Here is a 60,948-nt window from a genome sequence, read left to right on the forward strand (position 1 = left end):
GCCATCACCCAAGAGGCACATGAGTAGGAAGCTGGATAGGAAGAGGGATTTGACGTGCAGCCAGGACCCAAAGCCAGCATTTTGTTCTGGAACACTTTTGAAGTGGGCAATCTCAACTATTATGTAAAATGCCCACTCCTTTGAATGTTTTTGAATATATAAACAACATACATAGGGATTTAAAGGAAGCTATGCTAAAATATGGTTTCGAACATCTTTCAAATACAACAGCAATGCATCTGATTAAAAAAAAAGATTTATTTTTATTAAAAAGGCAGATTTATAGAAAGAAGAGAGGAAACTCTTTAGCCCACTGGTTCACTTCCCAAGTGGCCGAAACAGCCAGAGCTGAGCTGATCTGAAGCCAGGAGCCAGGAGCTTCTTCCAGGTCTTGCACGCAGGTGCACGATCCCAAGGCTTTGGGCCATCCTTGATTGCTTTCCCAGGCCACAGGCAGGGCCCTGGATGGGAAAGTGGATTAGCCTGGAGACAAAATGGCACCCATATGGGAACCCGGAGAATGCAAGGCAAGGATTTAGAAACTACACTAATGTACAGGCCCAATACATGTGATTTTTTTTTAAGATGTATTTTTAACTTTCATTGGGAAGTCAGATATACAGAGAGGAGGAGAGACAAAGAGAAAGATCTTCTGTTCATTAATTCATTTGCCAAGCGGCCACAACATCCTGAACTGTGCCAATCCAAAGCCAGGAGCTTGGAGCCAGGAGCCTATTCCAGGTCTCCCACGCGGGTGCAGGGTCCCAAGGCTTTGGGCCATCCTTGATTGCTTTCCTAGGCCACAAGCAGGGAGCTGGATGGGAACCAGAGCTGCAGGGATCAGAACTGGTGCCCATGTGGGATCCCAGCATATTCAACGCTAGGACTTTAGTTGCTAGGCCACGGCGCCAGGCCCAGGTTTGCCATTAGATTATTTAATATACTAATAAAAAGCACATGTACTGGGCCCCGTGTGGGGGCCTAGCAGCTAAAGTTCTTGCCTTTCATCCACTGGGATCACATATGGGTGCTGGTTCTAATCTTGGCAGCTCCATGTCCCATCCAGCCCCCTGCTTGTGACCTGGGAAAGCAGTCGAGGATAGCCCAAAGCCTTGGAACCCTGCACCCAAGTGGGAGAATTTGAAAAGCCCCTGGCTCCTAGCTTCGGATTGGCGCATCATCGGCCATTGCGGTCACTTGGGGAGTGAACCATCGGATGGAAGATCTTCCTGTCTGTTTCTCTTCCTCTCTGTATATCTGACTTTGTAATAAAAATAAATAAACCTTTTTTAAAAAAATAATAATCTTATGGTAGACCTGTTGATCAGCATAATTATGAGGTCACAAAGGAGAATATATATCATTTTACGATATTTGCAACAACTCTAAATAACATTTGTGATTTTTAAAATAAAACCATTAAATGTTTCTACTCTTGATTAGTTATCTTCACTTTACCTAAAAGGCAGAAAGATAGCTTTCCCTCACCCTCTGTTCACCTCCCAATGTTGAAGCCTGGCAGAAGTCGGGACCCTTCCCCTGGGAATAGCATGGACTTAGGTACTTGAGCCTTCAGCTGTCTCCCAGGATACACCGTAACAGTAAACTGGCTGGGAAGTGAAATAGCTGGGACTCCAGTCAGGCCCTCTGCTAAGGGTGCAAAAGGAGAAACAGCCATTAGGGAGTGTGCTCACCACCACCAGCCCTGTCTGTGCGGTCTGCGGTGACAGGATCACAGGTGCCACTAATACCACTGCAGTTTGTTGTTTCCATTCACGACTGAAGGAAACGCTGTTGGGATTTAGCAAAAGTCATCTTTTTCTGCCACAAGTTCACTGATTTCATAATCTTTGGATCCCACATGAAGACATGCTGCCCTATGAAATCAGCCCTCCCACCGCCCATGTACCCAGTGACCCTGACCTTTACTGCATACTCCCGTTTCTCTATTTTCTTTCACCTGGCTCCAAATACTATTTGGTTTGCATTCCACCCAGAAGATGTATAACATCCTTGTGGCACGAAGACTAAGCGAAGTGAGAATTGGAAGAAAGATCAGAATATCCTTCCTTCAAAGAATAAAAGAGAGGTTTGTAGAATTTTGCAGATCTGAGATGCTAAGGAAAAGGATCGCTAGAAACGGTGTCACTCCTTTTCTTAAAGATTCATTTTTATTTTTATTGGAAAGTCAGATCTAGAGAAAGGAGAAACAGACAGAAACATGTTCCAACTGCTGGTCCACTCCCCAAGTGGCCACACTGGCCAGAGCTGAGCCATCCTCTACTGCTTTCCCAAGCCACAGGCAGGAGCTAGATGGAAAGAGGAACAGCCAGATGAACCGGCACCCATATGTGATTCCAGTGGTTGCAAGGTGAGGATTTAGACACTAAGCTATCACACTGGACCTGGTGTCACTCATTTTCAAGGAGGAAAACAGGAGCTGGTGTTGTGGTATATCAGGTTAAACCACCAACTGCAGCACAGGCATCCAATATGGGCGCCAATTCAACTGCCAACAACTCTATTTCCAATGCAGCTCCCTGCTAACGCACCTAGGAAAGCAGCAGAAGATGGCCCAGGTGCTTGGGTACCTGCACCCATGTGGGAGTCCTGGATCATGTCCCTGGCTTCAGTCACAACTAGCTGTGGTTGCTGTATCCACCCGGGGAGTGAACCAGTGAGTGCAAGATTTCTCTGTGTCTCTTTCCTTCTCTGTGTAACTCTGCCTTTCAAAGAAGTAACTCTTACAAAAAAAAAAAAAAAAGGAAAAGGAAAGAATATTGTTTTCTGCCCATAATACAAAGAGCAAACTTCTCCAAAGCCATGTAAAAAAGCCTCCTACAAAATCAATCTTTGCCAACTGCAGATGGAGGCATGAGCTGGTCGCGCCACTTTGGAAAAGATTGCTACAACCTAGTAAAACTTAGATGTGCATTGTCTGTACCTCAGCAGTGCCACCACTGGCTACTTTATGAGGAAATGCAACAAGTTAGATACCAGGATGCTATACGAAAACAGCTACAGCAGAACTGGTCCTTGTTTCCCCAGACAGGAAAACCCTGCAAACAGAACTATGCTTCAGGTTTTAGAAACAGGTCTGTGCAAGGAACAAGGGAAAATGATCTGCGCTCCTTCACACTTGATCTCAGCCAAAAGGCCGAGAGACGACTCCTGCGCTCCTGTAACAGGTGAGCAGGGGTTACTGGGACTCCAAAACACTTAGCACAGTAGCACAAGAGGCTAAACCTCCACCTACAGCACTGGCATTCCATGTGGGCACCAGTTCTGGTTCCATCTGATCCACTTCCAATCCAGCTCCCTGCTTATGGACCGGGAATGGAGGGTGGCTCCTGGTCCCTGTAACCACGTGGAAGAGCAGGAGGAAGTTCCTGGATCCTGATGTTGCAGCTATTTGGAGAGTGAAAGATCCCTCTTTCTAAAAATAATTATTTAAAAATAAACCACTTATTTTAAAAAGTTTTAAAGAGACAGAAGTGTTGACTAACCTGATTAGCTCATTATAATTGAATACATGTACCAAATGACCATCATAAAAATATATTCCATTAAAATGGTATATTTTAAAAACATTTATGTATTGAACCTGGCTCAGTGGCACCCCTTCCCCAGCAGACCTCGGTGGAGTTCCTGGTCCCTAGATCCACTCTCAGCCCAGTTCTGTCTCTCAAAGAATATCTTAAAACAGAGACCACAATGGACTAGTGCTGAGCTTTTGAAGCTGGTAGCCATGAACACTAGCAATGTGGCTAGTCCAAGCTGAGAGGTGCCCTAAGTATGCAGTCAGCACACACCAGGTTCCAGAGGCATGACATGAAAAAATTTACAAAATGGTTCATTTAGCATTTTTATTGATTATGTGTTGATCACATATTTTGGGTACTTTTTCATCAGAGGTTTGTAAATTTTTTTGAAAACATTTAAAATTTATTTGAAAGGCAGACAGAAGGGTGGAGAAAACAGAGACATACATTTTGTTCACTCCCCAAATCCCTGCAACAGGTGAAGAAGCCAGGATCCAGGAACTCAACCTGTGTCTCCTATAAGTATGGCAGGATCCCAACTACTTGAGCCATTATTTGTGCTTCTCAGGGTGTGAATTATCAGCAAGTTCTAATCAGGGGCGGAGTGGAGACTTGACCTGCGCACTCCACTATGGAATGCAGGCGTTCCAAAGACTATCTTGATTGCTATGCCAAACGCCTGCTCCTATGTTTTATAATGTTCAGTATTCAAGTCTTTCAGATTCTTTCTGCTATCATAAATGGAATTCCTTATTTTTTTGGCAACTCATAAAGTATAGATAAGAGTGCTGCTGATATTCATGCATTAGCTTTGTATTCAGAAACTTAACTGAATCTTACTGCTTCTAGCAGTATTGGCGGGGAGTCTTCAGGATTTTCTACTTGTAAGCTCATGGCATGGCATAGAGACAATTTCACTTCTTCCTTTCCTATTCAGATGGCTTATTTTTCTTGCATAATGGCTCTGGCTAGAACTTCAAGTACAATGTTGAAAAGCTTTCAACTCTTCGCTATTGCATGTGATTCTGTGCCTTTATGGATTCCTTTCATCCTAATACATTGAGCATTCTCATTATGAAAGAATGCTTTTCATTCTCTTTTTGCATCTATTGAGATGAACATATCAGTCTTGTCCTTTATTTTTGCAAGCATCTCCAACCCACCACTCCATTCTTACGCCTCACCTTCTAAAAAAGAAAAAAAAATGGGTTTTATTTATTTATTTGAAAGTAAGAACAACACTGAGAGGGGGAGCAACAGAGCAAGACAGCTCTTCCATCCACTGGTCCATGCCTAAAGTGGCCACAGTGGGCACAGCTAGGTCAAGCCAAAGTCACGAGCCAGGAGCTTTTCCCAGTTCTCCCACATGGAAGCAAGGGCCCAGACATTCAGGTCATCCTCTACTGCTTTTCCAGGCATATTAGAGAGCTGGATTGGGTGTGGAACAGCCCTACAGCACGCACAGTGCCTGTGGAGAAGGCTAGTACAGGCAGCACCTTGACCCACTATGCCACAACACCGATCATTCTCACCTATTTTACAGTCACCTCTATTAAAGGATCAGCTCATTTTCTGCTTATTTATAAGGTGTCACCATCAAATGAATAAATGTAATGACAGGTTCAGTCTGTGCATTGATGAACAGATTATGGATGCTTAACAAATCCTGAATAATGAGTTCTGAGTATTAGCTAGTTATGTATTTGTCAGTTACACTCACACCCCAGTCAGGATTAGGCTATTTTTCCTACTCAGGAAATTCCAGCAGCTGGATCCAGATGAATTTTATTTCTCTGTCACATTCAAGAGTTTGAAATGGGGTCTAGGACTGATAGTGTGGTGTTCCAGGGTGGTACCTTGGAGTTCTTGGTGTTCCAGGGTGGTACCTTGGAGTTCTGTTCAGCAAGACACAGGTCTCTAAATAAGCAAGCACATGTCTCAGGCATTCTCATTAAGACAGCAGAACTGGGTCCGGTGCCGTGGTCTAGCGGTTAAAGTCCTCACGTAAAACGTGCCGGGATCCCATATAGGCACCATTTCGTATCCTGGCAGCCTGCTTTCCATCCAACTCCCTGCTTTTGGCCTCAGAAAGCAGTTGAGGACCTTGGGACCCTGCACCCACGTGGGAGACTCGGAAGAGCTCCTGGTTCCTGGCTTCAGATCGGTGCACCCCTGGCCGTTGCAGTCTCTTGGGGAGTGAATCATCGGACGGAAGATATTTCTGTCTGTCTCTCCTCCTCTCTGTATATCTGCCTTTCCAATAAAATAAATAAAACTAAAAAAAAAAAAAAAAAGAGCAGAATTACCAAAACCCTAAGGTCTTTATCTTCAGCAAAAGCACACAGGAGAGAAAGATCTATCTCAAACCTGTGGTTCCAGCTTTCAGCTCATGGACTGAACCCCGAAACTTTCAATAGAACTGTATTTTCAGAAACACTGTCAGCTTGAGCTGGAAAAAAAATTTACAAAAAAAAGAAAAGAAAAAAGAAAAAAAGAGGCCTTTGGATGCCCCCAATTCTATAAACAGGAAGCAGATCGAGACAACCATTTACTCGCAAACACAAAATACCCTTCCTGAAGAAAGTGTGACTTGGAGGACGAAACCAAGAAAACAGGGATTGGAACCACAAGTCATAGAGAATTGTCCTCAGGCTTTGAATGTCAAACTGCAAACCAGTGCCCAAGTGAATATCACAATTTTTGAGGACCAGACTTCTGTGTGCCTCTGGTTTCCTGTCTGTTGGGACAGGAGTAGGCTTGTCTGTCACAATTATTCTGTCTGCCCCACCATTTCACATTGGTCTTTGTGGGAAAGGAATACATAACTTTTTTCTTGCGGTAACAAAACTTTGGATTGACAAGTATATCCTTGAGTAACTGTATCTAAGGAATTACACCCACGAAGCTTCATCTAGACCTATTCAGAGGGTAACAGTCTGAACTTGGACTTGCTGCTCTAACATTAGGGTTAAACTCTGGGGCCTCGGAAGGAATGAGCTTATTTTGTATGTGGGAGAACTATAAATAATTTGTGGTTACAGGGTAAGTGGTAGTGGTTTTTAAGTACATGTATAAATGCTTGTTGTTGTAAACACACACACACATTCTTAGTGGGTTAAACAACAAATTTATTACCTTACATTTCTGTAGATGAGTCCTACAGGACTAAAATCAAAGTGTTTTACAGAGCTGAAATCAAAGGCTGTGTTCCTACTGGAAACTACAGAGGACAATCCACTCCTTGCTTTTTGCACTTTCCACAGGCTGTGTGCATTTCTTGACCCATGGCCATCCCATGCACACCTGCTTCCATTGTAACACCTCCTACTCTTATTCTTACGCTAACCCTCTTGCTTCCTTCTTGTAAGGACCCTTGCGATTACACTGAACTGACACAGAAAAATCCAAGATCATTAATTACATCAACAAATCCTGCATTCCATGAAAGCAATGTATTCACAGGTTTGGGAGGATTAAGATGTGGATACCTTTGTCAAGAGAGGTGATGACTCTGTCTATACTACCACTCTTAAAGAGATGACATCCAGCCCCAGTCCCTTAAATGCTGCCTGGATTTGGTGAACTCGTTATAATGAATCAAGTACAGCAGGAGTGATGGTGTACCTCCTTTCTTGATCTCCTTTTGTACTCACTCTTAGAGAAACTGGAAGGCATGTCACATAGAAACCCAAGCAGTCCTATGGAGATGCGCAAGTGGTGAGAAGCCAAGGCTTCTTCGCATGGAATTGACCTTCTTGCCAACAGCCATTGAGTAAGAAAAACGGTTTTAGCCCTTTTGTGCCTTCAACTGACTACAGTCCTGGCCAACAGTTCGACTACCATCACATGGAGGATTCTGAGTCAGAACCACCCTGCTAAGCTATTCCTGAATCCCTGATCACAGAAATTGTAAGATGATGTTTGTTGCTTTAAGCTGGTAACTCATGGCATAGTCTTTTAGGCAGGAATGGGAAACTAATAACCTCTGATTCCCATCTTGATCTATGAAGGCTGCTTAACCTCTGGCTAGTACTCCTGCATTCCAACTTGCAGGAAAGAAGAAAGGTTTGTTCCTTCTTTCAACTGGCATTACTGGAAGTTATATGGCCCTCTCTCGTTGTGTCTCATTGTCTAGGAGAAGGATGCAGCACTTCCAGCTCTAAGAGGCAATAGGAAACAGTATTTATTCTAAGTAGCCATATGCTGAAATAAAATTTTGGGGTTCAACCACTATGTAAGAGGAAACAGACAGTGGGGTACAACCAGCAGTCTGTGTCACAGTGGTTAACTGTAAGGTCAGGAAAAGCAAAGGCCAGCAAACACCAGCACTCATTTCCCTCTTTTTAACCAACTATTTCCATTAGCCACCAAAGTGATATTTACACACCCATTACTCTGGCCACTCCAAAACAAAACAAAACAAAAAAGCACGCCAATTATGTATGAGTCACTGGAAAACTCAACTAATGCATTAGGTAAAACACAAGCACAAAATTCTTCTCCCTAGAAAATTATTTTCAGGGAACACTGCTAATAGGATCATTTACAATGGATATTTTGCCTAAAGGCTCTTCAGTTTTCTAGATGTTGTTCTCCTTGCATCCTTTTACACCATGTCTGGAAATACACTGATAAGTAGCCTGAAAATAAGGCTATTAAAAAATGTTCACGGACTGATTTCTGCGAGCCATGGAGAGTGACTTTTACCTGCGCTACTACGTGGGCCACAAGGGCAAGTTCAGCCATGAATTATTGGAGTTTGAGTTCCAACCCAATGGGAAATTAAGATATGCCAACAACAGTAATTACAAAAATGATGTCATGACCAGAAAAGGGGCTTATGACATAAAAGTGTGATGGAGGAACTGAAGAGAATAATTGATGACAGTGAAATTACCAAAGAGGACGAAGCTTTGTGGCTTTCTCCTGATCGAGTGGGCCTGCAGGAACTTGAAATCGTCATTGGAGATGAACACATTTCTTTCACAACGTCAAAAGTTGGTTCCCTTATTGATGTCAATAGGGCCAAGGATCCAGAAGGCTTGCGATTATTTTATTATCTTGTCCAGGATCTGAAGTGCTTGGTCTTCAGTCTCATTGGTTTACACTTCAAGATTAAACCAATCTAGATCAGATACTGGTGTGGACATGAGGGGGCAGAGTAGTTTTTAATTCACATCAGGAGATTTTTCTGTGTATCAGGGCAAATTTTTTATAAATGATAGATTACTGTCTTTAATAAATACATGATAAAATACAATTTTTGTTATAAAAACTGGATCATGTGAATTCTTTTCAGCTACTTTGTAAAATATTCATGTGGAATATTACAAAACTAATCAACTTTAGATACAGCTGTTTTATAGGAAGCAAGAGAATAAAACATGTTTTTTAAAAAATTCAAATAAACACTACCCAAAGGAAAAAAAAATGTTCCCTCCTTGCAAGAGGTTGGAAGGACATCACTATGACATAAGCAACTACAATGATGGCAATCCTTTCTAAACTCTTCATTCTCCTTTAACAGGTAAGCCATTTTTAGGTAGCCATCTTAAGTGGAGCGACATAGTCCTTAACCCTAATTACAGGCATCTGAGACTGCTTGCTTATATGCTTTAAAAAAATGAAGCAAAGGCCTGGCGCAATAGCATAGTGGTTAAAGTCCTCGTCTTGAACACACCAGGATCCCATATGGGTACCGGTTCTAATCCCGGTGGCCCCGCTTCCCATCCAGCTCCTTTCTTGTGGCCTGAGAAAGCAGTCGAGGGCAGCCCAAAGCTCTGGGACCCTGCACCCGTGTGGGAGACCCGGAGGAGGCTCCTGGCTTCAGACTGGCTTAGCTCCAGCTGTTGTGGCCGCTTGGAGAGTGAACCATCGGATGGAAGACCTTCCTCTGTCTCTCCTCCTCTGTATATCTGCCTTTCCAATAAAAATAAAGTTTTAAAAAAAGAGAAAATGAAGTAAATTAGAAATATCTAATTCCAGAAAATTGCATTACAAAACCAAATAAAAACTTTTTAGGTGGCTTATTTATAAAATGTGTGCTTTCATTCTGTTGTATCAGTGTGAAAACAATGCACAGCAATTCACAATCTGCCTTTAATTGGTCTTTACATGGCTCTATCACAACAGAATTTAGACTACAGAGGCCAAGTGTTAAAGGATTACAAATGTGGCTTAACATAAATCATTTCATTTCATTGTCATGTATTTTTCTCCACTTTCATTCATTAGGCACAGGTACAAAGCTGAAAGGAATAACTCTATGGGCATATTTTATTTATTTTTTAATTTATTTTATCTGAAAGGCAGAGTGAAAAAGAGAGACAAAATCTTCCATCTGTGAGTTCACTCCCCAAATGGCCTCAACTACTGGGTCCTAGATCAGGCTGAAGCCAGGAACTCCACAACGGTGTCTCACATAGATGGCCTGGGACCAAGTATTTGAGCCATCTTCCTTTGCCTTCTAGGTACATTAGCAGAGAGCTGGCTCAGAAGCTGAGCAGCCCAGACCTGAATCAGCCCTGCAGCATCTGATGCAGGCATCGCAGATGGTGGCTTAAACCACTGCACATGCAGCACTGGTGACCCCTGTGGCTGCAGGTTCTTGTCCCAACTTCTCCACTTCCAATCAGAGTCCCTGCTAATGACCTAGGAAAAGCAGTGGGAAATGACTGAACTGTTTGAGCCCCAGCACTCAACGTGGGAGAAACCCAGAAGCTCCTTCCTGCCTTGGCATAGCCCAGATTCCACCAAGTAGGGGGTAAGCCAGTGGATAAAAGGTCCTTCTCTGTCTCATCCTCTCTCTGGGTAACTGCCTTTCAACCTGGGGCCAGCAGTGTGGCATGATGGGTAAAGCCACCTCCTATAGTACTCGTATTCCATAAAGGTGTCAGTTCATGTCCCAGCTGCTCCACTTCCGATCCAGCTCCCTGTTAATGTCCTGGGAAAAGAAGCAGATGACCTAAGTGTCTGGACCTCTGCCTACCACTCTCCTCTCTATGTAACCCTGTGAAATAACCTACTCATTTTGAAAATATTCTGTAAAGAAATACTCTGTATTCTGATGCTTGCTTCAGTTCCTATAGTGGTCATCATTCTGCTACATTTGGAAACACGCTGGTTCTAAATTAATCTGCTGCTGCTTATTTCCACCCAAAGAAACAGAAACAACCCAGGAGGCCCAGGGCAGCCATAGGCCAGCTCTTCTGAGAAAGCACATTTAATTCACTGCTGCACAATTCAAACACAGAGGTGGTTAGCACATCAGGAAGGTACTGAGTTCATCTCAGTCAGGAAAACTTAACAAGGAGAAGCATCTAGAATTCATGGATGACCTAGAAATATCCAAAAGGTAAAGAGCTGACTCAATATGACAACTTGACAGGAGTGTTCAAAATTTCCTGTTACGGTCCATAGACCCTGAGATTGGACAAAAAGTATTCCCAAAAGGGAAGGATGGTACACAGTCCATTTGCACCACATAATCCAATGCTGGGATACTAGTTAGACATTCAATCTATGCGCGGCTGAAATTGTACATGTGATTTCATGACCACAACTAGCTGTCCCCACATGATGACAAACAGCATTGGTCTTCAAGACCTATAAGCCTCATTCAAGTGGCTCAGAATAGATTCCTCCTCCTTTTCCCATTTGCAATATGTTTCTCTCCTTTGATGGAGTTTCATTTAAGCCATTTGAAGAAAATATCCCACTGCTCCATTCATAAAGTAGGTCTCTGTAGCTGGAGGTCACAGGAAGCTTCTAAACTTCCTGAATTGGTGATCGCCCCTCCTCTTTGTCTATTTATCCTTCTGCCATAGCCCCACCGTCAACAGTAGGAGGCAATCTACAGGCAAGACAGGGTTCAGGCATTTGCCTCTTTAATTCCAAGCCTTATTCTCATGGCTGACACATGGGTGGGCCATTGGCTAATTCTTCTTTCCTAATATGTGGGTGTAAATGTGTGCAAAGTGAACTAAGAAAAAATAACCAGGGTGCTTCAGTGCTACATCAGGACATGTACCGCTAACAAAAGTTGGAAAAGAGGTTCCAAGAGAGGACACGATGAGACTGTCATAGGAACATAGGAATGACATCTGCTCTTGGCAAGGCCAGGTCTATCTAATCAATATCTAGTCAATATTGCACAGACTGTGTGCCTGTTGCTGCCGTTTAAGTCTCAGTTTCCTAGAATGTCAGCTGTAAAAGAGACCTTCTAGATAGGCTGGTCCAACTCCATTTTCAAACTAAAAACTAAGGCAGGGGGGAAATAAAGTGATTTGCCTTAATTAGGGTTAAAGTCATCTTGGCTGCATCACGGAGGCCAGGACTTGGGTTTTTTGATTATCAATCAGAACACTGTTTATTGGTCTTTCTCTTGTTCAGGGGTGACAAGGCCGTGATTTTTACTGTTGGGTGGATGTCAACACTAATGGAGCAATTGCTATTGTTGAGACACAAGAAAAGTCCCTCCTCCTCAAGAAAGGTCCAGTGTGTCCATATTGCCATGCCCTTGGGCTTCTAGGAAGAGGGAGAGCTCCTTGCAGACCCAGCAACTGAGCAGTGATTCACTCTGAGTGATACCAAGCGGCAGTGTGCTCCCCTCCACATCTTCATGATTTTTCAGGCTCTTCCTTTTTTGTCATCCAGTAAAATTGCAAACATAATGCAAGGATATCTATTCACATGTTCTTTTCAGTTAAGCAAACCTCATCGTGGTTTCAGGTGTTCCGAAGAGAAGGAAATAAAACTGCACCATGGCCCCTCAGGTTAAAAACTGAGTTAGAATGAGGTTGTCCAGCCGATAGGAGGAGCCACAATGACTACATGGCGGGCGCATTGTTCCATCCTGGCACTTATGCCCAGCAGACACAGAGCGATTTCTTCACCAAATGCTCAAGAGGTAGAAAAATACAATCACTCCCAGACCCTGGGTAGAACAGGAGTAAGGGGCAAGGGTGGGAAGGTACCCTGGACCAAGGGCAGAAAACCTGCTGGCTCTCCCTTGGAGGAAAACACTGGGTCAAGAGAGAAAGCCAGTACACAGAAAAAAAAAAAAAATACCTACAACAATGAGGGCATGGAAGTAGGAGGTAAGGAGATGGTGCTGGTTTGATGGTGACAGACTTGAACTGCCAATGAGGCAAATCCAAAGGATTTATAATTAGGTCTCAGAGGATGCTAGCACATCCCTCAGACCCCATGTGGCCCCTGAGTGGCCCTGCTGGCTTCATTCTCAGAAGTTCAAAGAATCAGGTGAGAGCCCTACGACAAAGCCAGACTGAGGTGATGGCAAAAGTTACTGTCAGCTCACCCCTGACTCCTCCTGGGACCCCAGGGAAGAGGACATGGATGGAGACACTGAGGACACAGCTGGGGGTGAAGCCCCACCCTCATCAATGTGGCTGTTGGGAGTCAGGCCTGAGAGGCACAGACCAAACTCCAGAACTAGTGCGGCGTGGCCTCCCCTCCTCTGGGATGAGAGGTCTCAGCCATGCCCTTTTCTTCAGGGATAAGGGGTGGCCAGGAGAGCTGGCTTCTCTCTGAGGTACTGAAGGACACCTGCTGGGCTCAGAACTTACCGTCAAGCTAAGCAGACACAATCCCTGCAGGTAGCATTCTGAGGACAAAGGCGCAGGACCTGTGCTCATGAGGACACCAAGTCACACATTCCCCTGACACACACACACACACACACACACACACACACACACACACACCCCATGGCCCCACATCCCACCCCCACCACTGTCATCCATAGATATGATGGCAGAAACGGCCTCCATTGGCACGGCCTGAAGTACTCAGAGGATGGTCGCCTGGTCACTAAGTGCCCCGGTAGGTGATATTTGTGAAGGTGGACGTGGCCTCCTTATACAGCGGGTTGTTGGCCTGCGGAGAGAGCAGAGACCTGTCTGTGGGGAGTCCTCAGCCCTCCCCTGCCTCCAAGGCTTTGAGTTCATCTGAGAAGTTTGCCTGCAATACTTGTTCTGGAATACACCATCAGGGAAGCAGATGGACACTCAGGGATTCACGTGAAGGACAGGAATGTCCATCTTGTCACTGTTCCTACCAGGCTAAGTACTGGCCGTGCCTTCTGGGCATCCCTGAATATTCTGGTACAGCTTTCCCCAGCCTTCCCACCAGCCTTCTCTCCCCTACACTCTCTTCTGCCCTGCCCTCCCTTTCCCTCACTGTGACAGCACTGGAAGGGATAGGCAAAGGAAGCGTAGTAAAGCAGATGGTAATTACAACAGATAATCCATAATTTGTTTTCATCTCAACCTTCCACGCACTATCACAAAACTTGCCTGTTCTCAGAAAAACCTACTCAGTTTCCCAAAATATTTTCTAACAGAAAGCAACAAGTCCCATAATACAGAGTCATCCTTAAGGGTGGCTTCAAGAAATCCAGCATATCCTTGTGCACCTCTGGGATACAGGATATATCACACCATCCCAAGAGAAACATCTCAGCTTCATGGGACTGTTGCTTACCAAGGTCTGGGGCCACCCTTCAAAGGACAACAGACTTCCTGCCTAAGCATGCACTTTCAGGGAGTCAAGTTATAATGTAGAAGATAAACCCAAAAAGAGCAGAGTAAAATTAAGTCTATCCAGAAAACCCCTGATAAACGCACATTTGATCGGATTAGATTGGGATGAGCTACAGGGGCCTGATTTGGAGGCTTTCTTATCATCATCTGGAGAAAAAGGAAGCCATTGAGATGAAATGACATCATGGTACTATCCTCAAGAGGCTGGTCTCAAAAGGAACTGCTAGGGTAACCTAAGTCCCTCCTACAAGCAGGCCACTTATCTCTCTGTGTTCTGTTTCCATAACTGTAAAGTACAAATAAGAACACTGCCCAGCACATAGGGTTGTCAGAGGAAGGGATTTAGAAAAGGCTCAGGGAGAAATGGAATTAAAAGTTAACTTCTTTTGGTGATATATCTATGCTCACATTTTGTTTTTTCCTAACATTATGAATTTTCTGAAGGTCCCACACAGAGATAATATGTAAAAAGCTGTTAGAGAACCTTCTGATACACATTAACTGCTCAGTAAATGAAACACTGGCTATGAGGCGACTCCAGAATGTTCATGCCACAGTGCCACTGGCTCTGGCAGGTAGGGTACTTGCATCCCATTTCACAGCAGCTGGGTTCAACATCTTCTAGTGCATAGCCCAGGACTCAGCAGAGAAGGCTCCAGGGATTCAGTTCCTGCCATTTATGTGGGAGATCTAAACTGAGTTCCCAGCTCCCAGTTCCTACCAAGTCTAGCCCTGGCTAACTGTAGCATTTGGGACTACCTGTTAAATTCATTAAATGTGAAAATTTTGCATGATCTCTTGATTTCATTTGCCCAAGAATTTTTGTATACTACCATATACAAACGTATACTAAGAGTTGAAATATATACCAGTAATGCCTGCCTCCACGGGAGAGGAGGTTTCTCTTTTCATTTTCCGTAGTGTCTGAGCAGAGCTAGCTCGCGTCAGACCTCACTGACATGGCCTCAGGTCCCAGGGGTACAGGGAATCAGGAGGTTTCCAGGAAGGTTAAGCATGCTCAGAGCATATCCCCATTTCCAGAACAGACAACAACAGCCCATCTGCAGTGCTGGCTGACCCTGACCATGACCCCAAGCACCTGCTGTCTCCACTTGAGGATAATGGCTCAAGAAAGCCTGCAGCCCAGCCCAGCCCTCTTACAGTATCCCATTTCGCTCTTGCTCGTTCTTCCTCAAATTTAGCAAACTCTTTCCGGTCATGGATGGTGATGAGCAGCTTCCAGATGAGCAGCGTGGCAAGGCCAATGAGCAGAATGGCCCCCATCACTGACATCAGGACCACCAGGATGTCAGGGCCCTTGGGACACTCTGTCAGGAAGGAAAGGGAGAGCAGAGGCCTGTGAATCATGTAGGAATCCCTTGGACTGGTTATGAAAAGGTCTCTTTACTACTAAATAGTAGTAGTAAGTACTTACAAGGTCTACTTATTACTTATTGAATTCTTTATTAACTTATGATTATAAAGTCAATTGAACGTATGTCATCACCAATTCGATACTACTTTTTTTTTTTAACCATTGCCTATACCTGTAATGCCACGGTACACCTGAATAGCAGAATGTTAAGCTTCTGTTACTAAAGGACTATACTATTGTAACAACATGAAGGAAAATGGAAAGGGAAGAAGGGAGGGAATCCCTATACCTAAAAACTATCACTGAAAATAACAATTTAAAAATTAAAAGAAAGCATGTCATTGCGCAGGGGCCATGCTAATCTTCTCTGTATCGTTCCAATTTTAGTATATGTGCTGCCGAAGCGAGCACAAGAAAGCATGTCATTGCAAAAATTAAAAAAAAAATAAGGAAGGAAGAGGCAGTTAGCAACAAAGGAAGAATAAAAGAAGGTTGGGAAATATTATGTTCTTAAAACTGTATATAAGAGAGCCTAGTGTGGTAGCTAGTGGCTAAAGCCCTCACTGTGCATACTCCACGATCCCATATGGGCACTGGTTCTAATCCTGGCTATTCCACTTCCCTTCCAAGCTCCCTGCTTGTGGCCTGGGAAAGCAGTCAAAGATGGCCCAAAGCTTGGGAGACCCAGACAAGGCTCCTGGCTCCTGACTTGGGATCAGCCTGGCAAAGCCCCAGTCATTGCAGTCCTTCAGGGAGTGAATCACTGGATGGAAGACTTGTCTATAATTCCGCCATTCGAATAAGTAAAATAAATCCTTTTTAAAAATGGAAAGATCTACACACATGAGAGCCTGTATTCTGGCAGAGCAGCGAGTAGCTGGTGCAGAAAAGCACTGGTCCCTTTTGTCAGGGTCACGTTTAGTTTCCCGGAATCTGCATCCCTCTCTGTCCTCCCCTGATGGACACAAAGAGTGACTTGTCGCTGTCTGGGTTGCTGTATGCTCTGCAGCCAGCCCGCCTGGGTCTGAGTCCTGGCTTACCACTTACTCCGCTGCATGATGACTGGGAAATTACTGGGCCTTTCTGGGCTTCTGTTTCCTATTTCTCCATCATTAAAATAGTAAAGTAATAGCACTGACTTTTCAACTTTGTCGTTACAAGGAATGGCTTAAGTTCACTCTATTTAACGAACTCAGAACAGCGCATGACATAGAATGAATGCTCGAAGAGTCAGCCACTGTTATTACAGGTGTTCCTCGTGGTGCCACCCTGGTTCAGACACTGACGTTGATGAGGGCTGCTAACATAGCAACTTTTTCAGCACTCTCAGAGAACAGGCCTCCCAGCCATAACAATATTGTGGGTTCTTTCTCAGACATTTGGTTATCTAAAACCCCAACTCTGTTGAAAGCTGACTTCTGCTTGACCTGGTCAGCACCCAACACAAACAGGCATATGTCAGCCACCAAGGGTCAGTCTGGGTGTGTCTTGCAGAGACCTTCCCAGAAGCCTCCAGTGGTGGACAAGTGACCTCACTCTGGCAGCCTCAGGTGGATGAAAGCAGGTGTTTGTATGTGTGAGAACTGATGTACCGGGAAAGGAAGTCACCCCCCACAGCCCACACCATCTCCCACCTTCCTCTCTAAACATACACATTGTGCTCACCAGACACCACTCAAAAACAACCACCACCACAAACCCAAGGTGGCAGCTTCCCAACCCTCCAAATTATAACCTGTCTGTAACAAATGGAGTGCCTGGAGAGAGGAGCTAAGGAACCAAGTGTGTTCCCTGGAATGAAGGGCCCCAGTTCTGAGAAAAACCATTGTGAAGTCTCCAGGAGATTGGGGTAGGGCAGCCCCCAGGACAGGCAGAGAACCTCAGGAAGTATTTGTAGGAAAACTGTTAGCCATTTGCCCTCAAAGGGCTAAGTGGCAGACTCCCTAAAGCAACAACAAGATCAGGCAGTCTCCGGGGAATACCCTCAACCAGAGCAGTGGGCTCATGCTGAGTGGCCCAAGGTCAGGAAAGACTAGGGGTTAATTCAGCAAACAAAAGTACAGACAGCCCAGATAAATCTGTATTCAGAAAGACAACAAGCTACTTGGTAATCTAAGTAGATACCATATATTACATGTGACATGCTATGTTTTACCTGGCAACTCTATCTAGAAGTGATGAAGCTCTGGGTCATGAGCCCATTCCACACTGGCCAGCACTAAACCCCTTGGTAATGCTCTCTTGCTGCCCTGCAGTGGCTCAGCCCTTTGGTGGGGAGCATCTTAGAGTAAGTGTTGAAGAACAGAAAGAGAACACTTGCCTCCTAAGCTCTGGGTCCCTGGCTACTGCATTCTACTTCAAGCCAGGGAAAGAGCAAGGCAATGAAATAGTAATGTGAGCCTGGGGATCTGGGGTCCCCTTTCCTACGACGCAGGAGGGGTCTGCTGCAGTAAGTCATCCGGAACAAAACTGAGTCAATGTCTCAAACCCATTACTACATCCTGTAGTGAGCCTGTTAAGAGCAATGCCTCCAACCACCCTCCGACCATTTGGCCTTCCCCTGGAGGGGCAAACAGCTACTGGCAGCCACCTCACTTGACATGCGCTGTAAACTGTAGAACTTCTTTAACTCCTTGGACTTGGATGAAATCCATACCTACCTCCCTACCCTTCCTATACAGCTTATTTTTGCTCTTTCCTCAATGTGTAAACGTCACTTTTACAAATCCCCCTTACCCAGATGATGCACTAACTCAGCTCTACAAGGTCAAGCGTACCCTGTTCTGCCTAAAAGGGGTATGAGTGGAAATCCCTGCCTGATCTGACTCCCTCTCCCTGGGGGCAGGTGCAGGGCCTCACCTGGCTCTTCTACCACATACAGGATGGACTTGCCACTGGAGTCTTCGTAGTACTGGAATCTGACGACACAGTCATCCTCATTCTTGTAGGTACAATTCACTGCATCCTTGCCAGTGTCCCCTAGATGGGCAAAAAGGTAGAATAATGAAAACCAGGTCAGTTCTCAGCTCCTGACCTAGGACTTCTGAGCATGTGTCTGACATGAAGTAAGATGTCTAGATTTGAGACTCTGGCAACTGCTACTCAGTGATCAGACTGACACATGTCATCTCTCATAGTCCATTTCCAGTTCTCAGCCCTTCCCCTGGAAGGCAGATGCTTCAATAGCTTCACACAAAATCGGGCTCTTGCACATGCCAATCCAGGGTGAGTTACCTGACCTCATCAATTCTCTTTGTCAATTTAGAAGAATGGTAGCTCCACCTCACAGAATGGGTACAGAATTAAAGATAAATAGTCCTGACATTTGGTGGGGAATTACTATTTTTGGAGAGACTGCCAACCCCCAACACTATCTGACACCTCACTGACTCACATAAACATAGCAAATGTGCGGAGAGCAGCAAAGACCACCTCCTTCTAGGTCAAGATCAGCACAGGCCAGAACAACTGCAGGTAAGAGTCTTGCTCCTCTCTTTGCTTTTCCTTCTGTCTCATTCCAAGATGGGATCCAGAAATCCAGGAGGTCTTCAGGATAAATATCCTCCCAATCAGCAATGCTATATGCAAAAGCCTTGGCATTGCTTTGCATTGAGTGACCCTGACAAGTGTGTACGACAAATGCTTCTCATAGGCACCTCCCAGGTCTAGATCTCAGTTTCTGCATCTGTAGGTGGACACACCTTCCTCCTCTCCTTGGGAAGGAGAAGTTATGGCTCGCTGGTCACAGTAATCTGAGTGCAGGAGGACCCTCAGGAACACCAGCAGCCACCCACACCTATGTGCAGGAAGCCTGCACACATTGCTCCATGCAGGAACTGCCTTCACACCCAGACAGGAGCTGCGGTTGAACTGCAATGAGCCAGATGGAGCCGGGATCTCCAACCAGGGTGTGAGCTGCACTTACTGAGCTCCTTCACAGACTCGATCTCGTCACGGCAGTAGCGGTTGCAGGTGCCTTTCTCGTGGAGGGTTCCCCGCTCAAACTTTGTACACTCCACACAGTCCCTACAAGAGCACAGGACAGTGAGGTAGGTGGGGAGGGGCAAGCTATAGGGTGTTCCAGTCCAGCTCTGACCTCCATGTATCTACAAATCTGCTCCACTTCAGACAAAAAAAAAATATCTGTATGTATCTCTAAGACAATGCTGGAGGTCTGGAGTTCAAGGGTAGCCCTCTTCACCCTCAGGCAGGATCTGACAGGCAAATATCACCAAATCATTCCCAAAACTCCTTCACGTCCTGGCACACGCAGGGCCACGCTAAGTACGACAAACATACAGATTTTCTGTGAGGACTGATCGCACAATAGAGGGAGACTTGGTGCAAAATGAAACTGTTAGGCCCTTGTGCAAAACTTCCTAAAAACCTCCAGACAGTGGCAGTAGAGTGTTAATACCAGCACAGGGCCCTGCACAGCTGCGCGGTGGTACCACCGTGACTCCAGCGCAAGTGGCAGTACAGACATGGCTGGTCTGATCCACGGGTCTGCTCTGGTGAGATTCCTGTCACACAGTCCCCCAGAACCCAGCCCCTGTGCACCCCACAGAGTGAGACCTTCAGCACTGGGCTGTTCCCCAGAAGTAACTGCTTTCACCTTCCTTCCCAGTCACAGGATTCAGCATGTCCCTTCTCCCCCCAGGAATGGGCTTCCCTGACGTGTCCTGCAGCTCCTGCTCAGCGCTTCACAGCAGCCCTACTCTCCTACCTTCCCCAAGGCCTTGCTAGACAGCAAAGAGTTAGCCTTGTGGCTCAAGCAGGCTCCTCTCACTAAATTTCTGGTAAGTAACAAAGAGAATCTGACAGCTGAGGATTCTAGTCTAGGGGACTTCCCCCTGGCCACCAGTGTCCCCACTCACTTCTTAAAGGTGCAGGCATCTGGGCAGGTGGGACACTTCTCACAGGTATCCCCGTAGGAGCCTGGCTGGACGCAGACGCAGCTGCCGCATTCGCACTTGCCCCGGCCACTGCACAGCAGCCCATTGCTGGACAGGCAGGTGTCGGTGCGTGTGGTGCAGTTGCAGTAGTAGCCGGTCCAGTCGGAGTCACACAGGCAGTCCCCACAGCTGCACTGGCCATGGCCTGTGAACACACAGTTCCACTGCTGAAGGCTCTGTCCCCGAGACCAGTCTATAAACAGCCACTCTGCTCTCCCCACCCAGACAGACAACAGTCCACCAGCAGCAAGCTGGCTTACTGTCGGGAAGCCTGACCCTGCAGGGATAAACTCAGTTCTCTGGTGTCCCAGGTCTAGCAGGATTTGATCTGAGTCCCCACAGGGTAGAGGAGTCTCCAGAACTATGTCTCTCAGGCCTGGTCCTGCATCCCTCCTCCTTCCCAGCCAGCTTCTAGTACAAAGACAAGAAAGCAGCCCTGCAGCCCAGAGAGCTGGCACAGCACCAAGGCCCAGCACCAAGCTCACAAAGGGCATTCAAGAAGATAACAGCATGGCCTGGTGCTGCCAAGAGGCCTCCCTTGGCCCCTAAATGCTTTCCATTTGTCCTCCCATAGGGCTGCTCCCACCTCTGCACTCCAGAGTCACAGTATAGGGCCACAACCAAACATCTTCAAATACGTTCTTTTTCTTTTTGAAGTTGTAGGCGCAGTTCAACCATCTCTGGTTTCACCCACATGACCTGTCTTTCTTGTCTTAGTTCTCTCAATCTGACCTCTGAGGTGGGCCTGGGCATGTAGCTGAGCAGCCTTGGAACAGAAGAAAACTGTATCTCTTTCCAAAGATGCCCATGGCAAGGAGTGCCAACAAAAACCTCAATGATGATGATCATGCCGGGAACGTCTGTTAGATAATCTGTAGCAAGCACCGTGCCATGTTTTTTAGTACAGAGGTCCTATTTGCTTCTCATAGCAACCCTGCCTAAGGCCACTCGGCTTATAAATGGCACACATGGGCAGAAGTCACTCTTCAGATCCCCATTGCCTAGCCTCCGTGCAGTATCTCTGTTTATGAATACTATGGTTTTCTAGAAGACTTCTGTCATTTACAGAGAAAAATGGCTGTATCCAGCAGATGGGGAGTTAGTTTGAATGCAGTGTTCTCAAAGTGACGCCAGTAGAGGAAGAGAGACTAAAAGTAGCAAGTAGAAAACCTAGCAACTAGGCTTGATACCAATGATAAATTCTGAAGACAGCACATTTTAGATACTCAAATGTACTGAACTGTGGCATAGCTGATAAAATCACTGGCTATAATACCAGTATCCCATACAGGCATGGATTCATGTCCCACCTGCTCCATTTCCAATCCTCTCTCTGCTGTAGGCCTGGGAAAAGTAGCAGAAAATGACCAAAGTGTTTGGGTTCCTGCCACCCACAAGGAAAATCTAGATAAAGCTCCTGGTTTGAGCCTGGGCCAGCCCTGGCTATTGCAGCCATCTGAGGACTGAACCAGCAGACCAAAGATCTCTCTTTAAATCTCTCTCTCCAAATCTCTCTCTCTAGGTGCCCTTTCTCTCTCCCACATACACAAGGTTCCCCCATGACAGGGTTTACAAGCTAGTTAAATTCCCAGAAACACACACACATTCACTGCCATGCTCCATGGTTTGTGTTATGACAGTTTAAACAGTTTGGAGCCCTTATGGGGAGGATCCTACAGGCATGGAGGTATGGGAGGGAGCCCGGGACAGGATGGACAGCTTAGAGGCAGGCTGTCTTCCTCTACCATTCATTTAGTGAGATTTTTCCAGGGATGGGCAAACATCTTGACCATGGGCCATTTGAGGCCTGCAAAACCATCTGGCCTAGCCCTGCCAAGGCAACCACAGGCAAGAGTCAACATTCAACAAATCTGCAACAGCCTAATTTTTTTTTTTTTGGTTGATAATTCTGTATGACCCTCAGATGATGTTATAAATATCCAAACAGCCCTTGGCAGAAAACAAGCTCTCCACCCTTGCAATGTTGGCTGCTAAACACTGCAGAAATATGACTCATTTTACAGCCCCCGGACCAGGAAGACTGATGAATAAGAAAAATCTGACTGTTAATCAGAGGAAAGGCAGGGGACAAACGGGAAGCAACCTGAATGGAAACCACTTCACTGTGAGCAGGTGGCCAGGGAGGCGGAAGAATGGATGGTATGCGGCCAGGCTCCACAGTGACCCAGCAGTGTTCTGCAGCGTCCACAAAGGCATTCAAGATTCAGACACACCTCAACTGCCTTGGAAAGAAATGGCTGTTTCTCAGGAAGGAGGCAAACATACCCCAGCTGCCCAGGCACCACAGGGGCACTAGGCAGTAGGAAAGCAGAAAGCCCTAAAGTCCTGAGGCTGGCCCCCCGGAAGCACAGCTGGTGGTGGGAATTCCTATTCAGAAGTCTTACGGGAAAATGGAAGACAGGGAGGGAAGTGGGCTAGGGCAGAGGCTAAGGCTGACAGGAACAAAGTTCAGGACAGAGACTTCCTCAGTCTGACCACATGGTGGGCTCCAAGGCACAAACTGAGGTTCATCTGGAGGGAAAGGGACCGGTCTCAGGTGACCCTAGCAGCCACTGACCAGCTTGGGGGCAAGGCAGTTCCTGGCAGCCAGGGCAATGCTCTCAGGCAATGATCAGCGGCCAGGGCAGCGCTGCGTCCACTCCGCCTCACTTTTGGCCAGGGCTCCCAGAGGGGGAAATACCAATACTACAGAGGCCTGGCAGCTCTCCAAGGCCTTGGTCTCTTCGAAAATCCTTGTCCCACAGTGTTTTCTTTGTGAGGCTAAACAAAGCGACCCTTGACAGGTTGATCTGCTGGGTGGCCAGGGGCAAGGCTGGGAGTAGAAGTGGCAGGCCTGAGTTGACCCGCTGACCCCAAGCCCTAGTAAGGTCAGCCTCCAACAGGAAGCCACAGTGTGGTAATATCACAGGACTGGAACCTGTCCAGCAAAGCAAGGCTGAGCCTGGGTTCACAGGAAAGTCAGAGGAGCAGGGTAAGAAGTGAAAAGGAAGAGGGGAAGGAGCGGGAAGGCCAGAGCCTGTTTCCGGCGAGCGCTCACCACCTCTCCACGCAGCTAGTCTTCCTGGGCTGACCCATCACTCCATTCTGCTCCTAAGGAGCCAGGCCTTCCTCTGAGAGTCATCCAATGTCCACCCCCCTCCACCTCCATGATGCCCTCAGCCTTCCTTGGTCCACAAGGGGTCTCTCCAATGGTCTCCTCTGCCACACCCCAAGACCATCTCACTTCTGGGCCTGACAGAGTCTGTCATGTTGAGAACCATCCTTAGGTAAGTTGAGAACAACAACTCAGCATCTTTCAGGTAGAAAGACTCAAAATCGTGATTTCCAGTCTATAGCCAGAGACGCTACAGGGCAGGCCCGTCCAAGTTGAAATGTTTTAGCTTTGTTCTGTGTACTGTGATAGCCACTCACTGCATAGATGGCTACTGACCAACTAAGAAAAAAAAAAAAAACAAGTTTTTAAATTTTTTAAAATTTTGATTGAAGAATTTTTTATGTATTTGAAAAACAAAGTGACAGAGAGAGGGGTAAGGCTAGAGATATTCTCTCCCCCTTTCCACTCCACAAATGGACACAACAATGAGGGCTGGGCCAGGTCAAAGCTAGGGTCCAGGAACTCCCTCTGAGTCTCCCACATGGATGGAAGAGACCCAAGCACTTTGTCCATTCTCCACTGCTATTCCAAGGCCATTAGCAGGGAGCTACATTGGGAGTGGAGGAGCTAGGGTGCAAATCAGTGCTCGTATGGGATGCTGCTGTCACAGGCAGCTATTTAATCTGTTCCACTACAATGCCAAGTATTAATTAATTTAAAAAGTTTTGCGCCGGTAAAAGCTGCCATATTGGACAGCTCTATAATCCAAAAGGCAACAACAATATTAATAGTAGCAACAGGGACAACAACATGATGTCAACATTTAACAAACCCGTAGCACTTTCCGGACATTGTTCTAAGTATATAGATTCACTAGATGTGCTCCAATCTCTTACATATATAGCACAATTTTTCAAGTCTCTTAGGATTAAGAAAAATCATATAAAATTATTTCTAACTTTACATCTATTTTGACATCACATGTTTTCAAAGTGTATGACTTTTAAATATTTGGTCAGTGATATTATTAATATGAAAAGGGATCAATCCTAACATTCAAGAGGGTTAGAGCTATTGACTGAAAACCTTCATAAAGTGGGCAAAAGAAAGAGAAGGAAATAACCATCTTCAACCTGAGGTTCCCCTCGCCTTCCCACTGTGTTCTAACAGAGGACAGGGATCCCGGAAGCAGAGGCTCTGGTGGGGCGGTGGTGCTCTACAAGCAAGAACACAGGAGCTGAACAAAACTAAGGCGAATCCCATTCCTGCCTACCCCGTTGGTGTAGTGTCTGCTCAGTTCTGCCCCCCAGGGCCACCTCAAGCTCCCACCTAAGTAGCCAGGGGCTACAGGAGCATGTGCGTGCCTGTGGCAACCAGACAGGAGCTTAAGCATTTACTCACCAGAGCACATCTCCCCCTTGTAGCGGACACAGGAGAAGTCATCACACTCACAGTACTTGCCCGAGATCTTGCCAAAGTCACTGCTGTGGCAGACACATTGGCCACAGAGGCACTCGCCCCGCTGGCTGCAGGCAGGCTGGCCCTCCTTGGGGCTGCACTCATCCTGCTGGGACGGGTGGTAGTCCTCCTCGGAGCACTCGCACTGTGAACCCAGCCAGCCGGGCCCACAGCGGCACACCCCGCACTCAAAAGTCCCGTTGCCGTTGTTGCAGCGGTGGCTGTGAGGCTCAGCCCAGGCCTGGCAGGCACAGTCACAGTCAAAAGTCACCTGGACAGTGAGGCTGTCCTTGAAGCCCACTGGCTTGATGGTGAAGGACCTCTCCTTCTCCTGGGGGCAGCCGCGCACCTTGGCCTCAATGCTGAAGCTCACCTGGATGGCAAGAATGGAAGGCAAGATCACATTCAGCACAGGTGGGTCCAGTTGTCCCAGCCACCCTGGGAGAAAAATGCTACTCCTAGTCTTGCCAAAAGAGAACCCAATGGGGAGCGCCTTCCTCAGCTCTCCCTCCACCAGGGTCTGCAAGTCAGACACAAGGAGAGTTCGAAGGCGGTGACACACCCTGCTGGAGGCAGACCTGGTTTACAGGTATGGGTTAGAAGGTTGGTTTCTCGGCCTCCTATGGAACACACCAGCTCAAGCAGAAGAGAACCGTGCCCCTGGAAACACTCTGCTCTAGCCAGCTAAGTGAGCCGCACTGATGACACATCAGCACAAAGCATTATGCTGCATGTTCCCTTTGCTGTTGACTCTTGGGCAGCTAGAACAATGCACAGCACATAGCGACTTCAGTAACAAGTGGCAGGTGACAATGCCCCTTTCCATCAAAGGAAAGCGGAAGCATCACCTCGAGGGGAGACCGCAGGTTGATAAGGGGAGGAAAGTCAGAAATACTTCTATGTGTTATGAAATATGTCTTCCCCAAGAGAGGAAACCAAAAGGGCAAATTTTAGAAAATCTAAATGGTGAAATCCACTTCCTAGAGAAGAAGCCGGCAGCCACAGAAGCCTCAGAAGAAAAGGCTGGCATGCTGCAATGACCTGGAGGACGAAGGTACAAGGAAGGAACGGCATGGACACAGGCCATATCAGCCCTGCCCAGCCCACCTCACCGTGTCTCCGATCTTGAGTCCCACACAAGACTTGAGGCCTGGGATGACCTCATTGTTGAGGCAGGTGGCATTGAAGGACAGTGACAGCTCCTCAGGAAGATCACGCACTTCCAGCTCCACTTTAGAGCGGATTTTCTGAGCAGCAAACAGCAAAGGAAATGAACCAAGAGGAAATGGACCAGAACCCATTTCTCCCCAAGAAAACTCCATGTGATGGTCCTGGGCTCACATTGGCAGTGTCAGATGCTCAGGTTTTACCAGAAACTGCTGGGACGCCCCTCATAGCCTGTTAGCTGCTCTGTTTCCTGTCCAAGAACCTGTGCCCTCTGCCAGTTCCCATTTGTGCCCAGATGAGCGTGGGTGCTAATCCAAATCAGCTACATAACCTCCCACAGACCACACAAACACACTCAAGAGAAGTGCCCCAGGTCTGGCTACCTGGGGTAGCAGCAAGGTAATGCTTATGCAAGCTCCTCCTCCCCAGGCTTGCATCCCTCTTTTCTTTGCTGTAGTGCCCCAGATGTCCCAGATCCTGTACCCCACGATTTCAATTAATCCCCACACTCATTCCTTTCCACTTCCTCTGGACTCTCCTCCCCCTGTCAGGGCAGCTCCCTGGCACTTCTTTCAGGGCCATTTCCTTCTCAGAAGACTGTTCCCCACTCACCCCACCTTCCAGGACCTGGCCTCTGAAGCACAAGACAAAGGCAAGAAGGCTATGTGTGTCTGGCAGGGGGACAAGGGCCCAGGTGCACAAGCCATGTTGGGAGGTGGTGGGGGATGCATGTCCCAGGGTCCCTTTCCCAGCATGCGGCCCCTACCCCATAAGCATCGACGATGAGCTGGAGGACGTTGCTGGAGTCAGTGGACAGGACCCCCACCGTGGTCCCTGGGATGAGCTCACTATAGTTCTGGAAAGGAAGACAAAGGTGACCAGAGTGTACCGAAGCAAGGTGGCAAGCTCCCAAATCTCTCCCCCATGACTGACCAGAGCGTTTCCTTGTCTCCACCAACAGACAGATCTAGAGGTTCTTCATCCCAAGCACAATCACAACACTCTCGCCCTCCTCATCCCACTGAGTCATCCTCTCCACTCCCCACTCCAAACAGCAACCTGCCCCTTTTGGTAGGCTCAGAGCTTGAAGATGGGTTGAAGGAGAGTCTTTCACGACTCAGGCCACTGGCTGGCTGGCTGGGAAGGGTCTACCTGCCACAGGACCTGCTCCTGGAAACACCCAAGGCATAATCACCTGGTAGAGGTTGACGACCTTTTCAGTGACAGCAAAGATCAAATTGATGTTCTTCTGGGATAGCTTTTCAGTCATCAGGCCCAGAGAGGGATAATCCTAGGGGGAGAAAAAAAAGAAGAAAGGAGAGGCCAATGAAGGGGAGATTACATCACTGCTGGCTTCTAAGCTTTCTGGCTTGGCTGATTTGGGCTGTGGCCCAGACAGCAATGGTGCTTAAAGTTCATTAGCCCATAACCCAACAGAGACAAGAACAATAATATTTCAGGGCCTGTGTGGGGGCCTATCAACCCTCCACCTGAGGTACCAGCATCCCACACGGGCACCAGTTCAGGTCCTGGATGCTCCACTTTCCATCCAGCTCTCTGCCAATCAGCTGGAAAATCAGCCTCTACACTCCTCGGGCCTCTGCACCCACATGGAAAACCCAGAAGAAACTCCTGGCTTCAGTTTGTCTCATGTGACCATTTTGGGGAGTAAACCAGTGGCTGGAGGATCTTTCTCTCCTCTCTCTGTAACCCTGTCTTTACAATTAAGAAAACAAAATCTTTGGGGTAAAAAACGTAAAGCATGATTGTAAGCTCTAAGGCTGAAGAGATGCAAGCTAGGGGTGTCAAACTAAGCACCTGTTTCTTCCTTCTCGAATTCCATACACCCACACCACAGAGCAGCTCCCCTGGGCCAGGCCTGACTGTGCAGTGCCACAGGTTAACCACCCTTCTCCAGACATCTGAGAGAAGACAGGTTCAGACTCTGGAATTTTTCTGGATTTGAGATGGCTGCACAGATGGTCAGTTGAGCATCCCTAATCTGATCATCCTAAATGTGAAATGTGTTGAAATCTAAAAATGCTCAAAGAATTTCAAATAGTAAGGCATTTCATGGCATTTTAAATCTCTTTTTTTTAATCCTATTATTGATTTTGTTTTGTGGCTTTTCATTTAAGGGAATGTATAGTAGCTGTGTAATGGAGACTATCATATTCAGATGTGAGGATACCATGCAGTATGCATCTCTACTTCCAGACAAAGATGGACTTGCAATGAAACTGTGTACTATATCTTGACAATAGGATGCTGGACTCTCTACCATTGTCCAGGCCTGCAATGATGGACATATGACTGTCTATGAAGAACTATACTATAATAAGGATATAGGGAGTGATGGGGTAGCGAATTAGGGAGGGGATAAGGGAAATCCCAGGGCTATGGAATTGTATCATAAAATGATAATAATAAAAAGAAGCAAAAAAAATATTTATTCATTACTTGAAAGATAGATTTACAGAGAAAATGAGAGACAGAGAAGTCTTCCCTGGCTGCTAGGAGGCTGCTCATAAGGCATAAAGCAGTGAAAACACCAATCACAGTCAGGGCCTCTCAGTGGACTGTATCCTGAATGAAGGTGTCCTGTTGATAGGGGGGCAAAGACAGCCTGAAATCAACCCTTGGACCCTCCCCAGGCAAAAGGCTGCCTAGACTGGGGCAGACCTGGCCACCATGCAGACGGACCATAGCAGGTGCCTGAAATCTCACCATGGTAGTAGAGGCAGAGTAATAGTTGTCACCGCCAATATGACACTGCCCATCATTGGGCTGAACAATGCCGGCAAGCCTTCCGTCTAGTGCAATATGCGTCTTGGCATCCGTGGTAAACACCAACAAGTGGGATGCATCATTCCTCCAGCCAATCTTTTCCTGTTCAGAGAAATAAGGCAAAGGAGACAAATCAAGTTCAGTTACTGGTGAAGAACAAAGACCAAAGGCCTCTCTGGCTGCAGGGCTGGGCAGATTGGAGAAGGCTCTCAGTCTCATTTCTTGGAACCCAAGATGGTGGTTTCCAATTCAGGTGTCTCTGTGCTCCAGTCTCCTGGTTGATTAGTTCAAGCAGCCAAATGATACCTTCTCCATCCCTGAACAACTTTCACAATGACAATCACAGTGCCCATCTGGAAAGCCACTTATATCTGCACAGCTGGCAGGGTTCGAGGAAATCCCATTTGGACATCTGCCCACTTTGCTGAGTTAAGCTGACCCAGCCTCTACTCCAAAGTTGCTGCAGAGAAGGTGGGAAAAGGGTCTCCCTGCGAAGCTTCTAGGATCACTGAGCTCCAAATTAATGGCAGCTCTGGCCAGGGAGTGGAAAGAAGCAAAGGATGCACCTCAGGAGTAGCTTCTGACTCACCCTGCACCAACTTCTTCATTCTTATCTGTTTCACACTATAAAGCTGCAGGGCTAGCCACTTCCCCATTTTGATCTCCAACCACAGCTGGCACCCCAACACTCACATCACAGACTGTAGCCTGCATGATGGCATCAAAGCCCCCCTCTGGGGCATCTCGGTTCCGGGATACACTCTGCTTCTTCACTTCCTCATTGAAACGGGTCACCTGGTCAGTTAGCGTCAGCACATGTTTGTAGCCAAACATGGGCAAACAGGTGGTCTTCATACTGAAAAGGACAAGAGATGATTTAAGCAGACACAGGGATAGGAAATGCAGCAGAGGGAGTGGGAGCGACATAGGGGACAGACATGTAGCGTGGTATGCCCAGGCCTGGTCCACATAGCCACATTTACCCAAACAGTTCAAACTTCTCAAATTTACCTGAAGGGTCACATCACTTCACCTCCCACCAACCTATAGGGTATGAGAATGAGCTATAAACCAGACTGCCTGAGTCCAAACCCCAGGCCCTCACTGGCCTTCAAGGTCAAGGGACCTTCAGCAAGCTTCCCTCAAGCTAACTTTCGAGAATAGAGCCATGACAACACCTGTCTCCTGCCAGCTATTGCGGCGGGGCCGCAGTGAGTTGACGCCCATAAGTACTTAGCCAGAGGGAGGCTGTGGCTGTTGCTTTCATCTTAGGCTTCACACTTAGCTGCAGTAACAGCAAAGCCAGTGTCCACCAATAAGTGAACGTTCCTGAACCATCAGTAGATGATGCTAGAGGATGCCTCAACCTAAGAATTCATTTCATCAATGACTGACATCCTTACTGGCATCTTGCAATCCAGACAGAAGGTTAAAAGCTACATTGTGGGGCCCAGCGGCGTGGCCTAGTGGCTAAAGTCCTCGCCTTGAATGCCCTGGGATCCCATATGGGCGCCGGTTCTAATCCCGGCAGCTCCACTTCCCATCCAGCTCCCTGCTTGTGGCCTGGGAAAGCAGGAGAGAACAGCCCAAAGCTTTGGGACACTGCACCCACGTGGGAGACCTGGAGGAGGTTCCAGGTTCCTGGCTTCGGATCGGCACGTACCGGCCGTTGCGGCTCACTTGGGGAGTGAATCATTGGACGGAATATCTTCCTCTCTGTCTCTCCTCCTCTCTGTAATAAAGTGAATAAATCTTTAAAAAGAAAAAAAACTACATTGTGTAACTCTGAAAACTAAAATATATGTTCTGGGGCAGACATCCGGTGAAGTAAGTAGTTAAGACACTGCTTGGAACACCCGTAGTTAAGCAATCAAGCAGTTAAGACACTGCTTGAGACACTGCTTGGGACAGCTTGGCAGCCCTTATCAGAGTGCTGGGGTTCAAGCTCTGGCCCCACTGCTGATTCCAGCCTCCTGCTAATGCACACCCTGGGAGGCAGTCAACAGCTCTATGCTTTGGTCTCTGCCACTCACACTGGAGATCCAGATGAAATCCTTGGTGCCTGGCTGCAGCCTGGCTCAATCTTGACTGCTGACAGGTATTGAGGAAATAAACCAGTAGATGCAAGAGCTCTATCTGCCTCTCACTCTATGCCTTTCAAATAAATATAAATAAAATATTAAAATGAAAAGTAAATTCATACCCTGTCAGTAATCAATATTTTAAATTATTTCAACACATGTTTTTCACTATGTTAATTAAATAAGCCATTGCATTGTAAGCCATTTCTACTCCTTCCTATTCCTCTAGGTCATCATTTCTTACATTTTAACCCAGCAAGATGCATGGCCTCAACGTGAAAGACAGTAAAAACAGTAATAGAGTCAACTCTTCGGAAATCTGAGCATCTCTGTTGACTTATCCAAAAGTTTCTACCTCACTTCCCTCCATTCTCTCTTGCCTCCTATTCATTTGTAACCAAGTCCCAGAAGATGATGTATTTTCGCTCTAGGTCTCCAAACAGCCTTGGTCTCAGCCAATACAACACTCCACGTATACAGGCCCATTTGCCAAATGAGAAGCCCAAGGCAAAAAGGAGCTGTGCTTTAGCAAGAGGGCAGTCAGAAGGATACCCCAGAGTTAGAAACAGAAACCAGGACTGGGATGTGCACAGGACAACGAGCACTGGTGCTTCCTGGGCTTCTGCAGGAGGAACTCACTCATAGCAGGGGTTTCTGAGGGCCTCTGGCGGGGAGATGTACATGTAGGGTGACACAGGCTTATCCACGAAGGCCCCAAAGCCAATCCGCAGGTTGCTAGTGAGCTTGCGCATCTGGGAGGCCAGTTTGGTACCCAGGTTTTGGATGCTCCCAAGATCATCTTTCATGGAGTAGGACAGGTCCATCAAGTAATAGATGTCCACAGGGTAATCTTCCACTTGCCGTACTTGGATGGAGAAAGTCTTCGAATCATCTGGAAGGCAAGAGGATGTTGGTATTTTTCCTTTCTCTGAAACCCACAGCATCATACACAAGCCTTAGACAAAGTGGATCCCTCTTAGAGTCTTCTTGATTTAACTGGGCAATCAAAGTCAATGCTTGAAAAGGTTCTTAACCTAATCTTCTGTCTCTCCAGAGGTCTTCTGCCCCTATTTGTCCTCTCCATGCTTCCATCTCGAATGCCCATGAGAAAGGGACGCACACATCACTTGCTCATCCTATATCTCATTTTTCCCCAAACACAAAGCTATAAGCCAGGCAAAACAGGCATTGAAAGAAAGAAGAAACAATTTTTTTTGTACCCACTATGTCAGAAGGAGTAAAAAGTTTGCTTAAAGTCAAATCGCTAATACAAGGTGGAGCCACACTTACCTTCAGATCTGACTCAAGGCCCAACACCTTGCATTTCCTGCCACTTTCTTGTCCCCACGAGCCCTGCACCCTCTCCCCCATCTCCATCCTGAGCTACTTCTGCAGTATTTCCCTCTCAGACCTCCACTTGTGCCCTGCGCCCATCTATCCCAGGCCCTGCCCCTGGACGAGTCCCAGGCCTACCTGGCCGCAGTCGGAGCGCAATCCTCTGGGGACTGACTTGGGTCACCTGAGCTCTGTCTCCAGAGCCCTTGTCGCTGAGCGGCCTGGCCTCCAGGATCTGGGCCTCACTGACCGGGAACTCGATGGACTCCGGGGCACAGTTGTCCTTCAGTAGATTCTCCTTCAGGTCACAGCGGGATGAGCCAGGAGGCAGGGCCTGTGAGACAGAAGCCCATGGGGAAGCCCTCCACCACAGCAAGGCTGGCTCTCAGCCCCTCCCAGGATATTACAGTCTGTACAGCATGTTGCAGCTAAATCAGCAAAAATGAACTGCTGTGTTCCTTTCGGGAGTAAACCCCTTGGACTGTTGCAGAGAAAGGGGAGATGGAGGAATCAGAATACTGGATACCTGTTCACAGACTGAGGGTTTGTACAGTAAGATGCCTGGTAGGCTAGCACTTTCCAAATGATGAAATGCAATTCAAGTATTCCAAAGCCTATTTAGCTGATCTCTACCATATTTGATTTAATAAAATGCAATAGAATAGAAAATATCAAAGTGTATGAATGGTGTCAAATTCAAAGAACTTGTGTATCTTGGGAAGGGGGTAACATGTATAATAAATAACGATGTACAATGTATTTCTTTCTGTTGGTCTAGTTCAAAAGCTGTGTTAGATGCTAGCCAGGCTGTGAGTTCCAGCAAGGCAGGCACCGTCTATTCCTTGTTTCCTCTCTGTCCCCTAACCCAGGCTTTGCCGCAAAGGAAGCATGCATATGGCAAGAGAGAGGTGGGGGAGAAGGGGCCAGTGCAGAGAGCCAGGGCCAAAAGCACAGCAGATGGACCAAGGCTAAGTCTCAGCATTGCCAGCTGCTACTTACTAACTAGTTCTTTCGGCAAGAAACCCAAACTCTCCAAGCCTAGTCTTCTAAACTGCAACTTGATGATAATAGCAGCCTCTGCTTTGGTACTTGTAGTCACAAATCACAGGTGCAGAAAGTCGCCTGCTGGCACCCAGGGGCTGGGAGGAGGGAGAGAAGGCAGTTACTGCTTTACAGTCTCAGTTTTACAAGATGAAGAGTTATGGGGAGAGATGGCAATGGTGGCTTTATGCCACGATGAATGTACTTAGCACCACTGAACTGTACACTTAAAAATGGCTCAGACTATGAATCTGGGGCCAGGCATACAGACCAGCAATGAAGATGCCAGCCAAGACACTGGCACCACATGAGTGTGCCTGGATTCCTCTGGTGGTTCTGGCTCCTGATGCTGGTGGTGATGGCTCCAATCGTTAGGTTCCTGTTGGAGACCCGGATTAGTCCCTGGCTCCCAGCTTCAGCCTGGCCTGCATGTAGGGAGTAAACTAAAGGGCTCACTCCTGCCTCTCAAATGAAAGTATTTTTTTACATGGTAAATTCTATGCTAGGTCAATTTTGCCACAATAAAAATTACACAAAAATTCAGGCCCGGCGGCGTAGCCTAGTGGCTAAAGTCCTCGCCTTGAAAGCCCCGGGATCCCATATGGGCGCCGGTTCTAATCCCGGCAGCTCCGCTTCCCATCCAGCTCCCTGCTTGTGGCCTGGGAAAGCAGGAGAGAACAGCCCAAAGCTTTGGGACCCTGCACCCACGTGGGAGACCCGGAAGAGGTTCCTGGTCCCGGCATCGGATTGGCGCGTACCGGCCTGTTGCGGCTCACTTGGGGAGTGAAACATCGGATGGAAGATCTTCCTCTCTGTCTCTCCTCCTCTCTGTATATCCGGCTTTCCAATAATAATAAAAAAAAATTTTTTTAATTACCCAAAAAAATCAACGAATAACAGCCCCTCCCTTGCAGTAATATCAAAAAGAAGTTAATAAGACTGCATGTAAAACATACCTGTGTAGCAGAGTGCCTGGCATAGAAGAAATTAACTATTAGTATGAGATGCCTGATAAGTAGTTCCTGGATAAATTAATCATCAACCCAACTCCACGAGCATGGGAAAATGCCAATTAGCCAGGCTTGATCAAAACCTCTCCTATCACCTTCCTCCACCCAAAGGACAAACTGAATCCCCTTCCTAACACCCTGAAAGTAGTCCGCCAGTCCCTGGAGCTCTGTGTGTGCTGACACCCAAGCACTGGTTAGGGGACATGTTGTTCTAGAATAAACATGGGAAACCAGGAAGCAGCCTCAGTCCCAGGTCTGTCCCGAAGCCACCTGGTGACTTCAGTATTCCCCCGCTGAGCCTTGCTTTCCTTCCTCGCCTGTTCCACAAGCGAGGGAGAGGACACGCTGCTGTCCGTCCCATCCTGTTTGGGCCTCCAGCGAGCTGAGCCAGTACTGTGTGGACACCTTTGTGTGAGGGCTCTTTGCCAGTTTACACAGACTGGCTGGGAAGCTGGAAAACCCTCCCTGGTCCTATTTCACAGAGTCTAAACCTTCACGCTCTCCCTTCATCTACCCTCCCTGCTCACAACCTCACGACCACTTCCAAAAGTCAGCCAGGGGAACCATTCCAGCCCAGAGCAAGCTGTGTTCACATGGGCATGGCGCAGGAGCCGCTTGCCCCTGGGAGGGGCTCCTCTCGTGGATTCCTGCAAAGCTGAGCACTGCTGAGCAGCGTGAGCCACAGCAAGGGATGGGAAACTCCAGGGAGCAAAAGCAGTTCAGCCCGAGTGGTGCGGCTAGGAAGGGCAGAACCGAGAGAGCCATGAAAGTGTCTGGCTGTGATTACTCTCTTAAGTCTTACTACACTCAGACTGAGAGTCACACAGAGAGGCAGGAACGCGGGAGGGCAGAGTCAAGGAAAAGCACACAGGGAACTGGAGCCAAGATAGGACAGTGAACAGAAGGGATGTTGGCCCTGCCTCCTCAGGCCCAGGACACGGCCACCAGGCGCAGCCACACTCAACACCCATGCTCCAGGTTTCTCTCCTTCTGCCCTTTGACACGTGGAAGGGCTTGTGCACGAGCATGGGAACCAAGTGACCCACAATGTGGCAGGAAGGCATAAGGTCCACCCTCCAGCTGAGAACACCCCATCAGGCCTGTTCCCAGACTCTCCTCGACTCAGAAGGACAGGAGATCCCCCCTGCACCAGCTCTGGGTGAGGACAGAACAGCATGAGGTGGGGCGCCACAGGGGTGGGGTCTGGCTGTCCCCACCCAGCACTCCCTGGGCAAGCAATGTCTTACTCAGAAAGCCCCAGTGTAATCTGTGCTTCCAGCTGCCCACGGCACCCCAGCATGAAAAGCAACCAAAAAAGGCAAGGATCAGACCAGTCAGATGAGGAAGCAGTGAGGAGCTGATCCTTTCCAGGCAAGCCCAGAGGCTGAAGGCAGCCACAGGGAATGGGAGGCCCGACACTGAGGGGGGCTCCTAGCTCCTGGATTTCTGCCCTGGTGGCCCCATCTGAAGACGGATTGAAGCGCCTTGGCTTGCCTGAGCGTCCCCATTGTTTGTTCTGAAAAATAAACACTGGAAAACAAAAACTGCACGGCTGCCTCCCCTTGTGGTCATTGACATCAGAGGTCAGAGGTCAGGGGCGTCACAGGCCTGTTCAGCAGCCAAGGGCTCCCTGAGGGCCTCCAGTTCCAGGAGGAGACTATGGCAGCAACCTCAGCGTACTTGGTTGGTCCTCCCTCTGATAACCCAGGAGGATAGACTTCCAGGTGACTTAGAAAAAACGCAGTGAAGCTGGACCTTACACAAACAGGCCCCAAAGAGCCACGCCCCAGGGGAAGGTCCCAAACAGAGAGGGGAGGTGCCAGCCTGGATGCCTGCCAGAGCGGCTCCTTTCCCAGGAGGGTGACACACGCTGTTACTACCATGCTCTTTTAATACCATTTTGGAGCCTGGGGAAGCACAGCATGAGTAATCACCATCCTCTTGCCTGTCTCATGGGGCTGGCCAGGGGATCAAGGAAAGCTGGGAATGTCAATACCTCTACTATATGGAGACAAATACACCCAAATTCTTCCAGAGATGGAATAAACTCAGGAATGCAAATATAAGACCACTTTTTTCTACAATTACCTGTGGATTGTAGCCACTACTACTGTTTTCTTGGAGGGCAAGCATCAGAATGCCCCTATAGCTTTCTTCACCCCAAAGAGTGACTCTTAAAATGAACATTTATCTTTCAGATTAAAAATAAATAGAAATGTCAATTAATTCCATAACGATGTCAATTGTTGCTGATGGTATGTTAGTGCTTTTATTTGACCGGGATGATACTCTGCTGGCTCTGCCCTCAGACCAGAGAGGGTCTACCCAATAAGTAGTTGGACTTGACTGGACTATAAGATGTTGGACTCTATGCTTGGCATATACTTGTAAAGAGGGAATCTCAACTGAACTTGAACTATGGTTATGCAGCAGGGTGGAGGAACCCACCACGGGGGGAGGGTGTGGGGAGGTGTGAGGAGAATCGCAGTTCCTATGAAATTACAACACAATGTAATTAATGAATAAATTTAATAATAATAAAAAAATAAATAAATAGAAAGAAGGGCTGGCATTGTGGCATAAGGAACCAAACTCCCACGGAGATGCCTGCATCCCACATGAGCGCCAGTTCAAGTCCTGGCTACTCTGCTTCTGATCTAGCTCCCTGTTAACGTGCCTGAGAAAGCAGCAGAAGACAGCCCAAGTACTTGACCCCTGCCACCCACATGTCAGACCAACATGAAGTGGCAGGCTCCTGGCTTCAACATGAACCAGCCCCAACTATTGTAACCATTCGAAGAGTGAATCAGCAAATAGAAGATCTTTCTCGGTTGCTTTGGCTCTTTTTGTCATACAGCCTTTCAAATAAATACATTAATCTTAAAAAAAAAAAAACTTAAAATTTCTGTAGTGATTCCTGAAAAAAAAAAATAGAAAAAGCAGCAGATAGTGTGACTGAAGCTGTGAGAAACTGAAAACCTATAGTGACCTAAACCTTCTCCTTGAACTTTAGAGAAGAAAATGAGAAGGAAGTGCCATTCTGTGTCTTTCTCTATTTTGCTAAACATAAACCCATTCTTCCTCTTTTATCCTTGAATAGCAGAGTGTGATCTCCGCCTCCCAGTGTGCACCCAGGCCTACGTAAGAACCCCAGGAGTAGGTACTGGCCAAGCCATTAAGACTCCTGCTATCCATACCCCAGCATTTGGGTTCGAAGCCCACCTCTGGCTCCTGACTCCAGCTTTTTGTTCATGTGGACTCTGGGAGGCAGTGATGATGGCTCAGGCAATGGGGTTCTTGCCTAATCAGGACTGATACGAACTGAGCTCCCAGCTGGAACCCCACCCAGCCCTAGTCCCACTGTAGACACCTGGGGAATGAACCAGTGGATGAGAGCTAGCTTGCTCTCTCCTCACTCTCTCTAATCCTGCCTCCTTCCCTCTCAAATAAAGAAATACTTTTTAGAAAAGATTTCTGGTATTTCCCTTCACCATATGGTCACCAAATTTAGCAACTACTGCAGGTATACTTACACTAAAGCTTATGTAATTCAACCTGTTGCTTAATTCAGCTACGCAATCTGCATTAATTAATATACCCCAATCTCCACCCACCTCAACCCAAGGATCAGATCCTTCCATTGGCAATGTTTGTCAAGCCTACTATCATGACAGCCCATGCTGACGCAATAGTTCCAGGGTTCATCCTGGAGACCTTCATTGTTGACAAGCATAGCAGGCAAGTCTTACCACCTGGTGAGACTGTGAGGAACTAGGCTCCAACAGGGCACTCCTGAGACCACACTCCAAAGTGGAACCCCCTAGAAAAAGCTAGACCACAAGTGACCCTAATTCGTGTCTGTGTGCAGCTCTCCAAGAACACACCCTGTGCCTGTGGGCCCAAAACTCCAGGCTCATCCACGCTGGCCACGATTTCCTATGGCCAAGCCAAGCGTTTGCTCTACACACCCAAGAGCTGCCGGCCTTTAGGACCAAGGCAGCACTGAGCCCAACCAGTTGTTTTTCCAGGCCTTGCCCGCCTGGTGTGAAGCAGGGGACTGCAACGCCAATCATCCTCCTAATCACATGCCAAGTGGACCTGACCATTCACCCCTGGTGAAGTCAGTGACCACCGGCCTGCACAGAGGAAGAGGGCAAACAACAAAAGCACTCGTGTTCCTGGTACAGTGCACGCCTCCCAGTGACAGTAGTGCCATTCACTCAGCCCTGCATCCCCTGCTTCCGGTTCACGTTCTACTCTCCCAGGGAGCATCTCATCGGACTTTCCAATTCTCCTCTCCTTAATTTCCTCTGATCCTAGCTGTACCCGTTTCTGCATCCCGCCCCTTTCCCAACCCTCCCACCCTGCCCTGGAACTCTTCATATGATTTAATCCTGTAAAATGAATAAAAAAAATCAAAGGTTGACTTCACACATACAGTGGAACAGGGTCAGGACACAGGTTAGAGAACATCATCGCGCTTATGACCATAGTGGGGCCGCAACAATCTCATGGTGTATTTTCAAACCACTAGAAGAGTCTGGAATTTCCCAACACAGAAAATTCACACGTGCTTGAGTAGATGGACACACAAATTGCCCTGACTTGAATATTATACACTAAACCCACGTATGACATTATCACACAAAAAGCCCATTAACACGAACTAATATTATGTGTCTGTATGAGCTTTTTAAAACAGCAGTGGGAGCTTGGTGCAGTGACTAAGGCACTACCTGGGATGTTAGACTGGATCCAAGTCCTGAGTAACAGCCACATTCCTGATTCAACTTCCTGCTAAGTGCACCCTGGAGGCAGTAGGTGATGGTTCAAAGGGTCTCTACCACCCACGTGGGAGACCTGGACTGAGTTTCCAGCTCCTAGTTCAAGTCTGGCCCCTAGTGCAAATCTGTTGTAGGCGTTTGGTGTGTATAGTAGTAGTAGGGAGCTATCTCTGTTTCTCCATCTCAGTGTGTGTGTATGTGTATGTGTATGCCTCCCAAATGAATAAATAACTTTTGAAATAAATATGAAAAGATTCACCTCAGTCACCCATAATTATCCTACACTTGCATCTTCAGAACGTGGTCTTGTGACTTGATGGTTTTGCCAGTCAGACCCCAGCCCACCTAAGCTGCATAGTTAGTCCCTCTGCTAAGCTAGAATCATGACATGCGGAGGCAGTGAGCGGGGGAGGGGGAGGCCAGTACGGCAGATCCTCCAAGAATTGGGTTTTATTTCTTCCTTTACTCTGAGACTATGGATGATGCCTGCATTGGCCTCTTGTTCTGAGTCCGGAGGAGAGGAAGCATCCCTTGAGTGCAGGCCTTCTGCCAATGGCAACCCCTCTGCTCCAAGTGACAAAGGAGGCCCCACCACCTCAGCTCCCCGTTCTTGCAGGACAGGTTTCCAGAATGCTGACTTCCTTATAAAAGAAGCATATGGCCCAGGAGAAGGGAGGAAGCACATTCCCCTGCAGCAGCCTGCTCAGCCCAGAGGGGAGGAGAACCTCTGGGGAGGAGAAGAGAAGGATTCATCCAGCCCCCAGCTCACACCCCATGGCCCCAGGGAGTGTTTCATTCACTAAATGAAGTCAGTATGGCCCAGATGTTGGGCAGCTGCCTCTGGAAGCAGTTCCCGTGCTCAACGCAGAGTGTTGAGCTGGCCTGTGGTGCTCTGGCTGCCCTCCTCCCAGCACGAAGGCTTCCTCCCAGTGTGCACCCCTCCTCCCAGGCTGCTGAGGAGGCTGCCTTTTTAGGAAACTCCGCTGATCAGGAAGAGAAGCAGACAGGGTGAATTAGAGGCTGGGTGGCGGCAATCACAAACCCGAAGAGCACAAGGACAGGCTGGGGAGAGTCAGGACAACTCAGGTAGCTGAGCAGGATCCAGGCCGGGAGCTCAGAGTAACACCTGCGGGCCCAGGCCTGTGACTCAGCCCTAACCTCTACAATCACTGGGATACTGTCCAGCCACTCTCACCCTTCCCCCAACTACCTCCTGCCAGCTCCAGATTCCTGTCCCAGCCACAAACACAGTCATTCCCTCAGACACACTCGTTCCCCAGGGCCCCAGACACAACAAACCCTCTGCCTAGACACAGCCAACCCTTTCCTGTCACCCGCCTAGCCTCACCTTCGCTCCTTGACACCTGGGAGAGGGCAGTAAGGTGACAGAGAGGACAAGACAATGCATGGCACCTGATCATCAGAGGGAAAGGAGGAGATGACCCTCCAATTAAGCATTCCCCAACACCTGTGCGAGGCTCCTCTTCTGTTTGCCTTGTAGCAAGTAAGACAGTCCCCCTTTCTTTGAGATCCAAGGCCCAGTTCCCTATGGTGATCCACCCCCACCAAAAGCATTACAGTAAGGTCAGAGGCCCCAGCAGGGGCTCTGCCATGGACATAAGACCACTTTCCCAGCATCATCCCCCGGGCAGCTGCTCACCATCTGTGAATGGAAAGACGTCAGTCCAGCCTTGCTCAGAAGGGTTAAGTGGCCTGTGTGTTTGGAGGGGAATGTTCCTGCACAGAAACACCTTGTCTGGGAAACAGCAGGGCCAGGTGTCTGTTTCTTACCTCATCTGAGCACCAGGCACATACGGGACTCACAGCCAGGCACTGCTGGCACGAGCTCACACCTCGTGTGGTACAGATGTTGGGCCCTGCAACACAGACACACGAGCATCAGCCCCTCATCCCATGAAGCAACCCAGTTGCCCCGACTTCCTCTTCTTGGCCAAAGGCAGGTTCACGGCTCTCAGGTGCACACAGACCCACCCTAACTTTGCCACAGACTTTTACCTGCACAGTCTATAGGTTAGGAAGGAGAGTGGCAGATATAAGGAGAAGCTTGTCCTGATCGCACCCAGGAGACCAAGGCTGTGACCCAGATGTGGTGGTGCCCACAGTCTACTGTAACTGAGGGAAAGGCTCTTGGGGACAACTGGCTTGACAACTACACGGTGCAGGTGGAAATCTGAGGCCCAGAGAAACAGCATAATGTCCTCTCGCCAACCACTCTAGAGCTACTCACAGCCACTAGCCAGGGCATTCAAAACCCTACTACACTAACAAGAACACAGGCTATGCGTGGCAGAGCTGGGGACAATGGATGACTTAAAAAGGTGCCATCCTGCTGGCCTGCTGGGAAGGCAAACTTTTGGCAATCCTTTCAGGTACCCCAGCACATATACACTGGCATCTTTATGTAACTCTGGGGTGTATACAGGAAGGTTAGCAAGAGCTGAAGGACAGGGAGGCTGGGCCCTGGGAGGAAGGCCTATGTCTCAATTCCGAGTGCTCATCTTCCTAGCCACGCCATTCACGAGGGAGCAATCCTCACACTGTCAAAGGGCAGAGACAATCAGGGGACCATGACAGCACTGAGAAGCCCCGGCCGGAAGCAAACCACAGGCATCTGCTTGGACGGACACCACCATCCTCCTGCGCTGCCAGCTCAGCTTTGCCGGTCTCAGCTAAGTCCCATGCTCCTTAGGTATGGGCAGGGAGGCCCCGCTAGGCAGGAAGAAGCGCCTGAGGACGGCTCATTCCTCCCCTAAAGCCAGTCACCCTAAAAGTTCCTCTTTCTAGTTAGTTTCCTAAGGGGACTGGCCTCTTGCTCCCTGACTGACAAGACCAACTAATCTATTTTTGGAACAATCTTCCTGACCACGGGGTACTTTTCCAGAAGCCCCAAAACTGTTTCACAGAGTGACACACTGTCTCTATTTGATGCAGTAGGATTGAAATCCCTCCCTCCCAACACTGGGACAGAAAGCACAATGACCTACTGGCCCAGGGTTGCCTGGTTTCCTAGGGAAAACTACCTTTAACTTTTACTGATCAGGATATATTGCTTATATCTAATTGGCAGAAAACCAGTAATAATGAAAATAGCTCTTGATAAGAATAAAGTTCTGGGGCCGGTGCAGTGGTTCAATAAACTAGCCCTCCACCTTATAGAACCGGCATCCACATGGGTACAGGTTCATGTCCTGGCTATTCCACTCCCTGCTTATGGCCTAGGAAAGCAGTAGAGGACAGCCCAAAGCCTTGGGATCCTGCACCCATGTGGGAGACCAGGAAGGAGCTCCTGGATTCAGAATGGCTCAGCTCTGGCTGATGGAGACATCTGGAAAGTAAATCAGTGGGTATAATTTCTTCTTGTTTTTCCTTGTCTCCATAAATCTACCTTTCCAATAAAAATAAATATTTTTTAAAAGAAACAGAATAAGGTTCTGATCCAATGATAATGAACATGGATTTCATTCTGGTAGAAAAAATAACCTCCAAAGGTTAAAGTTGATTACTTTGTAGACCATTAACTTATTTTGAATCTACTAGCTAGATGCATTTTAGGATTTCTTTGACTAATCAAGTATCAATCTCTTTGGGACTGGCTGCAGCATCCTATTGGTTTCCTCATTAATTAAGCCAAATAAAACTTTGTGATATATGTTCATTTCTTATCGATATGGGACTCTTGCATTTAACCGGAAATTACACTTCAACAATAACCCCACTCGGAAGAGGGATGAGAAAAAAGTAGACATACAAGCACATGCCTGAGATCCCGAGTCACCTGCTGAAAATGGGGCTGAATTGGGTCTCATGAGGATCTCAGCAGCTCTCTGCCTCCAGCTCTCCAAGTAGCACATTCCTTAGTATACCCCATTAATGACACTGTCACTGGACCTCAGATGCCTGAGCTGCCCCACCCAGGTCAGCCCCATCTTTGCCCAAAAGAGATGTTCCCTAATGAGGTACTTAAGTGAACTGAAAAATACTGAACCAGGAGAATTTTGTTTGGAAATAACCAAATCCATTCCTTAAAACCACGCATAGTATTTCAAATTAAATATGCAATGGGTTGCAACAGTTCCTCAGACAATGTAAAACTTTCATTGTCCTCCCCAAAATAACAGGTTATGCATAGAAGGACCTCCCGGGAACCCTAGGTTTCTTTAGAGCCTTAAGTATATCTTACTTTAAAGGCCTTTCCCAGCTACAGATAGGATAACACCGTAAGGTCAAGGGTATTATCTGGCGCTCCATATTCCGATTTAGCTACAACTTGGGTATGCATGTGCAATGACAGAGGGCTGGGAATTATGGCCCTGGTTCCACGGTCACCTCTGATACAAGGCTGTCCCTAGCTATGCAGTTTCTGTAAAGGAGCGAAGGTGGCTCATGTGGCCAGATCCAGGAAAGTCAACTGCAAGCCAAAGCTTTTGCCTGCGAGAGCTGTTGGACCGTTGCCTTGGCTTTAACAATTGCTCTCTTTGCAGACGGAAGTGAACGCAGGCCACCTTTATTGCCTGATCAGAATGCTGTGTGAGGAACACAGCCTGAACTATTTAGGTATTTCTCTTTCTTTTTAAAGATTGCATAGAACTCAGCATCTGGAGGGTTAATTCTGAACGCAAAGCCATGAATGTTCACTGGGGGCAAGAGAAGCACAAGTAGCCTGCAGGAAGAGCTAAAAAGAGAATGTTGAGAGATACGGACACTGTAAAATTAATTTCAAAAACTTTTCCCAGACTCTGCAGTTAGCCACCCATCCATTCTCAAATTAGCATTTCCCTATGAGTCCTCAGTTTGTAGCCACAGTAGAAAGCCTTGCCAGATGCAGAACAAATAACAGCAGGCCCCTCCCAGAGAACTGATGGCCCTGGCCCCAAACGATGAGCTGAGCTGCTGGGATTTGTTCTTGAGGAATTCATGCCTGGAAGTCACCAGCACCCAGTTGCCCTAATCTCCTCCTTTTAATGAACCACAGGTGGTTGAGTTCTTGAGAAGTGGGGATACTCCCCCCTACCATGACACCCTTAATCAAGTCCTGCCACCAAGGCAGGTTCCCTGGAAGGCCTTGGTTGGAAGGGGCTGACTCATCCCGAGTGTCTACGCTGGGCCCATGCTGACTCAATAAATGCTTCTCCGAGGCTGCCGCTCCCTCCTGGACAGAGTGAAGGATCTTGGGCTTCTGTTTCTTGAGCAACTCTCAGCCTTTGTTTCTGCTCAGATTCTTGCTGGCCCTGAGTCCTGCGGAAGTAGATCCTCACCAGAACAACATTGAAAATGGAATGACTGCTAATGACCGGTCAGCCAGATCAGGGAAATGAGGAAGACTGGGCCTGGGATTCCTTCCATCAGACTGAATGCACCAATGCCCATTAAACCGTGAGTACAGCAGCTGCCACACAGAAAGGACTCCATTCATGCTGCTTGCTAGGGCACTGTGGCTTTCTTAGAAGATACCATGCCAAATGGACCTTCAAAGTGTCAGGCCAAAGCAAAATGATCAATACTCAGATTGTTTTTGAAGTGGAGTAATTAGAAATATTAACGTTTCAAAATAGTGAATCTGGTAGGGATAGCCGAGAAGGCCAATTAGAAACAATAGACATGGCCAGCCAAGAAGGTTGCCTGGAAAGTGGAAGTAGAAAGCTGTGGTTTGGCACAGCAGTCTGATTCACAGACTCAAAACAAAAACAAAGGGTAGGGAAAAAAATGAGAGAAAAAAAGGGAAACAAGGAAGGGAGTTGGAACCAGTGGAAGTCATGATGCATCAATAAAGGCTATTTCGAGGACATGTTGTCCAATGAAACAGGATGTCATACTGCAGGGATGTGCTACCCTAAGGAGGCCTGGGAACTCCAGGCAAGGTGTTCAGTGAGCAGGCAGGCCAATCTGGACCACAAACAACAGGTACATCTCTCATATTACCTGCAGTGCCAGTTTGGGTCCCCAGTCCTGCTGTTGACCTTTGACTGGTCAAATCCAAATTAGGTCCATGGGGACACTGGGTAACTCAACCAGTGCCTGATCTTCCATTGCAGTCACCTGGCTGAATGAGTCATCAGACAACAAAACATCTCATGCCAACTGCCCAGTATATGTATAAATGGCTTCCCTACATCAAATTACTAAGAAAGTTTATTTTGTTTTTGTCATCTCCTTAAAGATAGCACAAGCTCAGTGAGTCAAAGAAGGAAAGAAGGGATATGAAGGCAGAGTTCAAGGTAATAAATATCTTTGTATTCAAAACAAAAAAGCTCCAGTGAGTACTGCCCAAAGCAGGAGGGAATCCAAATTGCCATTTATCACCAAATCTAAGACTATGGATGAAGTTTAGCTCCTGAGTTTAGAGATTGTAAACTGCTATTTTAAAAAGTGCAGCAGGAAGCAGGCATTCACCCTGGGAGTTAAAAAGTTTGTACATCTGGGAGCCAGCACTGTGGCATAGTAAATTAAGCTGCCACCTGCGATGCCAGCATCTCATGTGTGCACCAGTTCAAGTCCCAACTGCTTGCTCCACTTCTGATCCACCTTCCTGATAATGACCTTGGGAAACAGAAGAAGGTCCAAGTGTTTGAGACCTGGATGAAGCTCTTGGCTCCTGACTTCAGCTTGGCTCAGGCACAGCTGTTGTAGCTTTCTGGGGAGTGAATCAGCATGTGGAAACTCTCTTTTTCTGCATATAAAATTAATTTATTAAGAATGCATCAGAGGGCCCAGCATGATGGCCTAGGAGCTAAAGTCCTCGCCTCTCACGTGCCAGGATTCCATATGGGCACCGGTTCGCATCCCGATAACCCTGCTTCCCTCCAGTTCCCTGCTTGCAGCCTGGAAAAGCAGTGGAGGATGGCCCAAAGCCTTGGGACCCTGCACCTGCAGGGAAGACCCGGAAGAAACTCCTGCCTCGAGGCTTCAGATAGTCTCAGCTCCAGTCACTGCAGCCACTTGGAGAGCAAACCAGTGGATGGAAGATCTTTCCCTCTGTCTCTCCTCCTCTCTGGGAAGGGAAGGGAAGGGAAGGGCGCATGATTTCACTTTCCACCCAGTGGAAAGTCACAGGAGGAATTTAAGCAGAAAAAGCTTATCCTAGCCACTGAATGGAGGGCAGAGGAGAAACAAGGAAGGAAAGACCTATTAGAAAGTTACCAAAATAATTCAGGTAGCAGAGGCAGTGGCCTGGGTTTGTCGAAAGTCTCGCTAGTCCCTAGCTATTATTCCAAGGACTTGCTGATGAATAGTGTGTGGACAGGGAAGATTTTGGCCTGAGCAAGATTATCCCCTTTGGACAAGGTTTAATTGTGCTAACTAACCACTGGCCATATCCTTCCACTGACCAGTAGGACCTGCACTTATAACTCAGACCAGATTACACTGGCCATCATCTCTATCTAGGTTAATTAGTCAGCCACATGGTAAAAACTGCATACAGTCCATCCTCAGGGAGGGTCCCATCTTCCCTCAGACCGTGGTCTACAATTAACACCCAGCCCCTAGGAACCTTGGTAAGACAGGATACGGTAAAACAGTGGATACAGTGCATAGAGTGAGGGAAACGTTAGAGGCCTGTGGGAATTTAATGCCACCTGTTTATTGGTGACTGTAGAACTTCAGTCACACCCTCTTCATCTCTTTAGATTTCAAGGCCCTGTGCCTCTTTGAATCTGTGTCACCTTCCTATTCACAAATGTGCAATTGCTCCCTGGAGTTTTGCAGGTTGAACCTCACCACATCAGTCATCCTTCCTGGCAACTAATCAAGAATGCCTTAGCATCCCAGGAGCCAAGCAGCCATGACTTGATAATGGCCTGGTATCTGATTCAAGAGCTAAGTTTCAGAGTTTGGGAAAACTAGCATAGTGCCAGCCACCACCATCACCCCCGCATCTGACTCACTCAGTACACAGAAGAAGCAGACTCCTACCAACCACTGTTTGAGGCCAAGCCACTGGCACCCTGGAGGCGACCTCTGTGGCATCCAGCTGTCCAGGACTGGACCCTTCTGCCCAGCTCTTGTGGACAGCATGATGTGGATAGAGAGTCTTGACTGTTGCCACACCAGCTTGTCTTGGTTAGAATGCCAATTGGTCCATTTCTTTTGGGAGGCAATTTAACAACACCTCCTAAAGTATAAAACAACCACACCTTTTGACCCAGTAAGAAATTTAGCACAGGAACATCTGAATAGTTGTGATATATCACATTAAAAATTAATAAATAAAAAGGAGCATTTGCACATAAAGGTGCACAATAAATGAATAAGGATAGCTACTATAGTCTTATTGGTAATAGCAAATAACTGGGAATGACCTCAATGTCTGCCACAGGAAACTGGTGAAGGCAACTGTGACATAACCAAATAAGGGGAAGCCTTCTGGCTACCATTAGAGCTGTTGGGATAAACAATGGGAAACCATAAACTAACATAAACAGATGCCTAGGATATATTACTAAGTGACAAGGATCCTATTGTGAATGACCTCATTTGAGAAATAACAATAATGAATAAATATTTACATGGATATATACATACTCTGGAGTGACTATCAACAACCGTCTTTAAGAATGGAACTGCAGGGCCCGGCGGCGTGGCCTGGCGGCTGGAGTCCTCGCCTTGAATGCCCTGGGATCCCATATGGGCGCCGGTTCTAATCCCGGCAGCTCCACTTCCCATCCAGCTCCCTGCTTGTGGCCTGGGAAAGCAGTTGAGGACGGCCCAATGCATTGGGACCCTGCACCCACGTGGGAGACCTGGAAGAGGTTCCTGGTTCCCGGCTTAGGATCGGCGCGCACCGGCCCGTTGCGGCTCACTTGGGGAGTGAAACATCGGATGGAAGATCTTCCTCTCTGTCTCTCCTCCTCTCTGTATATCCGGCTTTCCAATAATAATAAAATCTTAAAAAAAAAAAAAAAAAGAATGGAACTGCAAACAACTCGCACTTTGTACATGATAGCTGCCTGACGATTTTTTTTTTTACAAGCTGAATTGCTTTTTAGAAGCTAAAAGGAAATTAAAGATTGCTTTGGAGGATCTCTGTTACACTTCCCTTTCCGCATCTGCAGGCATTTGAGGGTGTCTCCTCAGAGCCTGCAGGGTTTTCTGCAACTGCACCTTCAGCCTCAAAATGCTGAAGCCTCCTGCTGTCCCAGAGCTTGACAGGAACACAAGACCAAACCGCCAGGGCAGGGTGACGAGGCATCTTGCCACACTTCTCAGTCACATATACTGATTGTACCACTCACACCATATCATCTACCTGAGAGTTGCTAAGAAAGTAGATCTTACGTGTTCTCACTACAAGTAAGTATGTGAGGCAACAGACATGTTACTTAGCTTGATTTAGCATTTCATAACGTGCACATCTTGGAAAACATCATGCTGTACATCACTAATTCAAAGGTACTCTCAAAAGTTCGTGGAAAGTGGAATTAAAAAATACCGAAGGGTAGGCATTCAGCTGACCCCTTAAGACACTGGTAAGATGCCACTGCCCCATGTCACAGTCCCTGGGTTTGAGTCACACCTCTGGCTGACCCAGTCCCAGCTGTTGTGGGCACCTATGGGAGTGAAGCAGTCTATTTCTCTCTGTGTCTCTCTGCCTATCCAATTAAAAAAAAAAGGCTATCAGCATTTTGCCTAAACTTTGTCAAGACCCCTCATATATGACATTTTAGGTCAATGTAAAAAATTAATAATAATCATAAGAGGGAAAAAAGGAGAAGCAGCTTTGTCCAAATGACTCCACAGGGTTCAGCAGCCATCCAGGACACATCACACACTTCCTTGAGAAGCCCCAAGGAGGATTCCACAATCCCTCCGGCTCTGGGACTTGGCTAAACACACAATGGTCTCACGTGAGGGAGTCTATCATGTATGGGGCTTAAGTGGGTGTTCAAAACCAGCTGTGGGAACCACAGACTAAGATTTTCTATCTCCAAGCATTCCATTCACAAAGAGACACAGGCATGACTACAGGGAATTCTAAAGTGGCCACTGAATGTGCCTTGTGCCAAGCTTCTAGAAGGCTCTTATAGTGCCAAAATCTTTACACTTGATTATAATAACAGACTCTCCCTTTTTTTCTTTTCTTCCCTACTCTGTCCCACAAAAGGGAATTCTAGCATGGAAGACAGGTTAGTGATGAAACAAGAAGCCAACAGAGGTTTCTCATTCAGGTTTTCCTTTGCCCACTTTGCAACCCTGAGACGCCAATACACTGAGGATCCAGCCGTAAGAAGACTTGTTCAAGCAAGCTGATATGAAGGCCTGAAGAACTATACACTGGATGTAGGGTTCTTAAGTTGTTTTCACATTAAGGATTTTTTCCCATATGCATCGCTCTCTCTCTCTTTTTCTCTCTCTCTCAGGAATTATATTTGCAAGGGGAAAAATACATGAGGACAACATACTACCCATCACAGTGGATGCTACAGGGTAGTAAGATTAGAGGATCAGCAATTTCACCCTCCATTGTTGGACGTTATGAGCCTTGTACCATCTCATTCTTGCTTTCTCTGAATATCTCCACACCTTCGCTAACTGAAGTTGAGCAACAAGAAGAGAGTGAATCTTTTCTTGTGGAAACAGGGCAGGAAACCAGAATGGAAAACTTCTAGAGAATTTTTTTCTCAGAAATGCAACCAAAAAATAAGAAAAAAAATAGGATCACCTGAGGCTTATTTAACAGCCTATGCTCCAAGGGTTGTGACACAGTACATGCAGGCACAAAATAGCTATTATTCTTAGGACCAAGAAGAATGAAAGCATTGTTTGCTGCAAAATCTTGTCCAATACTCTTTAGTCTTTAACTAATAAGCACTTTGGAAATCTAATGGCTTCTCCATGGCCCCAATGCATCTATCCAAGCAGAAAATGCAGACGTTGAACGCTGGATGGCCCCTGCGGGGTTTACTGGATCTAGCCCCTCTGCTCTCAAGATGCCTGTCGCAACACCCAAGGGAGACAGAACAGCTCTCAGGTGACTTACAGGTCGTGGCACAGGCCACAACATGGATCAATCCAAAACATATTGCACTGAGAGAAAAACCAGACTTGAAAGACTACATGTTACTTGATTTCACTTACGGGAGGGACATTCCGTAAAACATAGAGACAGATCAGTGTTTGCCAGGACATTGGGATGGGGACAGGAATTGATTCCAAAGCACCTGGAGAGAACTTTCTGGAATCACAGAAATGCCCTGTATGTTTATTATAGCGTAGCTTATCTGACTGTGTGCATTTGTCCAAAGTCATAGAAGTGTGCAGCTAAAAAGGATGAAGCTGACCTTTTACTGTACTGCAACACTCCTAATTTTTTTAAAAGAGCATTTTGGGGGACAGCGCATGGAGAAAAGAGCAGATGTTTTCATTTTTGCTAATGTTTCACATTTCTCTTTTTTTTTTTTCAGATGTATTTATTTTTAGTGGCAAGGCAGATTTACAGAGGAGAGACAGAAAGATCTTCAGTCCGCTGGTTTACTCCCCAGGTGGTCACAACACTTGGAGTTTAGGCAACCTGAAGTCAGGATCCAGGAGCTTCTTCTTGATGTCCCACACGGATGTAGGGCCCCTAGGCTTTGGGCCATACTCGACTGCTTTCCCAGGCCACAAGCAGGGAGCTGGATGGGAAGTTGTGGGGAGTGGGTGGGGCGGGGGGGCTAAAGCTACTCCTGGGATTGGGAGGGGCTGTTAGAAGATGGCGGCTGGCCCAGGGCCAGGAGGCAGAGTTGGTCTCACCAGCAGGTAAACAGGAAGTCACAGGGATAGGCTAATGTCCTCCCTGCGATTATGTCATTGCTACTGGCCTATCACGTAGCGCCAAGTGGACCCACGGGGAGAAGTGATTGGTGGAGAAAGACATAAAAGTAGCCAGTAAAAGCTAGGACAGATGGAGAGACTACGATGGAGAATGACGGGGAGGAGAACGAGGGCCGGAATGAAAGAATAGGGCAGGGGAAGACGGACGGGGAAAGCGGAGAGAGGGCTGGAAAAGCGGGGAGGAAAGCTAAGTCCAACAGGGACGGGGCAGCGGAAAGAAGGGTTTAAACGCAGCCACTTTTGGCAGTGAAGGGTCCAGTTGAGGTTCTGGCTTTTCCCAGACCCTCCAGAGTATGCCTCGTCATGTTAGTGTCGCTGCAGGACGGCGACAACTGGTGGCCCGTACGGGGAATTTTCAGGCCTAAGACAAACAAGAGGGAGCCCGGCAGTAAGTGGAGCTGCCGGGATTACAACTGGCACCCATATGGGATGCTGCACTTGCAGGTAGAGGATTAGCCAGTTGAGCCATCCTGCCAATCCCAGCAGAGTCTCACATTTCAATAAAGGTCAGCAATTTACAAGGGAGTAATGGGCAGCTTCCCTCACTGACCTCACTCTCTTGCTCTCAATCTTATCCCCACTCCCCTGCTCGAGTGGCCCCAGCTCCCGTAGACACAGCCGTCTTTCTGCGGCAGAAGGGCCAGGGCTGGGAACCGGGAGGCAAGGCTAGGGGTGATGGCAGGGGGTGGGGGAGCTTTGAGGGTGGTAAGCCAAGTGGTCTAGCCCCAAAGCTGCCCCGTCATCTGGGAAGTTCACTGTCTGTCTTCTGATTCCTGGGTTGTGGTTCCTGTGGGCATGTGTCCCAGCTATTCCTGCCAGCAAGGGCAGGAGGCTGCTTGAGGCTGGGAGGGGATGATAACCAGAGATCCTGAGTGCGGTGGGCACTGTGGAGGAGCTCTCCCTATTTGGAAGTTCTACAGTCAGATCCAGCTCACCCTGTTCACACTGTTGCCTCCTGCCCCAGTTCACAGAGTCCCCCGGAACCGTCTGTCATGCCTCCTCTTTGCCCTGGCACAGGTTTGAAGAGTGTGATGGGGTCTTGGTGGTTCCTTTTCGGAAGGGCAAAAACAGACACCTCCCAGGGGACCTAGTCTCCAGCACCCCAGGACAGAGGCCCAAATCCTCAAAGCACTCATAGTCTCCACTGCATTCTAATCACCCTCCCCTGCCCAGCTGGAACACCTGAACTTTCATGAGCGAATCTGACTGTATGGACCTATCTCTCTTCCCCTCCATGGCCTCCTGGAATCCTAGCTAAGTCAGGGTGGCTGAGATATGCCATGCCATCACAGAGGAATGGCTTGAAAGATAACGGCTCCTCACCAACACACAACACAGGCGTGAGGGAAGGGACTCCACCAGGCTGAGTCTGGGAGCTGCATTGCGCTAAGTGAAGAGGCAATAAGCACTTGCCTCCCACACCTAGTAAACAGCACAGATGGGAAGAATAAACACAAGAATCATTGCCTTCTATGAATCTTTATTTTGTGTTCCTGCCACTTTTTAAGGCGTGTATCTATTTTATTTATTTAAAAGCCAGACAGACATGGAGTGAGAGATAGGAAAAGATCTCCTGAGCCCAGCATGGTAGCCTAGTGGCTAAAGTCCTTGCCCTACACACACCGGGATCCCATATGGGCGCTGGTTTGTGTCCAGGTGGTCCCACTTCTCATCCAGCTCCCTGCTTGTGGCCTGGGAAAGCAGTCGAGGATGGTCCAAAGCCTTGGGACTCTGTACCTACAGGGAAGACCCAGAAGGAGCTCCTGGCTCCGGACTGGCTCAGCTCTGGCCATTGCAGCCACTAGAATAGTGAATTATCGGATTTAACATCTTCCTTTCTGTCTCTCCTCTCTGTATATCTGACTTTCCAATAAAAATAAAACAATCCACCTGCTGGTTCACTCCCACATCAGAGCCCTGTAAAAGCCAGAGCTTTGCTAGGATGATACCTGGAGCCCAGAACTCAACTGGTCCGTGTGGGTGGCACACGCTACCTCCCCGCATACACATGAGCAGGAAACAGGAAGGGAAAGCAGAGCCAGGACTGAAGCCAGGCACTCCAATAGCAGGTGCGGGTGTCCCAAACACCACCTTCACTGCTGTGCCACATGCACATGGTCACACTAAATCCCAGGACCACAGAGGGACTGCTTTCTCCATTTCACAGATGACGAAACTCAGAATTCAAGAGATTAGGTAATTTATCTAAGATCACACAGCCACTAAAAGGCAAAGCCAGGATTCAAACATGCATCCTATTGGCTTTAAGTCATGGCTTCATACCCAGTCAACAAACCCCTTCTCCCAGGTCTCTTCAAGCTCCCTAATTTCCACAGAGTGCTTCAGCTGGAGAGAGTCCAAGACACAAACTCCAACAGAGAAATGAGCACCTCCTCCCCCCAGCTAATCAGGTTGCAGTTGACTCCTAAACAGGAATAAGCCACAAAATCCAACACTTTTTTGGTGAAAATGTAAACTTGGCACATAAACTCAAAACTCAGTTTCTATCCTATTCTCAAACCTCTTCTCCCTGTACCAGACTCCCCTACCCCAGGACAACCTTTCTGTGCCACCGCCATCCCCTTGCAGCTCTTGGTGTGGCCCCTCCACCATGTGCAGCCCCTACACAACTTTCCTACACTCATCCCACCCATGCCTCCATAGAAATGTGACTACACCTATAACCCTGCACTCACACTAGGATAGGGAACATAAATATAACAGAAGCTGCTTTTACTGGGGCCCTCTTTCTCCTGATTCCAGAGATCCCTGGCCCTCAGAGTGAGTCAGGCTGCCCCAGCACCACCGCTCCTGGAATCACCTCAATAGCACAATGACTCCTTGAGCAGAGTTCTTACGGGCTCTTGTGAACAGACCTGGCTGTCTCGATGCAGTGGACTCCTCCAGGGGTCCTGACCACTGAGTGAGTCAGGCCAACACAAGCTACACTGCAAAGTGGGAAAGGCGAGGAAGAGACAGCACAGAGCCATCACCCTCTTTATCTGCACAGCATCCAGCCAAGGGCCACATCAGGCACAGTCCTGCCCTACTGCACACTTCTTCCAAGTGTCAGAAAACAAGGCTCACACTCATTGTTTGCAAAGCTGTGCATGGAAACATGTTCTGAATGAAAGCATGAAATCATGAAGTTTTTCAGCTCATGGCGGCAGGCACCTTGGCCTGCAGCAGACAGCTGAGCTGTGCTGGACTCCAAGCTCTGCATCAACAGCCAGAGACACCTGCCCCAGGCGATGATCTCCCAGGCAGGATGCAGGAGGCTCATTATTTCTGGGCTAACACCCACCAGCTGCTCTGAGCTGACCTGTGCTTGTCTCTTTCACAGGGGAAGCTTCAGCAGCAACAATTGTAACGACCCTCTCTCTCCCATTAAGACTACAGAAGCCCCCCAACGCCTCCATCAGGACATCCTTTCCCTGTCCCGCGGGCCGTTTATTCCTACACAGAAGGCTTGAGGGCTGTCATCAAAATATTTCTGAATAACTCGCCTTTAAAATAAGTCTTATGCTTGTAAACACAATCCTCTCTCAGGACCTCAGTTGCTTTACTTCATTCCAAGCACAGGTACGCACATCTCTGCAGAAGCAGGCGGCCTCCAGGAGCAGGAGCAGGAGCAGGGGCCGGAGCCCGCATTCCCTTCATCCCCCACCACCAATTACGAAAGACCGGCAAGGAATCCGGAGGGACAACGGGCGGCATCCCTGGGCTGGGCTCACTCTACCCCTCCGCCTCACCATCTACACACACACATCCAGGAAATCAAATGTTGAGTGCCCTGGTAGCTGCGAAGGCAAGCGCAGCAGGGGTCCACGCCAGCCTTGATTGTGGCTCACTGTGCAGGGTCTGCGCCTGACACAGAAGCACCGCTGCTACCCCAGGAACACTGGAAAGAGCCCCACCACCACACCACGCTACTCCAAAACGCTCCCGCAAAGGCCAACAAGTGAAATGACAGAGACAAAAGGAACTGTCGGGTACCCAAGGGACCCGCGTGAGCGCGCTCTCACCCAGCAGTCACAGCTTGCCTTGGCCGCCCCGGGTCCTGTGGACTTGCCTCGCCCTGACGCTCCGCGATGCGCGCAGCCCGGACTGAACCCGCGCGCCCTCCCCGCCGCGCACCTCCGGCTGCCCCGGGAAAGTGCTCCCTTAGGACGAAAGCTGCGACATCCCAGACGGTCCGCCCTCGGCCTCCGGCGCCTCTCAACCCTGTGACCCGTGCAGGCAAGGTCCCCAGCTCCGATCCCGACGGCCCCAGCCCGGGCCGCGCCCTCCAGGCGCAGCCGCGCAGAACCCACCCGCTCCGGGTTCCCCGCTCCCAGGGCGCAGAGCTGGCAGCAGAGCGGCTCTGGGGCCGGCTGGTCTTCACTCACCTCCAACGCCGATGCCCGCCAGCGCCCCCAGCGCCAGCACCGCGGTCCAGAGCGGTCGGGGCTGCGCCGGCGCTCGCATCTCGTCCGCTGCCCGCCCCACAGTGAGCAGCGGCGCCCGCGGCCGCTTTTCCCGCAGCCAGAGGGGAGGGGAGGGCACGCGGTGGGTGGGACGCAACGGGGCGGGCCGCGGCCTCGAGCTTCGGCCTCGAGCTTCCTCCCCGAGCTTCCTCCCCGACGCCCCTCTCTGGACACTGTGCTCGAGGGGGCGATGGGAAGCCGCGACCACGCTCCCTGCGCTACCCGGCGACCCTGGGGCCGGGGTCCGTGCCTGGAACCCCTCCAAGGCCACTTCCCGGAGACAACCACGCTCTGTGGGCGTCCTGGGGCGGATCCCTGGGTTCATTCATTCACATTTGCACGTACCTATCTGAAAGCCATCTATTGAACGCCTGTCTTGGCCTGGTTGGGTTCTTTTTTTATTCACTAGCTTTTTTCTTGCGTGGGCGTGGTTCTCCAGTGGATTGTAACCCCCATGAGGACGGGACCACGTTTCAAACCTGCCTGCGCAAGGGTCACCCAGCAAATCCTGGCTGGTGTAAACAATCAAGGTGTCTGATAACCACTTCAAGACACAGCACGTGGCATCCACACCCACACTCCAGTGACTCCACAGATAATGAAACTCTTCCTCTAAGGCCTCCTGCTGATTCGCCCCACCCTCTGACGAATCCTCCTGAGTTCCTGAGGTCTCCCAAGATTGGAAACTTCTGGAAGCTCAGAACAAAATTGGAGAGCTGTGAGCAAGAGGCCACCAGGAAGTGGCTAGGGTGGTGCAGTCTGGAACGTGGGTAGACATGATCACGATTAAAAACAAACAAACAAAAAAAAGGGGGGGCTGTCAGGCACAGAAAGGCCAATACCCATGATCTCACTCACTGGTGGAATCTAGTCGAGCTGGTAAAGACTCTGATCCAGTGGTGGCTGCCGGAAGCAGGCGAGTGGAGGAGGGAGGGGGACAAGGAAAGGCCCATGAGACAATCAGGTGTCCTGTTGCATTGCCAAATGATGACAGTGCCCACATACCTATTCCACAAGAGCCCGAGGGAAGGGTTTTTGAAGTTTCTAACACCAAGAAATGAAAAATGTTTGCAGAGATAATGCTTACCCTGGTTTGAACATTGCACAATGTACACAGGGTCGTGCGGATACAGCTGCCACGCATGACGCCAGTTTGAGTCCTGGCTGCTCCACTTCCCATCCAGCTCCCTGCTAACGGCTGGGGAAAGTGTTCAGGTCCCTGCCACGCGCATGGAAGACCCGGCTAAAGCCCCTGGCTCCTGGCTTCAGCCTGGTCACTACTGCCATCTGGGGAGCGAACAGGTGAGTGGAAAATTTCTGCCTCTCTGTAACTGTGCCTTTCAATAAAAAATCATTAAAATAAACTTAAAAATAAGTTTGGGATCATTAGATTGGCTAATCCTCCACCCTGTAATGCTGGCATCCTATATGGACACCAGTTCATGTCCCAGGTGCACCACTTCTAATCCAGCTCTCTGCCTGGGAAAGCAGGAGGAGGATGGCATAAGCCCTTGACCCTTGAACCCAGAGAAAATTCTGGCTCCTGTCACTCCATCACTCTCTGTTAAATCTGCCTTACAAATAAAAGTAAATAACTCTTTCAAACTTAAAACATAATAATTAGCTTACTTTGGTGGGAAAAAAATTGAAATCCATGCATATGAGGACTACCAGAAAGTTTGTGGAAAATGTGTATTATGAAAAAAATTGCAAAAAAAAAAATTACACATGTATGTCAAAACCATTTTGCACCAAATTAAATTTATCTTTCAGAGGCAGAGAAAAATAACTTTTAATTTCTTTTTTTTAGATTTATTTATTTTTATTGGAAAGTCAGATATACAGAGAGGAGGAGAGACGGAGAGGAAGATCTTCCGTCTGATGATTCACTCCCCAAGTGACCACAACGGCCGGTGCTGCGCCGATCCGAAGCCGGGGACCTCTTCCGGGTCTCCCACACGGGTGCAGGGCCTTCTCAGGCCACAAGCAGGGAGCTGGGTGGGAATCAGGGCCACCGGGATTAGAACCGGCACCCATATGGGCTCCCAACGTGTTCAAGGGGGGCACTTTAGCCGCTAGGCCACGCCGGGCCCTCCCTGCTTTTTTGTCTGACTAATCTCCCTCCCTTTTTCCATTGAGACAATTCCACTTATTTTTCCACACATGCTAGCCATCATTTCTTCCGTTCCATTCTGTCCCATCCTGCCTTCCGACTGGCCTCCAGCCCTGCCCCCTGCACAGGTGACACTTCTTTCTCAGGCTTCTCAAGCACTAGGATACACCTTCAGAGGCGCACAAGGCACGCAGCATCGCCTCTGGCAACTCCCAAGGGACCCGCGGAAGAACCTGCCCTGCAGAGGATGGCCGGGGACTCTCTGGCCCAGAAGCCATTTCAACACTGTGGTCAGTTTTCCTGGAGCAAAACCGAGTCACACAGCCTGGTTATATCTCTGCCTCTTTGCTCATTTCACTTCCAGCCACCTGTGTGCCTCCTCAATGCAGCCCTGGGTTAGGTACCGGCTCCAGCAGACAGAGTGAGGCCACAGGGAGCTCCTGGCCCCAGCCCCCGGACAAGGCAGGTCCCCTTAAATTTCGTGTAAGACTTGCTGCATCTCTACATGCACTGTCGTCTTACTTATTTCATCAGTTCGGTTGCTGTTTCTTGTTTTCTCTTTTAAGCTAATCTGTTTTGTTTTGCCTCCTACTGAATTGTAAAGATTTATTTATTTATCTTTAAAGTGAGAGTTACAGAGAGTGATCTTCCATCTGCTGGTTCACACCTCACATAGCCCCAGTACCTAGAGCTGGGGCCCAACTGAAGTCAGAATCCAAGAGCTTCATCCAAGTCTCCCGCATCGATGGCAGGGGCTACACACTTGGGCCTTTTTCACTGCTTTTCCAGGAACGTCAGCAGGGAGCTAAGAAGTAGGCCATGCAGGACATGCACTGGCAGCCGTAGGGGATGCCAGTTTAGGGCAGCAGCTTAAACCACACTGCCACACTTCAGCACCCTACTGACTGTTGGTATTCCTCTTTGTGTGGGTGTGCATACATGTGCACATGCCAGCAGACACATGCACACTCTAAAGATTATAGTATTCATCCTTAATTTATCATGCGTATTCTACTTTTAGTGAGAATTGTACCAATTCATGTAAATTGTAAAAATCTTATAACTATAAATCCATTGATGCAATGTCTTTTTCTATGCTATTATTGTGTTTTACTTTTAGGCACATAGTAATTCACACAGTAATAGTTTTATTTTTGCTTAAACAGTTGCCCCATAAATAAATTCAGTAGGGGTGCCGACGTAGCCTTTTAGCGTCTCCCACACATTTGCCTTTTCTCATGCACTTCATTCTGCCCTCCAGCTCTGAGTTAGCATCTGGCTTCCTTGCTCTTCAGCCTGAAGAACTTACCAAATACAAACAGGATCAGCTCACAAGGTGGAGGAATCCACCATGGTGGGAGGGTTTGGGGAGGGGTGGGGAGAACCCAAGTATCTATGTAATTGTGTCACATAATACAATGTAATTACTGAAGTTAAATAATAAATATATTAAAAAAAAAAAAAAAAAACAGGATCAGCTCTCATTTGCCTCATCCTCCTTTTCATCCCTGTTGCCCCAGTGTTTGTGTCTTTGTATCGGAGCATAGATTTCTGCACTGATAGGATTATTTTCCTTGCAGCACCTGGTTTCCCCTAATGTTCGCCTCATAAAGAGGTTACATTGGTAGAACCCTGTCAACTAATCTACTTACAGAGTTTTAATTGTTCTAGTGCTCGCACTAATGTCCTTTTCTGGTCCGCTGCCCAACCCAAAAACCATGGAGAATACCAAAGCAACCTTCTGGGGGGCGTCCCTCCATTCATCTCTTTCTTCTCTAGATGCTTTCCCTTCAAATTACAGTTTCCTAGGGAGCCTGAATGCTAAAGGGCTCCTTTCTGCCCAGTGAGAACACCCTGAACCTGCAGTCTCCACCTTCTCCCCAGTAAGCCAGCAAGTACCCCAGGCTGCAAGCTCCCTGCACAGGTCTCTTCCCCTGGGGTTTCTGGTTCTGCGCTGCCTATGTTTCTCAAACATTTTGGTCAAACTATTTTTAGGAGTGGGTGTTTGGTGTAGCGGATTAAGTTACAATATCCCAGATTCAAGAGCCTTGTTCAAGTTCTGGCTGCTCTGCTTCTGATCTAGTTTCTTGTTTAATGCACATCTGGGGAAGCAGCAGTAAAAAATACACACACACACACACACACAAATCCCTATGCTGGCCACTTGGCCATAGCCAGAAGCAATGATTCAGTAATTATTTACTCACCGATCTCCACCTCTGCCACTAGTTCTGGACAATGAGGGACTTTGAGCACAGAGATTCACCTGTATATTCCATGGATATCTCATCTTAGTAAACTATTCAGCAAAGATGGTGGCCCAAGTACTATGCTTCCTACAGAAAAGGACTGTGGAAGGGTCACCCACATAGGAAAGGTGGGAGAACTTCTCCAGAATCCTTTTAAGAGGCAAATGTCACATTAGTACTTAGCTCCTCATCGTCACTGCTGTCATTTGGAGGAACCCAAGTTTCTGACCATTTCTTGAACTTCTTAACCTCAGAGTCATGCTTAATCACCCTTGTAGGAAGAGTGAGAAGGTCTGGGTTTAGGGCCTCATCTCCTTCTTACTAGTTAGAAGACTTTGAAGAAGTCTCCAAGTCTTCCCCCTTCCTCATTTTATTTATCTATAATAAACACATGTACACACACACACACACACAGAGCTATGAGGTTCCATGAGACTATGGATACCAAAGCTCGTTGGAATCTGCACTGCACAGAGAAGATTCTTGCTGCTTCTGTGATCTGTACAGAGGCCGTGGATCTCCGGGCAAGTTCAGTACTCTGGCAAACAAGACCGTGTGTGGTGTCACACGTTGGCTCAGAACTTTCTCCTCCCACACATTTGGCAGAGGCTCCTCTGCCCCTGGAGAGAGGCACAGATGCCCCAGTTGTTTCTTTAGCTTGAAGGAGAATGGGCTTTTTCAGAGTCCACACTGACTAAAAACGGTCTAGTTCAGAATTTATGGGCTTTGGGGAGCTCTCTGAAAAGGCATCCTTAGATATTATCAAGGAAGCTGTGGAGGGCCGAGGTTGACCTTGGCATCCAGCGTTCATTCACAAGCATGTGTTAGCCATCTGCAGTGTACCCGGGGCTTCCCAGGACACAAAGGATGCACTGGTGGAGGGGAGCAGGCCCCACCCTCCCAGCGCTTCAGCCGGCCTGGGCCTGGAACAGCAAACTCTGTCTTGGAGTGCAACTCCTCTTCCCTCATTCTGATCCTTATCCTCAGCCCTTTCTCTAGGAAGAAAATGCAAGAGCCCCAAAGAGGTAACATCCCAGCTCCAATATGCCTGACCAAGCCTGGATTCAAGCCCTGTGCCT

The 60,948-nt window shown here is 48.0% G+C and overlaps 1 protein-coding gene, 1 non-coding gene and 1 pseudogene across 2 annotated transcripts; 1 reads left to right on the forward strand and 2 right to left on the reverse strand.

Moving 5' to 3' along the window:
* Nucleotides 1-7,989: 7,989 nt before the first annotated feature.
* On the forward strand, nucleotides 7,990-8,754 carry LOC101535728 (protein mago nashi homolog; annotated as a pseudogene).
* A 4,530-nt stretch (nucleotides 8,755-13,284) lies between these two features.
* On the reverse strand, nucleotides 13,285-55,584 carry ITGB3 (integrin subunit beta 3). The gene is made up of 15 exons (XM_058676704.1): nucleotides 55,430-55,584; nucleotides 41,004-41,089; nucleotides 32,516-32,711; nucleotides 31,682-31,934; nucleotides 29,655-29,817; nucleotides 28,902-29,063; nucleotides 27,370-27,465; nucleotides 26,941-27,030; nucleotides 26,115-26,254; nucleotides 24,951-25,375; nucleotides 20,357-20,579; nucleotides 19,405-19,505; nucleotides 18,339-18,458; nucleotides 15,266-15,432; nucleotides 13,285-13,439 (listed from the first exon to the last, which is right to left on the reverse strand). The coding sequence occupies exons 1-15, from the start codon at nucleotides 55,506-55,508 to the stop codon at nucleotides 13,374-13,376; spliced, it is 2,367 nt and encodes a 788-aa protein (XP_058532687.1). The 5' UTR covers nucleotides 55,509-55,584; the 3' UTR covers nucleotides 13,285-13,373.
* Nucleotides 15,787-15,890, reverse strand: LOC131482458 (U6 spliceosomal RNA). The gene has a single exon (XR_009247014.1). It is a non-coding gene; the product is annotated as a U6 spliceosomal RNA (small nuclear RNA).
* Nucleotides 55,585-60,948: the final 5,364 nt, after the last annotated feature.

Source organism: Ochotona princeps, chromosome 17 (assembly GCF_030435755.1).
Source record: "Ochotona princeps isolate mOchPri1 chromosome 17, mOchPri1.hap1, whole genome shotgun sequence".
Lineage (NCBI taxonomy): Eukaryota > Metazoa > Chordata > Mammalia > Lagomorpha > Ochotonidae > Ochotona > Ochotona princeps.

What these genes read in the sequence shown, in the direction of transcription:
- ITGB3 (XM_058676704.1), bottom strand. Translation starts at nt 55,508, where the DNA reads ATGCGAGCGCCGGCGCAGCCCCGACCGCTCTGGACCGCGGTGCTGGCG. An exon ending in AAGATCGGAGACACGGTGAG is followed by an intron (nt 25,376 to 26,114) that starts GTGGGCTGGGCA and finishes CATCCAGGTGAG; the next exon opens with CTTCAGCATTGAGGCCAAGG. An exon ending in GTATGTGGTAGAAGAGCCAG is followed by an intron (nt 15,433 to 18,338) that starts GTGAGGCCCTGC and finishes CCTTCCTGACAG; the next exon opens with AGTGTCCCAAGGGCCCTGAC.